Here is a 72,089-nt window from a genome sequence, read left to right on the forward strand (position 1 = left end):
ACTCATTTAAGCTACTCCTGTGACAATATATATCTATGGTGAGATTTTTTAATTAGTCATTGGTTAGATAGAAAAAGGTGTTTTAGGTAAAAAAAAATTTAAAATTACAAGGTAATGAAAGGGAGAACACTTCCTGTGACAGACTTAAAATCCTTATAGCTATTTGATTCTGTGCATGTGTAAAGATTCAAAGTTCATCTTAATGTCAACTCTGCCTATTTTTACCTGTGGGATGATAAAAAAAAACCTTATTGGATTGTAACTACATAATTAGCCATGTTTTTTTAAAAAAGAGAGTAGACCCATTCACTATTACTTAGGAATATTTCCTTTCTTTGGTCTAATTTAATCTGACATCCAGGTAAGTCAGTGTCAAACTATGAAAGTCAAGTTTAAAAGAAAAAATGTAACCTGACATGTGGACAGTAGGTTAGTTGTAGCTAAAGGGGCTTGCTTGTCCATTACCATTTTGTAGCTTGCCTTTTAAATATATAATGTTGTCTTACTAAATTTGTTTCTCATGCTTGTGTCACAGTGAATGTTTAGAGGTGATATTTTGACAGAATTCTATAATTGGAAATAACTTAATTTTTTTTTTTTAATCTTGGGCCTATAAAAATGCAGAGCCAATTAAAATTCATATATTAAGGACAGGATTTTCAAAATCTTTTAATAATAGTCTAGCAGCTTTCAGTGAAATCACTGGCAAAACTGGTGATTACTTTCAGTTGAAGATGTTATTAACACTCACAATTTTAACACAAGGTTCATGATACTGTTTTTTTTAATGTTGCAGCACTAACATTTATGACACTGACTTCTATTAAAAATAGACTGTGCCAGATTTTCTGATTATTTTTCATGTCAGCTGATTGTTTTGTCTAGAAAATCTCCCCTAACTTCATTAAAAGTGTCTGAGAAGTGTTACAAAAGAAACAAGTGGATAAACTGGAGGAAAAAAAAATATTTTAGGTAAAGGATATGCAAAAACATGACGTGCTGGAAATTTACTAGTGAAACTCTGCATGTATGGGTGCTGAGGCTATACTTAATATTTTAGGTAAGGGACTAGATAGACAACATTGATATTTTGACATTTTCAGAGAACACAGAGTTTGATATGATACTGTTTGAGATAGAAGAGGATTCTGATGTCATACAGAAAATGGTAATTACTTTAAAATTGGAGAAATTATATTCCAGGTCACAATATGGACTTCAAGATTGTGTTCTGGGGGCTTGATGAAATTCCGTTGCCCAATAAACTCTAAGAAAGACCTTGTTTCGTTGGAAATTGAACAAATGCTGGCTGTTTTAATTATCAAGAGGTGACTGTGAATAAAAAAAAACCATAAAAATGAAGAAGCCTGTAAAAAAGACATATAAAGCCAAGCAAGGCTCTGGAATAGGTTTTAAGAGAAGAAACAGAAAAAAAATTAAAACCAACCAACCAAAAAAAGATAAAGCACTCTGTAAGAAAGAGTGATTCCCAAGGCAGTGGTGGTAAGATTGCTCAGCCTTCCTCCTGGACAGCACAGTCTTACCCACGGGACAGTGAAGTAGTGTGATTTGTAAAACTGCATATATCTGCATATATCTTGTATATCTGTGATTAAAGTGTTTTGGAATGTAAGTCCATTTAGTCTCTGCACTGTCATTTTGATTTTAAACTGTGATACATGGTTTCTTACAATAAAATATACTGTCTGAATAAGTCTCTTCCAGTTCTGTTTTCCAGCACTGTTCAACTCTTTGCTTTCATTTTGCTTTTAGTCTGTGAGATTGCAGAGAGCAGCTTAAAAACCGTGGCCTTAGAATACCAAAACACAGTAAATACGCATTTTTTCTTGTTTCAACTTGTACCTTTCATTGTGTCTCATAATACTTTCTTATACTATTATACTTAATTCAATTCCTCCTAATTAATATTAGACTGTAGGAAGTTTTGGGCAAAGAACTGGTCTTTCAGTCTGTTAGATGTTCCCATTGCACTCTTTAGTATTGCAAAATATATCTGTAAGTTGCTTTTTTTTTTTTTTTAAATATGATTTTCAAAGTGCTAGAGCAAGAAAGAAGTTTTATATGTCTACAAAACAGTTCATAGTTTTGTAATGTGTTTATGTCGGTATCTTGAGTCTTGACTTGCTTACTGTTCTTGGATCCTCTCCAAATTCTCTGCATGGGTCTTTTAATTTGCATCCATCATCCACAGAGGAACAGTGACAAAACAGAGAAGACATCTGTGTTTAAGAATGCCAGTTTTCTAGACTTCTGTTTTGAGAATACTTATAACAGTGTAATTTCAAACTGTTGGTATACAAGAATATGGTAGTGAGAATTGAAATTTCCCAAATCGGTATTAACAGTTCACAGGAGACGACACAAGATGGAGTATGGAATTGAAAAATAGCAACCAAAGCAGCACAAGCATTGTTATTACCAACTCAAACAAATTACAATTATCATTTGGGAAGAGGTGAAGAACTGTTTTAATACACATATTGATAATATGATAAACTTGAACAAGTGCTATATGTACTTGAATTTTAATCAGATCAAAACATTTTTAGAAAGTTTTTTTTTTTTTTATCTTGATTCTGAACTGAGAAGGAAGAAATATCTACAAAAGTTACAAGAGCATATTTTAAAGTTTCTTGAAGGAAGATGTGGAGCATGCTGTTGATTAGCTGAATGGAAAATAGGGTCTGGTCAAAGAGAAAATCCCTCTGAGACAGAAGGTCTAAAAGGGTAGACTGATTGTTGACAACAGAAAGTGGAGAGCTTGGAAGGATGACAAATAGGTATATTTAATCTGGGAAGGTAAGAGCAGAGAAGAAGGGGAATTTCATTTTGGAGGCTTTTAAGTGCACAAAGACTGAGTGAGATACAGGACAAATGATTATTGGTTTTGGTAGCAGTAATATGAAAAATGACATGAAAAATGAAGGCTAGAGACTGAAAAAATATATATAAAATAAACACACACAGAAAAATCCCATATGAAGTACAGTAGATGAGATTTAATTTTATTGGGATCCAAGGCAAGAAGGGAGGACAGTGTTTTACACATCACTTCCCCAAGGCCTCAATCCCAGATGATGCGAAGCCTTAACATGTGTTTTGAGCATGCATTTTATGATTACAAGGTCTTCTTCTGTAAGGCAGGGATAATTGTGCTATTACTCGGTCCCTGTTTTGTTTATAGAGTTTAGGGGTTTCTTTATTATAAGTGGGATTAAAATTAACTGCATTCTATAATTTTTATTAGAAGTAGAGGTACCTTGACCAGAATATTTTAATCAGAGTTAGTAGAAATTGCATATGTATTTGGAAGAGTGAATAGTTAGTCCAAATTTTTTTTCTTGAAAAATACTTCTAAGGTTCTGGAGACTTTGTGTGTGGAGTGTGTGTCTGCCTCAGAGGAACATATATTTTCATATTCTAATAATCATTCATTTGCCCCTCATGTAGAACAGGCTGAACAGAGCAGACAATTCAGTTTAAAGTTTCAAACAGCAATGAGAAGTAACAGTCTCATTTTATTTTATATTTTGTCAAAGCTTATCAAGATAAAACATTAAAACTTTTCAAAACCAGACAAAGTTGGTTCTTTTCTGTTGAGAGAAGGTTATTGTTCAGATTGTTTTAACCCTTAGGGATTGTATAACTCCTTATAAACCTGAAAGTCTAAACTTTGGTTGGTTATTAAATTCACACTCCCTAGGTCCTTGTATAGAAAAGAGTTTGTACAGGGACTACTAACTTTAAAACTAGCGTAGACAATTGAAACGGGAAATACAGAGCAAACAGGCAAGTAAACATCGTTAATCTTTAACTAATATTTCTTGTGAGCCAAGGATTAAATTGAAATGAGACCTGTAAGAACTATTAACTCCAGAAGATGGCACTCTTATACTGTGTATTTTTGAGCATAAGTTTAGTCACTATTCATGACTGTATATGCACTTCCCAATATATCTAAACTATTTAATTATTTATCTGTACACAAAAAGTAGGGTAAAATGTAAAATATAGTCATCTTCATGCAGCCTTTACTCCAAGAAACATTATTTTGCCAGCAAGAAGCATCACTAATTGAAATGAATCATTGTCTTTAACTAAAAATTATACCTGGACCCAAATATGTTGGGTTTTTTTTTTTTTAAAAAAAGCAGCTCTTACTCCCACTCCTAAACTGATAGGTATATTATTCCTCTCTTGGAGGTGACGCATAAAAGTAGAGAAAAATATTGACTATTGGAATGATACAGCAGCAGTTGCAGTCTTTGAACAGTTAAAAATGAAGTAGCATAGAGACAAGATGGTTATAACTATGCAATAAATGACAGTCCTGGGTGTAATGAACCATGAATAAAAGTTTCATTCCTTCTTCACTAATATGAATTTGATGTCTCAGTTCAGACTTACATCCTTAAACAACTATATTTATTTTCAGTTGTGATAAATTTTCTATTGTATTTTCCAATGTGGCATGTGTTTTCAGAATTAAAAGAATTGGATAACTCTATTCTTTTATTTTTATCTGAAAGATCTACAGCCATTTTTCCAAAATCTGTGTCAGGCAAACTTCTTATGTGTTTACTCTAAAGCTGATTTTTTTTCTTTATGTGTTGGATTCTGTGATGTTATAACCAAGATGCTTAAAACAACACAAAATAAAGGTCTTAGTGCTATGCATAAGGAGTCAGACATTGAGCACAGCAATTAACAATAGAGCCAGCAAAAAGACACAGTTTTCCATCTATGTATTATTTAAGCAGAATAGGCAATAGATTTAAAGACACATATTTCTCTAGTTAAATTAGGAATATTTTTGCAAAAAAAAATTAACAAAAATCTGCAACAAAGCAGAACACAATTGGAAGCTGTCTAGCTGAATAACATCTATCCCTGCAGTACACTGTAGATGTTAGATAATTTGTGATGTAATGTTGCAAAAGAACCAACTAATGCTATGTGAATGTAGTCTATTGATATTTTCTCCATTTTTGGATATTGCAAGCTATTTAGCTGTATAAATGTTTTTTTGAAGTATTTAAATAGTAATTATTTGTGTAGAATACCTGCTGCTTTTCTTTTGTCGTTGCTGTTGAGCTCATGTTCATAGGGACACTTATCTTTGTTGAGTTAAAACTTTGTGATCTGGAAATACAGCTGTGGAATACAGATCTCATCAGTATTTGTGAGACCATGGGTTTTTTGGGTAGAATTGTAATAGATCAGGCTCCTATGGTACTACTTCATTATTTTTATTTCCAAAAGAGTCTAGGAGACCAAACCTAAAAAATTAAGCAAATATGTAAACATAAAATTCTACAGATTGTGCTATTGTTGGAAGTAATGGGGTCCAATGAAGAGTGTAGTACTTTGAGACCTGGGAAATCCTCTGAGTTTTGTTCTGTAGGACACATGAATACATCTTGCCATGTTCTGCATAACAACAAACAACGAAAGCACATTGCAGACCCCCCCGCAAGAGGTGGATGTGAGCTGATTCAGGCTTGAAAACTATGTAGCCGTGTCATTTTTGTTGTGTTAGTACAAATGTAATTATAAATGTTGTTGGAACCACATAGATAATTGCACAGGAGACTCTACTATTTTACATGACTCTGGTTTAGACAGCACTATTCTGGGATGTGTGCGTATTTCTGCTTGTTCAGTAAAAACGGTTTTATGAGGCTGCACAATTCACGTCACTCCTCTGAATCTCTTTTAAATCTCCCTATACAAAGATCATAAATGCAATAAGTTCAAGGTTAACAACATCACAGAGAATTTTAAGGCCTACAGGGAAAGGAAAAAAGGATCCAGTATATTCTGTCTGAAGTAAGAAGAGTAATCTTAACTTCTCTTTTGCTGGTTTAGATCTAATTTAAGTTTATCGATACAATTTGAATCTCATACTAAGTTTCATTCTGGTTTATGCTGATTTAAGCTTTGAAATATGACAAATATTTCCAAATTTCTCTTATAACAGCAGTAGATATTATTACTTTTTATAAAAATATTTTTTTTTCTTGACTGATGATTGTTTTTTTTACTTTGATGATTTCCATTGCCAGTGAATTTTACAATGAAATTCTGTGCTTCATTTTTCAAATTGTCATGGCTGAACTTTAGTTTACACTAATTATATCTGAAGTTTTTAATCCTGGATAACCTGTGCTATGGATTTTCACTGTACTTTCTCTGTTTCAAAAAATGAATAAAACTTTTTTATATAATTCAAAATGCAAATTTAAGACATTTTTGTATGTACAGAACCCTTAATTTTTTATATTGTTCAGATATATTACAGATACATAGCTGTATAGACACTACATATATAAACTTAAAATATCATGGATTTATAAAATTTATATAGGTTTATAATATAAACCTGCCACATATTTTTGTATAAAATGCAGAATTCTACATACTAATATAAACATTTCCATATATATCACTATAGTAAAAGTATGAATTTCTATGCATAAGTTTTAAAATATGCAAAAATTTCGTTAAAAAGAATGTAAAGATTCAGCTGAAAATATGTCAGCTAAAAATTGTAGATGAAACTAAACTAAAAATCTTGGGAATTTTCCCTAATCTTATCATTGATGACATACATGGCCATTTGGAGTAAAATGGATTTGCTTGTATCACTTTAAGTGTTTTAGAACCCAAGGACTCTCCTTTTCTGATGGACTACTGCAAGCACTGGGGTCACTCTGTTTTCTTCCCAGTGAGCTTCACCATCTTCAGTTATTCTATGCAGGTAGAGAAACTCCAGAGAAAAACAACACAAAACAAAACACAAACTCCTTTTGCTCACTTTTTCTTTTTTGTAAATACATTATAGTCAGGATCCTGACTTATTTAAGGCTTTCTTTGAGATTGTGATTGTTACAGATTGAAACTCCTTTATGTGGAATGTGGTATGGCACATCCTGTGTGAATCCCCTCTTTACTGATCCGTGTAGTCTTAGGAAGCAGAAATATACCCTAAATCAGCTTTCCTTTAAATGAAATGGGTGGTCATGCTCCTCCTTTCGTAACAGTTTATTTAGTTCCCATCTTCATGAAAGGCATCCATCTGTGAATTCTACATGGGTCACAGTTACCTAAGTAACACACGTGTTAAAGAAACAGAGGGAAACAGAATATAACACTTACTATATCTGTGTTGTTTAATGTTAACGAGCTCCCTGTTGATCATACAGGCTACTGTAGATCATAACATAATTAACTTTCTTTTTGTATTGTAAGTCAGGCCATGCAGCAGTGAGCATCCTGAAATCTAATGCTTCTGTCAGAGAATGGGAATTTCAGTGTGAAATATTAATTTCACTTTTAATTAAAAACAAAACAAAAATCAACACTTGTTCATTGTGTATAGTTAATTTCCCCCTTAAAAACTAAATGCTAGCTTTAGTTTCATGTTGTTGTTACTGCAGATCAGTTACTATATCCACATTCAAAAAAGGATTATTAATTTATTCTTTCAATGTTTCTTTTGCAAGCCAATATTGTCCGTTACATCTTGTGATTCAAATATCCTTCTGTTCTTCAATTACTTGGTGGAATGTTTGGTGCAATTCCAGAAGAATTTTGCTTGGTGTAATTCTAAATTCTTCATACTCAGAAACATCAAACCTTTAGAATACTTCCTAAAGCATTTAAATTACTTCAAAACAGAAGTTGGAATAATTTTGGAGTACCTTAAGGCTAAGAAATATATCAGTCATCTTTGAAAATTCATCTTAGGTTCCCATTGTTAATTAGAAAATCAAAAAGTGTCCAGAGTCAAAATATTAAGACTCCACACTTAATTTTTATGCATTTGGCAATGAAAGGAAGGAACCTAAATTAAATATCTGTGATCCACATATATTTCATGCAGGTGAATATCTTATATTTGGCAAGAGCCTGAACTCTGAAGAAGGACCTGCCTAGAATGTTATACTTTGAAAGACGAAGTATATAATTTCATTCAAAACTGTTATTTTGGGGTTACAGGAAGGTGCCTTTGGAAATGTTAGTTCCCAGACCTTAAATACTCTCCTAAATGCTGCTTCTGAACACCTTCTTAAAAAAAAAAAAAACCAAAAAAAAAAAACAAAAAACAACCCAGATTTTCTTCTTAAAAAAAGGGGAAAAAAGAAAAAAAGAAGATATGACAAACTACAAAATGTTAGGCAAGAGGGATAATGAAAAAGCATCTAATAAAATATTCTACTGATTATAAAACTCATCAATGAAAGGAGGAGAACCATATGTTATTTCTTCCTCTATCAGTATTCATATCTGGATTCCTCTACTGCTCCAAGGGAAACATCTTAAATACCACTGTGAAGATATTCCAGGTGAAAATATCTGACACCGTTCTTGGTGGTGTGTGACTATGCAGAAATCAATTCAGGAAACTGCGAGCTAAGATGTCTGTTCGTTATTATCTTACTCTCTTTACTCCATTTGCTGCTTCATCTCCCTGGTGCATTTTTCCTGGTATCTAGATTGGGAACTATTTAAAGCAGAAGCTTGCTTTTTGATTACTTGTCTTTACAGTGCCCAGCACAATAGCACGCTGATCTTTGATTGAGGTACACATAAAAGAAAAATCAGAAGTAGATAATGGTCCTGTAAAATAAGCCTCCTGGACTGGCATTCTCTAAAATTACCCAACTCCTCTGAAATCAGTGGGTGTAATTGTAGTTAATGTCCTAAGCATAAGTAGGGGTGCCAAGATCTTTTCTTAACTTGGGAGGAGGGGGGTAATTTTCAGGAAACTGTAATTAGTCTCAGCCCAATGACAACAGTAGTCAAGGATTTAGAACTGATTTCCCTATCAAGAACCAGAACTAGTGTCTTATAGCATTGCCTTTCACATTTTGAATGAAATAATGAATTGGACAGTATGCTTTTTGGCATATAATCTTTGTTCAGCACTCTGTCATGAGTAACTGTTTATCAGTTTATCAACTATAATTGTAATGTTTTGCAAACAACAAGAATGCTGAAAAAGAATGTGAAGAAAACAGTATCTTTTTTTAGTAGCTAGCCCTGAAATGGCTTTATGTGATTTCTTTCAATAAAACAATTTAATACTAATATTATTACTCTGATATGATGCTCTGAAAACATAATGTAAGCATTTATTCAATAATTCTCAGAACACCTCTCTGAAACACTGAAGTGTTAGGATAACTGATTTACAGATTAATACAATGAACACAAGTGAAATGACTCATCTAAATTCACATATTGAGTGGGGGGCAAAACTAAGAATAAAACAATGGATCTCTGAAAAAAGTTTGGAGTACAACCTGAGACCCATTGCCATGGGACAGTACTCATTCTATTCAAATCATGTAGGGACACTGACAGTTGAGATGCGTATTCTTTTTTTTTCTCTATATGACACTGTCATGGCAAAAAAAAAAAAGTTTTGGCTATTTTTGCTGACCCTTAAACTCACATCACATCAATTTAGTTTAGTTAGGAGAACAAACGTGGATGTATTTCAAGTATGATCAGTGTACAAGTAATGGCAGCTGAAGTAATTTCAATTATACTTGCAATTATCAAGGAACGGCAACAATATTTTTGTGCCAAAGATTCTTTGCCACTTCCTTCCTTGCTTCTTACTGCCATCACAAATTTTCCTAGATGTCAATGCAATTCAACCACAGACCACACTACAATGTCAAATCATCTGTTAATCAGATGCCAAGGGTTTGGGTATGCTATCAACATAAAATGAGATTATGTCAGTAAGACTTGACATTATCATGTGAAAACAAATGGAAATTATATATGTTACTTCTCTGCTAATTTAACATTTAAGATATTGACAGTTATGCTCTGTTTTGGTGGGGTTTTACTTCTAAAATGGGATATTAAAAGAACTGGTAAGTGAAGTACAATCATAGAATCATAAAATAGTTTGGGTTGGAAGGCACCTTTAAAGGTCATCTAGTCCATTCCCCCTACAGTGAGCAGGGACATCTTCAACTAGATCAGGTTGCTGAGAACCCCGTCCAACCTGACCTTGAATGTTTCCAGGGATGGGGCATCTACCACCTCTCTGGGCAACCTCTGCCAGTGTTTCACCACCCTCATTGTAAAAAATTTCTTCCTTACATCTAGTCTAAACCTACCCTCTTTTAGTTTAAAACCATTCCCCCTTGTCCTGTTGCAACAGGCCCTGCTAAAATGTCTGTCCCCATCTTTCTTATAAGCCCCCTTTAAGCAATAAGGACGCAATAAGATCTTCCCAAAGCCTTCTCTTCTCCAGACTGAATAACCCCAACTCTCTCAGCCTTTCTTCATCGGAGAGGTGTTCCATCCCCCTGATCATTTTTGTGGCCCTCCTCTGGACCCGCTCCAACAGGTCCATGGCTTTCTTGTGCTGAGGGCTCCAGAGCTGGATGCAGTACTCCAGGGGGGGTCTCACCAGAGCAGAAGAGAGGGGCAGAATCACCTCCCTTGACCTGCTGGCCATGCTTCTTTTGATGCAGCCCAGGCTACGGTTGGCCTTCTGGGCTGTGAGCGCACATTGTTGGCTCACGTCCAGCTTTTCATCCACCAGTACCCCCAAGTCCTTCTCAGCAGGGCTGCTCTCAATCCCTTCATCCCCCAGCCTGTATTGATAGCAGGGGTTGCCCCGACCCAGGTGCAGGACTTTGCACTTGGCCTTGTTGAACCTCAGTAGGTCGGAGACTGGTTGGAAAACCTCAAGGACATAAATGTGTTGGAAGTTTGGAATATGTTAAGTCAGAAAAAGTAAAAGACTATTTGCAACTTGCATCCCATGAAAAGGGACAAATAATCTTTTAGAAAACTGTTCTAATTACTTTAAAAAATTATCAAGAGTAAACAGTAACCCTACCAAGAATGGAAAGAGTACTGATCAGGTAAGAGAGCTGCGTCCAGTCAGGGATAAAGGAAGAATTACAAAAAGCATGATGAGTTGGACTTGACAAGGAAGTTAATAACAATAATCGGAGTTCTTCAGTCATGTAAACCCATTTAAAACAACAAAAAAAGTGAGATCGCTATGGAGGAAGTATGGTATTTAGGTTAAAGGTTATCTAGGTGCAGAGCAAAATTAAATGAATACTTATCCTCAGCTTTCAAAATGATGATGTTGCTAAGCACAGCATCAGGGAGAAGAAGAGAAAAGAAAATGTAGGCATGCAAACATGAATCACTGGAACTCCTTATCTTTTTTCCCACTCAACTAGGCAAAAAATATCTAAGCTCCTCAGCCTCGACTCATATGCCAGGGGCTATAGGCCCCAAATATTTAGTAGCCCTCCTTTGATCTTGTTGCAATTTTTCAATATCTCTGTTGTACTGAGACCCTAAACCAGTCACATTATTCTCAATGCAGTTTCACAGTTGCCTAGTAGAGAGGAATAATCACTTCTCTCGACCTCATTATGCTTTTACTAATGCACCCAATATGTAATTAGTTCTCATTGCTGCAAGGATGTTCAGTTCGTTGTCCACCAGGACCTCTATATCCCTTTTTGTAAAGTTGGTCCTTAACTAATTAGTCCCCAGCCTGTCATACTGCATGTGGGTTTTGGGGATGACATAGGGGACTTTGCATTTGTGTTTGATGAATTTTATGAGATTCCTGTCAGCCCATTCCTCTAGTATACTGAGATACCTCTAAAAGGCAGCCCTGGCCTCCAGCACATTAACTGTCCCCCACAAGTTTGAAAATCATTCATGAATTTGATGAAAGTGTATTTTATCCTGTTGCATAGATTACTGAATATATTAAACGATATAGAATCATAGAATTCATAGAATCATAGAATCATTAAGGTTGGAAAAGACCTCTAAGATCATCGAGTCCAACCGTCAACCCAACACCACCATGCCCACTACACCATGACCCTAAGGGCCTCATCTACACGTCTTTTAAATACTTCCAGGGATGGTGACTCAGCCACTTCCCTGGGCAGAAGTAATATAAGTATTAAGCCCAGAGGAATGCCCCTCATAACTAGCCACCTGCTAGACTTCAAAGTGTTGAACACTACCTTTTAAGTCTGGCAATCCAGCCAGATCTTCCCCCTGTTTGCAGTGCATCCGTTCATGCATATGTCCCCAGTTTAGCTACAAGGCTGATGTAAGAAACCAAGCCAAAAACCATCCTAAAATTTAGGTAAACAACATCCATTGTTACCCTCTTATTACAACCAGTCATTTAATCTTAAATAACAATCAGGGTAGAAAGGTACGATTTGGCTTTGGTAAATATCCATGCTGGCTGTTCCCAATCGCCTTCTTGTCCATAAAATGTGTGGAAATAATTTCCATGAGGATTTTCTTCATAATCTTCCAAAGGACTGGGGTGGGGCTGGCTGCACATTAGTTCCCTTGTAGTCCTTCTTCCCTTTTTTGAAGATCGATATAAACATCTGTCTTTCCCAGTCAATGGAACCTGAAGTCAATGAACTTCCCCCAATTTCCACAACCTTTCAAAGTTGGTAGAGAATGTTTTCATGACACGAACCAGGTTCTTCAGCACCTTTAGATACACTATGTCCAGTTTCATGGACATTTTTATTTGCAGTTCATCAGGTAGTCCATAACCCATTTCTTCTCTGCTTTTTCTCCCTAACAAGGCATAAACATGTGGGAGGTCTAGGAACAAACTTTGTCAACAAAGACTGGGGGGAAGGGTGCACTTAACACTGCAGCCTTTTCCATGTTCCTTGTCATTCGCTTACTCCCTCCATTCAGCAAAGGGCTCACATTTTCCTTGGTCTTTCTTCTGCTGCTGTGGTGTCAATAGAAGCTATTTTTGTTGTCATTCATATTCCTCACTAGTTTAAACTTCAGCCAGACACTGGACCTTCTAAGTTCATCCTTACACGTCTGGGAAACGCTTCTGTATTCCTCTCAGATGGCCTGTCCCTGCTACCACCTTCTTTACACTTATCTTTTGCCTTTGAGCTCCACCAGGTCACTCGGCCAACTCCACTGCCTGCTCCATTTCCTGAACACCAGAGTGTACCGTTCTTGTGCTTTGAGGAGCTTCAACCCATTTAAAACTCCTTTAAAATATGTAGCCAGAGCTGCTTGTGTTTATGGGATTATATGACCTAACCACACATTATGGTTAGTAATCCAGAAAGCAGGAAACTCTTTTTGCACCTTGCCACAGGAAAAAAAGTGTGTTTGCGAGAATACATTTTTAGCCTAATTCATCTGAACATCTCTTAAATGTGAGAAACAAAGTATTTCACTTATGGAGCCTAGAAGACTTCTCTCCTTCCATTTATTTCCCCACCATTTAACTCCTAAATCATAGTAATCTAATTGGTAGGTCTCATGGTCATTCACATTTTCATGCTACCCTTCTGTTTAAAAGAAATAATTTTCTGTACGTTAGCACAGATTAAGAAAATTATTGGTTTTCTGCTACTCTAAATTACCTGTAGATGAAAAATCTTTTGTGGAAAATATAAGTTTGAATCTGCTTTGGCAGAGACAAAATTTTTTTTTTCATTTGCTTGATTTTGCTTAGTGTAGGTATACTACCCATGAGATTCTATGAAATTCAAGGGAAATAAGTAGGGACCAGTTTTTATCCTTCCTGTTGGAGATAACTGAGTTATAGGATAAAGGGAAAAGCAAACAATTTTTTACAGCCTGATAGTTCAGGCACTTCTTTCAGATGTACAGCTGTGTACTTATTTTGTGGACTGAGTTGTTCCTTGTTTGTGTTGACTTTTGGAGGTGGTGTTGTTGAACTCGCATAAAGCCATTCACAGTAAGAAAACAATACATTAAAAAAAAAAAAAAAGGAAAGAAAAAAGCATAGTGATTCAATTAAACTTAGTCCATTTTAAAATAGAAAGTAAGTAAAACACAATTCTGTTACTTTGTTTCCATGTCTTTATGAATAGTTCACATCATTGTATTAGGAACTGATAGTCTCAGATATGAAAAAACTCAGTAACAAACTTTTGCTACAGCACATCAGAACAGGAGAATGGGTGATTCTTTACATAAGTAAGAAGGTTTACAGTTTTATATCACTTTTTGCTGAGTAGTCATTTTATGGTAGTGCTTATCTGTCCTAACATGTCATCTTTACTTTAACCAGTTCTCCAGGACAGACACCTAGCTTTGTATTTGTATTTGTAGCCCTCAGTGAGGTTAAGGTCTCTAGAACCTGGCAGAATACTAATGCTAGCATTGCCAGATCTCCAGATGCACTCTTACTAAAATTCTCTATGAGCGAAATTAGCAGTGCAGCAGGAGTCTGAGATAATGGCATAACTACCATTTCACAGAGTAACTCTGCACACAATGTGCTTGCTTCATGCCTTTCAAATATGTTAGTTTTTAATGTATCTAACATACCACAGCCAACATTGTATAAAAAAAGAGCAACCTTTCTTCACCAAGTAGATCAGTTGTACATTGTGTTCAGCTTTGTGATATGTCAAGTGCAGCCTCATGCCTCAATTTTAAGTTATAGCTGTTTTATAAACCCAACCTGGTTGTGAATAAGAATGTTGGAACATTTTGGTCCTCTTTTAATTATCTCCTTAATATCAGAAAAAATGAAGTGTAGTAGCACAGAGAAAACATTTCCCCAGCATGGGATGAATATGACAGCATATGCAACTATTTTACTCATTCTGCTGCATTAAAATATAATATTCTGATCACATTTCAGTTCCTGTCTGGGACCAAAATGGTTAAGACGTAAATATTTTCACAGGTTTTCTCACACACTCAGCATAGATTTGATGTATGGATGTTTGATTATCTAACTAAGCCACTAAGGATGGGAAATAGCTCTGTATCTTGAATGAATTGCCAAGTAGAGCAACTTACTAATAACAAAGATAAGATAGAAGATGTCCATTTCATATGGATTCAAGGCAGCCCAGACAAGTTCATGAAACAAAAATAAATGCAGCTACATGAACACCCAGAAACTCCCTTCTAGATGAGGAAGTCCTTGAACTCAAAATTGTTAAAGTTGTGAGTACACTTGAAAGAAGTGTTTCTATGTTTGTCCTCATCTTATACTCTTCTTCCTTGGCATCTGCTTTTGAATTCTGCTAGAGACAGGACACAGTGGGCTAGATGGACCTTTGATCCAAATTAGTAATCCTCTTATGTTATGTTCCTAGCTGCAAACAAGAAAATGCAAATGGCCTTCTAGCTTTAACTTCCATTATGGAAATAATTACATTTTTTAAAAAAAGAATCCTTGAAGAGTGGATTGAACCTCCTGAATGTTCTCTGATGTGTACTTCCTTATAATTTTCGACAGCAAATTTCTCATATGGGCAAAATAAACCGTTTCTGTGTTGTTAAGTGTAGAAGTCTAGTGTTGAGGAGTGTAGCAGTTAGCATGACTTAGACCTAGTTAGCACAGCTTTTGGCATAAGCCCGTGAACTTTACTTTTGTTGTAGTAGAAGCAGATGAAATACGATCAACCACTTGTCCCAAACGACATGACAGTTCTAGTGTGCTCAAGGAAATAGATAGCCAAGCTATGCAAACAACCTGTTGATAATCATGAAGTGCAAAAGTGTTAGAAGGGTCTGGAACAAGCAGGTTCTGAATGCCAACAACAGGGACAGCAAATCTGGAAGTGGTGACAGCATTTGAACAGGCTATCCTATAAATAAGGACACTTAAGAATACTGGGATAACTAAGAGTTTCTGTAAGAGACTCGGTGGACGGAAACTCCATAATCCTGCATCAGGATCCAGGATCATTTCTGTAACCTCCAGGGAATCTGGGGAACCGAAAAGAGCCCAGTGGACCCCATGGTCCTGCCCCATGACTGTGCACAGTATGGCTGGTACTGCTACACTGACCTGCCCAACCTCTCTCCAGGACTCTGCCATCACTCTTGCAGGACAGGAAGAACACGTAAGAAAACATTGCACTAAACCACCTTACTTCTTCCCCCCACTGCACTATCTCCCACACGTTATTTGTAAAATTGCATGTATCTGTGATTAAAGTGCTTTGGTATCCAAGTCCATTTAGCTTGCACAATGTCATTTGGTCTTAAACCATGACAAGGAGAAATAAACACAGATCCTCTATATGCAAAAAAAATATAGATCAAGGGAGCAGACTATAGACTACAGTTATCAAGTAACAATGTGGAATGGACAGGAGGAGAAATCTAACAGTACCAGCTCCAGCAGGGCTGGTTTTTTACATAATACCAGGCTAAAAACCATCCATGTGTCTTCCCTGTATGCTATTTTCATAACAGTTTTATGTGTGTCCATTGCATTACTGTTCAAAACAAAAAATTCTTTACCAGGCTACAAATGGTTGGAACAAGCTTTATGAAAATTGTCTGTCCCCAAAGTATCACCAAAGTATAACCACCTTCTAGTTCTAAAATGGATGCCGCTAGCAATTAAGAAAAATCAAGCTGCTTTTGCCTTACTACACCAAATGTTTATGTTTGGTTTTAGCTGTGCTATATGCAAACTAAACAGTAGTAGACAGTCTAATGTACCATACAGAAAATTGCAGTTGAACATGTGGGAGGGAAGTAAAACTGTGTGAAACTAAGATGCTTTCTGTGCGTGTTTCATAATATTCACCAACTCCCCAAAAACCAAACAAAACCACATGGTCTTGGCTAACATTTTGCTTCGCAAATTGCAGTTAATTCCTTTTTCTATGCAAACATGATCTAATCCCATACTTCTCATTTAGATAAAATCCTACTTAAACACTTGATCTTTCTGTGTATTGATTATTTGTAAACACTTTAACTTCTATCATAACCAAATGACATAGAAGGTAGTTTGCAAGACTGGGTATTTGCATGTTATTCAATCTTCCGGATCTACTGGTTAATGTATGGTTACTTCAAGAACTTCCTGATTATTTTACTCCTCATGGATATATTAGAAATATGAACTGTTCGTATAGCTTTTGGGGGCACTGAACTCAGTTTTCGCGCAATAAACAATGAAGAACTGTGGAAGGGGTATTCTTTGGTGTGCAAAATTACCATATTAGTTTGGTATTGAGCTACCTGTGCTTTTGCTAACTGCATGCACATTCAGTGCTTTGGTAACATAAAGGCATTTGTCAATACTTAGTTCTTGGGAGGGAAGGAATGAGGCTTAATTGGTATCTTGTGGATAGCAGCAGTTTGGGCAGGGCAGGTCTTTTTTCTGCCATCCTTAAGAGAAAAGAGAATAAAGGAATGCAGTCTGCATTCTAAAGAGAGAATAATTCACAGATTCGTATTTCTAGTTCGTCTCTGTTGTGCTTAATATTTATTTATTTTTATTACAATTTCCAGTGGTGGTTGGAAATTTACTTCATTTTGTTCATTTTGAAGATGTCTGGGTGAAAGCAGGAAGGGTAAGAAAGAGGAGTTGGAGTGTGGGATTTCTCTAGGCTGCATCCTATACACTGGTAACAGCATAATTCTGAAACAATGTAATTCCTTCAGAATGATGAGATGTTTTTTGTCATCTAGAAAGTCCACAGCAGCTACCAGACACCCACTATAGCACAACCATCTTCCATTTTTCTTATGCCAGTCAAATTCTCTGTATAAGCATGTCCTTATTTTCTAGATCATGTTTTCATTTCAGTTTTCAGTTTTTCTAGTTACTTAAAAAACATTGAAAACACGAAGACACTGCAGCTAAGACATTTCCAGAATATGAAATAACTTCAGAGAAATGTCATTGTCCCATCCACTTCAATGAACTCTGTTCTGATACCTAGTGGGAAAACCAACCAACCAAAAAACAAACAAACGATCAAACAACCTCCTCCCATACTGTAATTCACATCAAAGAATCTGAAAAAGAAGAACAAAGAGGTTATTACAAATATCTGCACTTGTGGTGAGTGTGCTAGCACACTTTAGTATTGCATTTGGAAACAGTTACATTTCCTCATTTCAGCTGAGAAGGATCCAGAGCTATGGGATCCATTAGTTTGGTCCATCCAGGGAATCCAAAATGAAGAAATCTACTTGTGGTACCAACTTCTTTAGCAAACGTGAGCCTGGTCAGCTCATAAGCCACCCAGCAAAGCCACTGAGGACAAACAAAGCTCCTACAAAATCATAATGTGATGTGTTGTACCTTAGGGGTGGAACATATTTTACAGTTGAAGATTATTGCTTTCCTGAGTCTCCTGATGCCTGAATAGCATGAATAAGTGAGATAAAAAAAAAACAGAAAAAGTTGTGTAAGTATTGAATTTCCTTTGCTATGCTTACCCTGACACTACAGTACATTTCTTTTTAAAATTTACGTTAGACTTGCTTAGTGTGAGAGATTTCAGTGCTGCTTTGTTTTCAAAAAAGTGTGGAAAGATGTGAGAGAAGGGAGTTAGGTACTGAAGATCAGTTCTGTATATACAGACAAAAATTGTGTATGTTTAACAGCCTCTTCAGCTAATGCAAAGCAACAGATCTTTAAATTTTACATAGTTCCCAGGAGAGGGACAAAGACATTCAAAGAGGAGTTAATTTAACCACCCCTTTTGTGTTTCAACCTTTCCTAGGACTGCCACTAAAACTATTTATTCAACATTCTTAATATGCAAGGAAAAAATCTCCTATAAATAAAATTGATATTTTAGTATACAACAAACTGGTAACATTTAATATGTAAACCTTTTTTTTTTTTTTAATGAGTAAAATGTAGTGTTTTCAGAATTTTTTTTTATAGGTTCTTGGCAGGAAATACAGATTCTAGCAGACAATCTATTCAATTTACTCAGTCATTTTACCCATAAGAAGATAACACTTTAAAATAACTTTACCATCTCCTTTATTAGGGTTTCAGTTTTGGTGGAGGGTTCTAAAACTTTGCAACATTTGTAACCACCCAGCTTCATAGATGTTATTTGCTGAATTCTTATATTGTGTATAACATACAGACCCTCAAAAAGATAGCAATAACGGCCTGCCTCTAAGCTGTTTATTTGAAATTATGCTGGGAAAGAAAAAAAGCTTCTTGATTTAACCTTCAAAATCCTTTTAAAGAACTATCAAAACACCAAAACTTTTTAAAAGTTTCTAATCTATTCATAAGCTCACAGAATTTCACCAAACCACACTCCTTGTGTCACCTTGTAGCCCCCTTGTTAACTTTCCCTTTTTCAGGGAAATTCTTTAACGGAATTTTTTGGGGGCCTTTTTTTAAAAAAAAACCAACTCAATAAAACCACTTCTATACACTGAATATATAATAAATATGTTTAAGTGCACCTTGAGTCAGTTTGTACATGAAATATAAATGAAATCACAGCTAACCTTTCATAATTACTTTTTCTCTAGATGGCTCAGTGTATGCAAGTATCTTGCTGGGGATGCTCTGGGGATGTAGACTGTAATATAGACAACTAAACTTTAAATCCTGATCACGTAGACTATTTTAAGGTGTTCACACCTTGCCAACACATTCATACACATTTCATTGCAGTGTTCTGCTTTTACACATACTTTAGTATCATAATATTAATCCCGTTTCGTCTGGGATATTTAATGGAATAAAAGATAAAAGAAGAAGCAAAGTATTACAGCTAGATAAAAACACTAGTGCACTTTGCAGATGGGGTTATAAAATGTTCTCAGAGGATCTTGACTCAAAGCCCCCATCTGTTTTTACTGAAGCTTAATATGAACATATTATACAGTCACTTCACAAATAAAACACAAGACATCTTGCAAGTTTTCAATGTTCAAAACAAAGTCATATAGCACAGTTCATCTGTACTTACAAAGTAAGTTCAAAGTTTCTAAACTTGCAGATCATGTAGAAGGCAACATTTTAAGGCAAATTTTTGAAATTATGTGGGAAACATAGCCAGATCACTCCAGTTATAAATGATGTGAGTTGTTATGATGGACGGTAAAGCCCAAGGTTTGACTGGGTTGGATAAAACACAGAAAGCATGAACACTGTAAGTTTTAATAATGTTGTTATTCTCTCTCTGCAATCGGCCTACCATAGCCCAGTTTAACTGCCTGCTGTATTACATCGTTCATTAGGCAACAGTTGCTAGCATTCACTGGTGTTGCCTGCAGAAAGGAAATTTTTTTCCAGAAAATCTACAACACTCTCCCTTTTCTCAGCATAACACTAGCATTGAATGATCATTCTCAGCTGTTTATTTTTCTCTTTTGGCTTATCATAGAATCATAGAATAGTTTGGGATGGAAGGCACCTTTAAAGTTCATCCAGTCCAACCCCACTGCAGTGAGCAGTGATCAGGTTGCTCAGAACCCCGCCCAACCTGACCTTGAATGTTTCCAGGGATGGGGCATCTACCACCTCTCTGGGCAACCTCTGCCAGTGTTTCACCACCCTCATTGTAAAAAATTTCTTCCTTACATCTAGTCTAAATCTACCCTCTTTTAGTTTAAAACCATTCCCCCTTGTCCTGTTGCAGCAGACCCTGCTAAAACGTCTGTCCCCATCTTTCTTATAAGCCCCCTTTAAGCAATAAGGACGCAATAAGATCTTCCCAAAGCCTTCTCTTCTCCAGACTGAATAACCCCAACTCTCTCAGCCTTTCTTCATCGGAGAGGTGTTCCATCCCCCTGATCATTTTTGTGGCCCTCCTCTGGACCCGCTCCAACAGGTCCATGGCTTTCTTGTGCTGAGGGCTCCAGAGCTGGATGCAGTACTCCAGGGGGGGTCTCACCAGAGCAGAAGAGAGGGGCAGAATCACCTCCCTTGACCTGCTGGCCATGCTTCTTTTGATGCAGCCCAGGCTACGGTTGGCCTTCTGGGCTGCGAGCACACATTGTTGGCTCACGTCCAGCTTTTCATCCACCAGTACCCCCAAGTCCTTCTCGGCAGGGCTGCTCTCAATCCCTTCATCCCCCAACCTGTATTGATAGCAGGGGTTGCCCCAACCCAGGTGCAGGACCTTGCACTTGGCCTTGTTGAACCTCATGAAGTTCACATGGGCCCACTTCTCGAGCTTGTCCAGGTTCCTCTGGATGGCATCCTGTCCTGCAGGCGTGTCAACCGCACCACTCAGCTTGGTGTCATCTGCAAGCTTGCTGAGCGTGCACTTGATCCCACTATCTATGTCATTGATGAAGATATCAAAGAGTACTTGTCCCAAGACGGACCCCTGCAGGACACCACTTGTCATCGATCTCCATCTGGACATTGAGCCGTTGACCACTACCCTCTGGATGTGACCATTCAATCAATTCCTCACCCACAGGACAGTCCACCCATCAAATCCATATCTCTCCAGTTTAGAGAGAAGGAGTTTGTCAGGGACCGTGTCAAAGGCCTTACAGAGGTCCAGATAGATTACATCTGTAGCCCTTCCCATGTCCACTGATGTAGTCTCTCCATCCTAGAAGGCCACTAGGTTGGTCAGGACGGACAGGACTTGCCCTTGGTGAAGCCATGCTGGCTGTCTCAAATCACCTCCCTGTCCTCCATGTGCCTTAGCACAGCTTCCAGGAGGATCTGTTCCATGATTTTGCCAGGCACAGAGATGAGACTGACTGGCCTGTAGTTCCCCGGGTCTTCCTTTTTTTCCCTTTTTAAAAATGGGGGTTATGTTTCCCCCTTTCCAGTCAGTGGGAACTTCACCGGAATTCCACGACTTCGAAAAATATCTATAAATTATCTACTGGGAATGCCTTGTTTCTCCTATATCTTTCCCCTTTCTGTAAAGTAACACATAGCTTACAGGTAGTCCCACTAGTTACGGTGAAACTGCAGAGAAATTTTTACTCTGTGTTAATAGAAAATGGCAGAAAATAACAAGACACTCTTCAATAATAAGGGGAAGGCATATTTAAAGCATATTAACTGTTCTTGAAAAAATGCTTTGTGAACTGACCACAGGGCACTGCAATCAAGTGAAAGTGTTAGAGCCATGTCAGGCACAGCACTGAACACCAGATTTACAAAAAAGGTGAATTAACCAGGGCATAGTCTCATACTTCTTTCAGAACTTAAGCAAAAACTTAACTGGTGTCGCACTGGTGCTGCAAATAGGAGTTGTTAATTGGTTGGAAAACAGTTACAATATGAAGTTCTTCAAGTCAGAAAAGGGGAAAAGCTAAATAAAAACCAGAAAGGGCTATGACATGCAAGCAGAAGATGTAAGAGAGTGAAACAAGAATACAGCATGTTTAATATTACCTGAGATTCTCATAACTGGAGATTACTTCTTGTTATGTGTTGGTAGAAAGGAAGAGGGAAATCTCTTAGTTATGAGATAAATGAAGGGTGCAGAACAAATGAAGCAAGGGGATTAATTATGTGACATCTACCAGGACAGTAGAAAACCACGTTAGAAGGAAAACGAGGCTGGAAGCAACCTTGAAAGGTCATGTATTCTCTCTCTTTGCCTGAAATTATATTCCTGCATCAGCTATCTATATTCCCTACAAACATTTGTAAAACTTTTTAAAAATACCTTCACTGATACAGATTTCATGATCTAGCCAGACAACCTGCTCTTTGACTTACTGCATTTAATATTGGCAAATGTGTTCATTAATGTTAATCTTGTGTACCATTTTGCTGTATTTTTAGATCACTGCTTTTTGTTCTATTAAAATATACATTAAATATGATTTATTCCCTTTCTCTCTGTAGTTCCCCTTAACTCATTAAAATATCATTGGCAAGTCATTGGCATCATCCAAATTGTTAAGGAAAATACTAAGCAATTAGCAATAGTAGGAAGATTATTCTTGATCTTAAAAACATTAAGATTTTCAAAAATCTTGAAAATGTCAAGAAGTCTGAATGAATAACCAGTGGAAAGAAAGAATTCATAAAGAAAGAAAAAGAAAGAAATTATCTGGGTCAGGTGAAACTGGCAAGATCTGTTTTATTGGTCTGAGGCAGAATTGCAGTGCTGAGGCTGACAAGAAGTTTGGAGAAAAGGAAGTGACATGGAGGAGAAGAGTTCCATAAAGAAAAGATGATTGAAACAGGAGCTGCAGGAAAGAAAGGGAACAAGAAATTAGTATTCAATCAGTTCTGAACAAGTTAAATTTAAGCTGATAGCATGAACCAAGAAGAGATGACAAAGAGAGGCTAAAAGAGAAAGAGAGGCCGAGAGCAGAAAAATCTGTAGGTAATATATTATCATAACAGCTGATAGTCAGAGACCTTTAAGAAGAATTAATCACTCTCAGAAAACATTCAAAACAAGTGAAGGTGCCTAAAAACAGAACCTTTCATGTTCTTTCATTATCTGGTTACTATTTTTGAATGTATATTTTTGCAATACAAATGGATGAGCTGAAATTTTATCTTCCCCTGTAGTGTAATTAGTTTTATAATTTAGTACCTTTCCTTCTCAGTAACTCCACCGAAACAACAGGTAGCTGTTTTATGAAAATAAGCATATGATTATTCATGTAGTACCTACAATACATAAAATTAAAAAAGTTAAGGTTGTGGACTCCCAACATTTGCACTCTTTGCTTCAGCATGATTTTCTATCTAATTACCAGAACAAATGACTGTTCACCTACACTGATCTTTAATACAGCCCACTTACCGTTTGCCCTTAGACCCAGTTGCCAGCATTAAAAAGATTATTTTAAAAAAGGATATTTAACTTTTGTTAATAAAAACATCACTCTCTTGAACAGCCTTTCAAATGGGCAATATGATGAGTCTTAATTATTTTTAAGCTCCTGCTGATTTTTTACAGAGCCTACCAATGCCTTTAAAACAAGGTAGATTTGTTCTTTACCTTATAAATGTTCAATCTATCATTTTAAAATATATCTGGTTTATTCTCATAACATTTTAGCAGCAAGGACTCTATAGGCTCTTGCTGCTTTTGATGGTAACCTGACTTTTCACTGCTACACCATGAAACACAAAATAATATTTCTGATTTACTGTTGGTGATTGCTTACTTTGTGCAGTCTGATCATGGTTGAGGGAATAGAGCCTGAGATAAGATGGCAGGACTTTTCCATTAGGAAAGAAGTGAAAATTAACTTTTAATTGCAGGAACAGGATCTCTCAGAAAAGATATTTTGCTTTCCTCATATCAGCTTACTACTGGTAATGATAAATGATACAAATGTTGAGAGGTTTTTATTTATCTCACTAAATACACCTCATCAGCTGATTTTTGGAATAGAAGCTAGTTTTGGAGCATGGTGTCAGCTCTTCCCCATGCCTACTGTGCTCCAGTTAACTGCACTGAACTCCTGCAGTTCTGCCATCATGAGAGAAAAAACAGTCCTGGAAGTTGGTTGGCCAAGAAACTATAAAACAATACCTATAACACAGTCGTGAAGTCTGTTCCTTGAAAGTATAGGAACGTACTTAATAGGTAAATATCTTATAAAACTTGTCAGTCTGTATTAGGCTCATGTTATATATATATTCTGTTTATGTTCTTATCGCAAAAGTATTGTTAAATTGTTCCATGTTCATCTTAGGAAACTGACACCCAAAAGATTGTTTCATTACCAAAATAAAGTTCCATTACAAGGGTTCAAAGGAAGAAAAAAAAATCAAAATCCTTCCCCTGAACTTAGCAAATACCTATGTATATATATATATTATAACGTCCATACCCACACATAAGTGGATATAATCCGTAAGAACAAATCAACATGAAGTAGAAGTAAAACACAGTGTGTTGAGTAAACATTGTCACTGTTTTAATAATCAACCTCAGAAATGCACTTTTTCACCTTGTTTTTCATCATCATTTGAAATAATTTTATCTATTACATCTTCTCTTCAGACTAATATTTACCTCAGCTGTACTCCAGAAGGGAATTACTTACTGTTGAAGCTAGTGAGCTAGGAGACAGCTCCCCAAGTTTATCTCATCCTTGTCCATATAGACAATAACTCCTATATTTTACGTTAGTACTGTCTTTGTACTATGTGGACATGCAACAGCCCCAGGGGGAGGGAGGGCGGGAGGCAGAGGAACAACAGGAACATTTCTTGTAATGCCAGTGTTAACCATGTTGTACCCTATTGAGATAAGAAAGATGCAGACATTACATAAAACTGTGGCTATGTATTCCTTCCAGAAGTCAGCACTTCAACTTCTTATTGCTTCTCATCTTTCAGAATTTCCTGGTAGTAAACAGGGTAAATAAGTGTGGAATAAAATCTTTCCTCAAGTAGTGAAGAAAAAAACACAGAAAAGATACTATATGCATAATTTTTACTTTTTCTTGGAATTTGAAGTCTCCAAAGAGCAACTCATATTCTAACATCATTCCTGAGATATTATATTTACTCCATTATCCTTATATTATTCACGTATTACACTGGAAAAAATTACACTCTAAAAAACCAAATAGGTAGGTATATATTTTCTTTTTTACCCCTGCTGCTTATATACATGAGAAGGATGTTGCATGTTAACCATTGTCTTTAATGACTGCAATAACTTAATAATTTTTATTGGCTTTTTCCTGAAAAGGCATATTTAGTAGAGTTTTTGACCAATTCTTTCAGAAATGTGTTAGCCTTAACTAGAAAAGGAAAAATTCCATCTTTAACTGCAGTGGTGTTTGAATGTTCTCCTAATATGGTGCATTTGCTTGATGTATGCTGAATCTACCAGAACATTTCAGTTAGGTTGTCTATCTGAGAACCACCCTGAGGAATACATAATTTGGATTTACCACATCAAAGTACAGTAATTCAGTAAAGCATAAGAACACAGATAACTAGTGTATTTACAAGAAAACCACAGGTCCTCTGGTACAAACAATTGCTTACGGACTTTGAAAGTGCATATTACTATCCAGGACAATCCACGTACAAGAGGCAGAATCCCAGCCATTTTGTTCTGTTCCACAAGCTAACAAACCCATCACTTCCATAATGTTGTATCTGTGGAGGGGAACAGAATTGGATGTTTTGAGTTTATCTTTTACCTATTTCTTTTCACAACTAAGCAAAAACATAAATACATAAATAAACAACCTTTTTTTTTCAATTATGAGAAATTTTGGTCCCGTAGATGGAAGAAGAAACCACGTTTTCATGAAATAAAGAGTGTCCTTCCTACTCAGCTTTTAATCCCACATTTCATTCCTTCATTCAGCAGGAAGGAAAAAAAACCCAACAAAACAAAACAAAACACAAAACCCCCGTGCACCCCTTAATACACAGTGATGTCTAACTTTACTTTAGAAGTTAAGTCACTGTAACTTAAGTGAATATCATTATAGACCTAGTTATTCAAGCTGAAACTCTCCTTGGCAGCGCTGTACAGGGCAATCTTTCCATAAGAATAAACAATTTTCAAACAATTTCTCCAATCTATTAGGCACAAACGTATTTTTTGTCAGCATGAGGCATGCATGTTTCTCTTCCAATTATTTTTATCCTTACACAAATGTTTATAAATGTTTATCAAGGACAAATCTGAAGAATCATTCTGTGTCTGTATGAGTGCTCTCCTCTCTCTCTTTTACACTATTTCAGCACAGTCAGTTGTTGCCAGTTCCTTTAATAACCTGAGTTCAAATCAAGTTTCTCCCCCAGCCTCTAATGCCACACAAAAACTATTAGTATTTATGGACTCTCAATACCAGCACTTTACTGCTTTCAATGCCAAAATTTCATAAGTCTCTGTCATATGCAGAATTAGAACAACTTCTTTCCGAAATGGCAAAACTGGGTAACAGCGACTCTTAGCATAATCAGTATGTTTTCCTCTGGCATAAGCATGGATGAAATGTGTTCAGCAAAATCACCCCACTGCAATGTGGTTTTCATTCCACGCACCTTGCATGAGACCTGTTGCTGCTAAATGCTGTATAGAGCATCTCTTAAGCACTCAGGCCAAACATTGAGATATACATATAAAGTTTCCACTAAGCAGACAGTGTGATTTCTTCTGATTACTTTTCACTTGATCTTTTGTTGTGTGGTGTGACTTGGTTCCTACCCCTATTGCTAGAGTGCACCTCAGCTCCTGCCTGGACTGTGAATCTGCATTTCCTGTAAATGGCAACCAGGATGTATAGGGCTGCTGTCCATCTCAGTGCTTACTCTAGAATAGGCAAGACACGGGAAATAAGTTGAACATGTAGGTAATCTAGATGTGGTTTAAATATATGTAAACAGAAAAGACAATCAACTGTTTAAACAACCCCCCAAAATAAATATTGTGGATTAATTTGAATGAACCCGACAAAGGAAATGAGACTAAATCAAAAAGCTTTCTAACAATTTGCTTTCCGTTACTATCAAATAATTTTTAAAGGCCAAATAACTGTAAGATGCTTTCAGGACATATGCATCAAACACCTTCTTGGAAAAATATGTGATGTGCCATTATTTTCTGCATATTTCTTTCTAATAGGGAACAGACAGTTGCAGTTCAAAAGTGAACTATGAGTCAAATAGTCCTAAAATCCAAATATGAAAACTTTGCTGTTCAAAAATGCATTTTTCAAGGATCTTTATACTTCTTTAAAGTGCTTGGATTTTCACACCACTAACTAACTGAACCCAAATTAAGACAGGTCACAGACCTAGTGTAATCCAAACAAAAGTAAGAAATCAAGGGAATATTGATATATCACTTTCTTACTTCATAATAAAGCAATGTTGTAAGAAGCAACTCAGATATTCCAATAGTGATAGAGATACAGAAAAAGAAAAAATAAAATGACACTTAATTGTTGCCTGAATTGATGGTGTTTCTAAGAGCATATAGACAGACATAACAATAAAGGGAGAAAAAATGAGAAACTTGCTTCTAAGTCTTTTTGTTCACCCAGAGGCAAAGGAAACTATTTTAAATAAAGTATTACTTAAACAGAATCGGGGAGAGTAAATAAAGGACATTTCAGTAAAAAATCAGCAGATTTTGAGTTCTTTCTTCAGATTTCTTTAATGAGACCCAGGTTAACTCCTTATCCAACTTAAGCTTTAATGTGATGAATCATTTTCATGTGGTTAAAGAGCCAAATCAAAATTACTGTTTGCTGTCTCTAGCCTTTGCTCCCCTCACTATGTGATCTGCAATACATTTCCACTTTGTGAACTGCTGTTTTGGAAAATAAAAATTGCTTTTTACACATGGCAAAATCTGTGACATTACACTGAGCAAAAAAAGGTTTAAGTCTTGCCCTTTCATGCATCTGTCAGAATGGCAAATTTGAAGAAGTATTATTTTTTAACATATATTTTATTTGCACATGCATACACACACCATACACACACTGCAATAAAGAAAAAAATGCTCATAGAAGAGAATATTGCAAACCTAAGCACTGATATTTATAAAATGGCATTATGGAAGTTACCTATGTAGTTTTCATTTAATCTCCTTGTGCAAACATGTTATATTTTGTCTTTATTTGTGCAATCTACATTGTTAGATTTATACATATTCAGCAGAAAGAAAATAGACAGTACTCAGTTACTGAAAAACTGCTCAGTATATTTGCTCTATTTTCTCTTTTTTTTTTCCTGTCTTATATGTAGTTCATTATTTGACTCATTAGAAACTATGAAACTAGTTCTGAATACAAAATAAAAAAGTCAGGTCAGAAAAAAGGTGTATTATAAACATAAATTCCTAATTGTAGTACTTCTGTGAAGTTCAAATTTTACAGCAAATAACTGAGATATAGAGAGATATAGAGAGATTAATATAAAACTTTTCTACTTATTTTGAGTGCGCAGTCTAAGACATCTCAAACATTATTTTTCAGAACTGTTTAGCATTTTGTATCAGTAAATAGTGCTAGAATTTAATTGATATAATTTGTAAAAGGGAATTTTCACCTGCTCAGAAAATCTGATCTTTATCTCTTGAATTTGGCACCCAGAAAATGATGAACAGACATTTAAAAACCACTTGTCATAAATAATGACAGTGATGTCTCAGCATCACATAAAAACTCTGTAGAAGATGAAAGAACAGAATTTGATTAACTAGAAAAAAAAATCAATTCCTTAATAAGTTATCTTTCTTTGTCTTTCTGTCTCCTGCCTGATTTACTGTACTTTATCTACTATATGCAAGTTCTGAAGAAACAAAATGGGTGTTATATAAACAAAATGACCTTAAACATTTAACCTTGATTCACATCAGAATGAATCCTAATCTAAGTAAGGCACAGACCCTGTAAAAATCAGACAATGGTTGTACATAAAAGCTTAGACACAATGACAATATTGCTGTGTCAGTATTTCTGTTTCTTCTTAAGTTTTTTAAATATACAAACTGAAAAAAAAAGAATCTGAATTTCATGGAGTCAGACAGAAACTCGGATTCTTTTTAAGCAAGACTTGCATTCCTCTTCCACAAATTTATCTAATTGCTTTATCGTTCATGTAAGCTGCTTTTACATGTTCCAATGGCAATGTACTCCACAGTTCTTACAATGCATGAGGAACAACCTCTCTTAGATTGTTTTGGAACAGACTATACCTTCCCCTTCCTAATTTTACTTCATGAACAATAGTTCTCATATTTTTGAGAATAAGTGACTATTTCCTAGCTCACTTTTTTGATGCTACACATATTTTTACAAAACTTTACCATTTCCATCATGTATTTTCTAGATTTATGTATCCCCATCTATCAGTTTGTCCTTATACAACACATTTTTTTTCACACTTTTGGGTATTTTTGTTACTTTTCTGAGAAGCTTATATAGTCCTGCTAAATGTTCCTTGAGATATGAGGACCAGAAATGCAAAATTATTTAATATATAGCCATAGTAGGAATTTGTAAAATGGTATAATGATATTTTCTGCAGTGTTCAATATCATAATTCAGTATTATAAGATGTTTAACTCTTCAGTCACTTTCATTTTTACTGCTTTGAATATCTTTGTGTCTTTAGAAAGTTTTTGTCTTGTCTTGAGGAGACAGCTGGGAGGAACCCATGGAACTTTAAAATATCTGTTCTTGCCAGGCTACTGCCATCTCAAAGTTAAAGTGCCCTCTATCCTCACAATGAAGTTTTTTGTTTCTCTTCATGTAATACCCAGTATTCACAGAATCATAAAAGCACAGAGTGAGCATAAATAGCATAGGGAATGGTATTAATTTCCTGAAAACATCTGTGCTTGTGCTTGTCTTTAATACCATGAGTTTTTCTACTAATTCCAATGGATATATGCAAATGCTTGTAAGGACTGGTCTTGTGGGGTCTCTGCGTATTCTGAAATAACAGCCGTAAAGTACAATGTCTAATCCCATACCTTGTTTGCTTGTTTGTTTATTTTTCTGTAAGATCTATCAAATACAATTACATGCAATTTAAGAATAACTTCAATGAGTTCTGGAGAATGGGAAGAATAAGTCAGAGGCTCCTCATAGGTTTTCTTTACTGAAAGGCTTTGTTCCCTTCTGTGTCCTACAGCCAAGGGCCTAAGTTTTTCAAGTATGATTGTACTGAAGTTGTCTGAAGTATACTTACTTATGTTACACATAAACTGCAATTTAAACCAAAATGTAAGCAACCTGTTATCTGGTTAAAAAATTTTTAAGCTAAAACACCATAAGACTACTAAATCTTATATGTAAAGCAGAATTTCCCCTACTTGCTAGTAAAAATGCTAGACCACTATATGATTTGATGAGAGAAGACAGAGAGATAGATATTTATATAGTATGGAAGAATAAAACCATTCAGGGGAGCAATATTGAAAAGAAAACATTTCTAGAGCAGACAGCCTCTACAGTTAAAGCAGTTAAATCTAATGGAAGCACAGAAACATTTAACAGTATGTTAGGGGGATACGATCTGTTTCTAGTGTAGTTTAATTTGAATCTGTAATAATTACACAACTGGTGTTTAACATATAGAACTCCAGCAGAACAGAAATGATGAAATTAAAACCTGTGACGAACACTGTAAAAAAACAGACTCGAAAAAAAAATACCCCCCCCAAATAGTGGACGACTTTTCAGCAGAGGATAACTCTGATTTCAGTTTTGCTCTTAATTTTGAAGTTTTATTCCTTGTATTTTCCAAAGTTCATAATTTTCTTGTTGAACTGAAGATTATTTTTTCTTTTCTTTCTTTTTTTTTAATGGAGAAATATGGTTAAAGATTTTCATGTACTCTGAAATGCACAAACTAAAAATTCTCTTTAAATCTCAAGAACAGATTGAAGAGCCTGTAGAATTTTTAGCACAATTCCCAATGTTGCACTGTTGAAAGTTACAGATTTCTAAGGAGTAATAAATCAACTTAAAGAAAAATTCCAAGTAATTTTAGTTACCAGGGCCCTGGTCCTTCTTGTAAGGTCAATGGGGAATTAATATAGACACTTTCACTGTATTCAAATCTGGAAGTTCTAAAGCAAAATCCTTCAACATTTTTTAATTTCTTGGGGGTTGGAAGATGAGTAAAATTAGCCATATGTGGACTACCCTGACCAGATCAGGGAAAGGATTTCCATGAAAGCCTCAACCAGGCAAGGAGAAATGATGTTTCCAGTGTTTCTGCTGGACAAGGACAGAAGTCTCTGGCTCCCCTGCTTGCACGTGATTCAGCGTGAGCTACACTCTATATTTCTGTTCTGAACTGCTCCTACTGGTTACAAAGGCAGTCTGCTAGGTCCCATTCTTCTTTGCAGGGAGAAAGTAGAGAGTGACAATGGTGACAAAGTACTGTGAATGGCATGCAGTGGGAAAAGTAGTTTATTTTAAACTTGCAAAAGACAAAAGGATAACTGAAAGAACTGTGGAAAGATGACCACTACTCAGAGACTAAATAAAGCTTATATGACCATCATTATGACAGCTGAGTCTCTGGACTGGATTTCCCCAAGGACTACCAATAGATATGTATGAGCTCTATTCAAGCTTTGAAAGTTATACTACTTGACATCAACCTGCAAGAATGGTTTAGTATCTCAGAGAGGTGTAAGTCATGAGATATAAATGGATTTTCCTTTTAGAAATGGAGATAAAGGTACATCAGCGATGAAGATAAAGGTCTACTGCCAAAATATTGTAGAAATTACTTTTTTTTATACCTATATACAAAGATTTTTTGTGTGTTTATTTCCCAAGCTGATGCTTCTATATCTACTTTAAAACACCTTCTATACCCTCTTTTATTAATAGTCTTTATTACTTCATACACTTAATTAGATAACATTAGATAACACTTGATTGGATAACATATTTTTACGAATCCAAGAAAAATATTTATAGCTAAATTTATAGACCTACTATATAAGTATCTATGTAACAGCTAAGTGCCTAAACTCACCCTAGTCAAAAAAGTTCCATTCAGTACAGTTAATGAATTCTAAACATATTAACCATATCCTAAAGCAGATGTCTACATTTGGTGAGCTGAATTGCTCTGCAGAGTGAGTGTATTGAATAGGAGGGAGCTTCAGTTGCCTAAACATTAGACATTTACTGTCTTTTTAAGTGTCCTGGAATATCTTGCCTGGCTAAAAGGTGATGATGCATGTAATGATCCAAATTGTGTTCTGTAGTGTTGTGTCAAACCTTGCCAGTGATCTGCAATGTTTCAGGTGTCAAGAAGAGTCTAAAATGACAATACATGTTTATAATGAGGATATAGATGTTTGAATCCCAGGCTGAATCCTATTTCTAGGTCTTAATTCAGCTGTACATGCATAGGGTCTAATGTCCTTTGAGTTGTCCTGTGGTGTCCTGTTACAGAAAGGTGTTGTTACAGAAAGGCCTGAGTCTCTTGTAGGTCCAGTGTAGTGGAGTAAAGCCTACCCAAAAGCACAGAGAAATGAGTCCTTGCCTACTTCTATAACTAGCTAGATTTATGCAGCAGAAGCTCAAAACCCAAAAAAACAATAAACTGATTTTGTTTTGTTTTGTTTTGTTTTTATCTAGCTGTTGCTAACATTAAACTTCTGTAAGACATTTGAATCAATTGCCCTTGGAGACTGGGGAGGGACACGCGTACAGGGATGTGTAGAAGGCTGATCTCTAGGTAGAAACGTTACATACCCAAGCAAGGCTGACAGCCATGACCAAGATATAACTTAAAGTAAGATGTAAGTCAAAGAGTGAACAAATCTGTGTAATTCCTCTGCCTATGTGAGCCAGCCAGGTTAGGGCTTTCGGAGGTGAAAGGATGGATTTCTGTCACCAGGGAAGGTCAGTAAAAGTCATTATTTTGTTTTGATCTTTTAATTTTCTACAGCCAGCTTTAGCAAATACGGAACTTAAACCCTTTGTTTCCTGTCTCATTATGAATGTGGCTGTTTGTTGTGACAAGCTAAAGAAAAACAACTTGAAGTACAGACTAAGATACTTTAAAAGTTTCAAACATAATCAGAAGTTGATGTAACTCTTTGAAGCACCAGGTTTGTCAATTATTTGTGATACTATTAAGCCTTTCGCAATGTATCTTAAGTTAAGGTAGTTTTCTTAAATCATCTCTCTTGCTTCTTCCTAGCCAAGGAAGCAATCCAAACACTTGCCTACAAATCTAAAGCAAATATTAGCCTGTGAATTTTTTTTTTTATGCCTCTCTTCAGCTAGAAGTTTAAGCTTTCCTTTTCTCACCTTTCCATCATGTTGCAAATTTGAGGTATTTGCTTGTGGAAGTCAATGAGTACATACTGAATTCAAACCCTGGAGATATGTACCTTTCATTTTAATAAAATAATTTTTCTTCAGTGTTTCTAGGATCTGTAAATTAATTCAGAGAAACTGAAGGGAAATTCTTTTTACTGTTCTACATTTCTGTCCAAGGCAAGGCCTTACTCTAAAGTAATTTTAACATTTGTGAACACTGCAATAAAAGCTATCTTGAATATACAATTTTATTATGGATAAAATATTTCTTGGTTGACAGAGTGTTATCCAGTAGAGACATGGCATTTTGCATAAAGCTGAAGTGAAGAAACACTTATGTCTCACAGAAACTGCGATGCCGATCAAAAGAAGAGTGTTTCAGGAAATGGTAATGAAAATAAATTAAAGTTATAGAAAAAAATATGAGAAAATTGATTGCTTACCTCACAGAGAGATGAATAAGGGCAGATGTCAGCAAAAATATACACAATGGAGATAATATAAAGAAAGTATCATGGATCAAGAGCTTCTGTTCTTTTTTTGTTCTTTTTTGTTTTTTTTTTTTAAGAGAAGACCAATGGGACCATTAGTGAAATGAAAATCAACAAATTAAATACAGATTAAAGGTCTCTTTTTTTTTTTTCCTTTTTCTTCACGTTACATGTCATGGAATTTCCACTGAATGACCTTGAAGTAAAAATATTGTTTAGGCTAAGAGAGGACTTAAACATGTAGAGGCATGACAATAATATCCTAAGCACTTCTAGTTAATGCAGACTTTGATGTTTAGACAGGATATAAAATCTCATGTGTTCTAGTGAAAAACAATTTCTAGCGGGTAGAGAGTTCAAATATGAATGCTGGGAAAAAGAGAGAGTGACAAGAAAGTAGATTATTCCACATCCATTGAATGTAGAATTCCATGTATCTTCATTGGAGAATTTAATTCAGGTTACTTCACTAGATGATATCATGTGTTAGACCTGTGTTTTATTATCATTATTATTCATATGAGAAAATAGGAGATGAGGCTGGACATATAATTTTTTAGTATTAGCTAGGCTGCTATCAGACATTCACTTGTTTAGTGCACAGCTATATTTTTATAAAGCATGTTCGTACTTTCATATCAATTTTAAGAGAACATATTCAATAGATCAGTTTGTGGAGCTTCTGTGGATAGAAACCACAGCTCTATGAGTAACTTCAGAAAATTTAAAATTACCTGTAATTAATTCTTCAAAAGTATAGTCTTTTTTTGTTTACAATTTTTTTTTTCTTTTCTGTTTTTTAAACAGAATTGGTAAATATTAACAATGTCAACAGGCAGTGTAAAAGGTCAAACATATAGTTAATGTTTATCTTCTCATACTATTATGTAACGAAAATACATAAGAAACTGAAGAGCTGAAGTTTGAAACAATTTCTGAAACTTTGTTAATATAAAAATAGATCAATTAACAGCGGAAGCAATTGAAGGGTACAAATATGTTATTCAGATTGAGAATCGTCAGGTAATACTAAGGCAAATATACACAGAGTAAAAGACTATTCATTTTTAGAATCATAGAATATGGGAATAGGAATCATAGAATATCCTGAGTTGGAAGGGATCCAGGAGGATCATTGAGTCCAACTCCTGACTCCACACAGGACAGCTTAAAAATTAAACTATACATTTAAGAGCATTGTCCAAATGCTTCTTGAACATTGACAGGGTTGGAGCCATGACCACTTCCCTGGGGAGCTTGTTCCAGTGCTTGACCACACGCTCAGTGAAGAACTTTTTCCTAATATCCAATCTGAACTTCCCCTGACACAGCTTTAAGTCATTCCCTTGCATCCTATCACTGGACATCAGAGAGAAGAGATCAGCACCTCCCTCTCTGCTTCCCCCCATGAGGAAGCTGTAGACAGCAATGAGATCACTCCCCAGCCTTCTCTTCTCTAAGCTCAACAAACCTCATATCCTTAGCCACTCCTCATAGGTCATGCCCTCTAGTCCTTTCAATATCTTTGTTGCCCTCCTTTGGACATATTCTAATATTTTTATATCCTTCCCATATTGTGGAGCCCAAAACTGCACACAGTCTTCCAGGTAAGGCTGCACCAATGCTATGCATAAACGGGCAATCGCTTCTTTCAACCACTTGCCTATACTGTGTGCTTAATGCATCCCAAGAAATGGTTGGCCCTTTTGACCACCAGGGCACATTGTTGGCTCATATTGAGTTTACCATGAACCAAAACCCTCAGATCTCTTTCTGAAGGGTTATACTCATGTCTGTACATACATCCAGGATTACACCATCCCAGGTGCAGAATCCAGCACCTGTTAAATTTTATAGGGTTGGTAATTGACCAGCTCTCTGATCTATCAAGATCTCTCTGCAAGGCCTCTCTACCCTCAGGGGCATTAACGGCTCCTCCTAATTTAGTATCATTGGCAAACTTACTTAGTGTGCACTCAACTCCTGTGCCCAGGTCATTGATAAAAACGTTAAAGAAAAGTGGCCCTGAAATTGAGCCCTAGGGAACACCGCTGGTCACTGGCCACCAGCCAGAGGTTACCTCATTTACTATAACTCTTTGAGCCCAACTGTTCAGCCAATTGTTCAAGTTATTTTAGAAAAAAACAAATGTCTCCAAAAGTTAATTGTATCTTCTGAACATCACTGATAAACTGACTTGTACTGATTCTCAGAAACTTCTGAAAATCAAAGGAGCTTCCCAAAATGTTTAATTTTTTGTCTGCTTGCAAATGCTTTTCCAGTAATACAGCTCCTCAGATATAATTTTCAGTACAGAGAAAAAAAGAGATTTCTAATACCTTATTCACTATTCCTTTTCACTGAGAAGGAAAATGGGAAAGAGTATCAGTAAGAAACTTAAAATTTGTTTTTTCTTATCCTCTTTCCTTTCTGGTAAATTGTCTGACTACTAATGATCTACTAATAAAGTCCATTTGGGTTTTCTGGACTCTGTCCTTATCATTTAAGGAATAAATTGGGAAGAAGGAGTGAATGGAGAAGAGAGTCAATTGACTAGCTAAGGATTAGTTGAAATATTTTGAATAACATTAAAATTTGATATAAATAATTTGAAAAATTAATAAATGTCATGCTTTTGTGAAGAATATCCAGGCTTTTCTGGAACAGCTATGTGCCTGCACTTCAAAAATTATAATTTTCAGTGTTAAACACATGTATTGTAGAAACTGACCATCATTTTCTCAAAGGGGAATTTAAAAATTCATTTTGTCCTCCAGTCAGCCCGAAAGTCTTAGAATGGGAAGTGTTTCTTTTCTTGTTTCTGACAATGGCATGAAGTATGTGACATGGGATTGAAGACAGAACATGACTCCAGGCTATTAGTTAACATGTCAGGTATAAACATTGCTCCTGCAATGTTTTAGTTATGTAAGTACTACTTTCCCCTTCCTGAGCAAGACAGTGAAAAATGGTATGCTTGAAGGCTACTATACTTTATATATATATATATATATATATATATATTGCATGCATCTGTCTTAAAGAATAAAAGGAATAAATTATAAGGCTCAGTTCATTTTGATCATTCTTCTGTTAACCTCCTTTTGTCTCTACTTTGCGTCTTGAGTATGTCCAAAAATTTAATTTGAAGTTTCATAAACAGCTTGGGCACTGCCAGTGCTGCCTGCAAACTGAAAGAAATGTATTACATAGCATAATTGACTTAAAATAAATGAAACACAATTGGATTTGCCTTATTGAGTTTACATAAAGTAGTTAAATTTACCTAAATCTTTGTAATTACAATATGGCATATTTTGAAGTACAGAAATTAAATCTGCTTCACAGATGTAATTTATTTTAGATTTTGCAGATTTCTTTATCTTTTAATCTCTTTTTTTGACTACTGGGGTTTTTTTTACAAAGTTGATTACATGCAGTTGAAGGCAATTCATGAAAAATAACCCCCCAAACAAATGCAAACACAGAAATCCTTCTATAAATTGGCCATTTGATACTGAAATTAAATAAAGCAAATAGCCTGAATCAGTCAGGTAATAGGATGATTGTATTTCAAAGAGGAAGCAGATGCACATAAACACTAACACTGATTATCAACTTGCTAATTAAAATGTATTTGCTCATAGAGTACACTGCATTGATGGATACATCTCAGACAGAATCATCTTGGTCCAATAATTAGAATTTGATGTTTCTATTCCTTAGTTGTTGACTATAACCTTGTAATTGTACAAAGGGAATTCTCATTAAATGTTGAACATGCAAAAGATGTAAGATTCTTTATTACTTTATAGATTGTATATTCTGATTTTTAAAGAACACTATGTATCCCTCAGTAGCTATGCTAAACTGAACTCATGTAAAATTTAACCATTATCAATCCCCCATGTTAAGCTTAATATCTCAAAATTTATTCACACAATCTGATGTTTTATGTTCTGCTCTATGTTCTGCTTCTTTCTTTCATTTTTTTTCCTTCTTTTTATGTATCTTTGTTTTTGTGACTTTTTCTTAAATTAAAAGTCCTATTTGTGTTGTCTTCTGAAAGCAGGCAAAATCTAGATCCTTCTGATCCTCTTATTCTTCTAGATTCCAATTCCATAACTGAGCTTTACTTGTCATTGCAAAAACTAAAATAAAATTCATTATTTTTAATTTAAGAGCTTAAGAGCATGGGTTTTTTGGGAGGCTATGGTTGGAAACTATAGCATTTTGGAGAACCAAAATAGTTCCTGAACTTGCAACATCACCTGGAAACAAACAGGAAGTAAATTAAGTGCACTGAACTTTACAACAACATGCAGTTTGCACAGCCTTTCTAGGTGAAAAGGTTCACTTAGTGAATCATGTAATGATTCACTTGAGGTTTTGGTTATTACTTATGCTTGGATTACATTCTCCTGATTACCTACATTTGAGATCTAACCTTTACTATATTGCTTTTAAGCATTTAGTATTTATTCACCTGGAAATATTGAGAAAATTTATTTATTATAAATGAACACCTGTTCTTCTGTTACAATTAAAATATATTTGAATTAGCACTGGATCAGCCACTATTTTGCCAGCAGCTGGTTAATTATCTCACTCAAAGCCCATCTACTTGTCCTGGTTTTGGCTGGGATAGGATTAAATTTCTTTCTAGTGCTGTGTTTTGGATTTAGTACGAGGAGAATGTTGATAACACACTGATGTTTTCAGTTGTTGCTAAGTACCCTCCTAGTCCAAGGACAGCTCCCGTGCCTACTGACTGAGCTAGGTACACAAGATGGGAGGGAACATAATCAGGACAGCCAGCCCAGCTGGCCAATGGGGTATTCCATACCATGTGACGTCATGCTCAGTATATGAACGGTAGGCGTGTTCCAGGAAGTACCGATCGCTACTTGGTTATTGGTCAGCGCGGGTGGTGAGCAATTGCATTGTGCATCACTCATTTTGTATATTCTATCATTATTATTATTATTCTCCCTTTTCTGTTCTATTAAACTGTCTTCATCTCAACCCACAAGTTTTTCTCACTCTTACCCTTCTGATTCTCTCCCCATCCCACTGGAGGGGCGGGGGGAGTGAGCGAGAGGCTGCTTGATATTTGGCTGCCTGCCAGATTAAACCATGACACTACTGTATCTCAAAACTATTATTACTAATTAACAGCTTTACCCAAAAGTTAGTAGGAGATTTTCCATTGGCTTGAACAATTTGAATTGGATAACTTCTATGAAATATATTTATTGTTGGCTGTTGGTATCCAAACAAAGCTTTTTGGGAACTGAAAATAAGAGTAGTAGAGAAAGCTAGCTGCAAGAAAACATTCTGGTTTACTGCAATACCTAACATGAAGGCAAAAATATAGCTGATGTGGAATGATTGAAAGATGAGATTTAAGACGAGTTGTTAAGTGTTGGACCTGTGTTCCACACAGTGAGAACCTGGCTCACATTGTACTCAAAATCTAAAATTTTACCTTCTTGAGCCAAAATATTATATAAAATTAATTTGATTTGGAATTTTATTTTGCTTAGAAATGCGCAACTATTATATTTTTATTGTTGTTGCCAACAGCACCAAGACTTAAAAAAACAATTTTCAATAAACCTGTCTTGTGGAAAGAGAACTACTGTGCAGTTGAAAGAAAGAAAAACAACTTTAGATCTTGTAAGCAAACAGAAATTGGCACAGTTCATCTAAAGCTGTATAAAAGATGAATTTGAAAATAGAATACAGAGCATACTGTGGTGCTCCAGAGGCATTCTTGAATCATGTTCAAGGAGACTTGTACATCAGCAGGAATTCTGATGGCCTTACCCCAGCCTTATTCTCCCCTTCTTTCTCATTTAAAGAAAGACCCCAGTGTAAAGTGTCCCGGTAAGTTAGAATCATATTAGTCATTGCCAGGCACGAAGAATAGACAGAGGAAGACAGGATCCTCTCTGTGCAGCAAAAAATGGACACTGCAAGATCTTTGTTGCCAAACAGTATCAGTAATATTATTGTAATGCAGTTGTCACAGAACTTGGTGCAGGGTCATGGAGACCCCATCACAGACAGGAGCAAGAAGGAAATTGGAGACTGAAAATCTGTTTTCACCTCTGTTCCATTGGCAGACAAGCTCGCTTGTCTTCCATAGGCAGGATAAAAGGTGTTTGTGGATCTTGCTGAAGGCCACTCCAAAAACATAACATAACAGTCCCTCTCTTCAGATGGAAGTTGTTTGATTATAAAGAAACAAGGGTAGTTACGTGTACTAAAATCACTCTAAAATTAGTTATTAAACTTGTCTGGCATAGTGTGTATATTTAGTCATGTTACACAGTACTTCATCTTTATTTAAAAAACAACTGTTTAATGTTTTGAAGTAGTTATATGTTAAACTAAATATTTTAGCATTCATCAGAACAAAGACATTTGCCTGTCCATTTCCCCAAAGAGGAATTTGCTCTTAGTTAATTTATATATTTATTTTCCTGTAATTAGAGTCACATATTATGAAAAGTAGTTTCTCTGTTATTTAAAAAAAGCAACCACCACAGGGCCATATATGAACAGCTGTGAATTAACCAGAAAGCTAAAACCCTTTTTCATTGTTCTGATTACCACCATCCCACTTGATGCATACCCCTGCATCATGCCGTAAGCAAATAGCTTGCATACCCCTGCATCATGCCATAAGCAAATGGCTTTGTTTCATCCTCTCCCTCCACAAACTTAAATATCCAGATTGTCTGTAATATTGAAGTGTCTTGTAAATAATCATTGTAAATTATTTATATTTATATATCTTTAAGAATCTAACCTTAATAGCTATCCAAGAGAATAAATACAGAGGTCAGGGACAGAATCTAGAAATTTTAAATGTATCCAACAAAAAGTACCAGAAGATTAACTGTACTTTTAAGTCCTAACCCTTGCTATGGCCCTTGTGTTAAGGGCTAGAGGCCCATAATTGTTATCGCTCCATTTGTGTTATGAATTCACAAAGGTTACAAATTGACTAGCATGTCATAGTTCTGCTGCTGTAGGAATTATTCTCAAATTCTTTTTTTTTTTAAAGAATTTTACTATTAAAGATGTATAATGACCTATTATGACAGTGAATAAAAACTGAAAGGGAAGTTTGTGGGACTGGGGACATTCATTATAAGCAATTATTAAAATTATATCTGGAATTATTTTCACAGAAGAATCTTCACTATAACTTTAAGTGTTCAGTACTGATAATACAGGCAGACTTAATGATTTTTATCGCTTTAGGTTTACAGTGATAGAATACATGAATTTCAAATAATCTTTGACAAAGAAATATGCTGTTAAATGATCTAGCTGCCATCAAAATGAGAAAAGAAGTAAACATGGACATGCTGATAGTGATTTCCCACAGCCTGATCCTTTATGGATGAACTAGTTCTATTCCAGACTGATTACTCTGTCATTCACTAGAGCCTATCTTGCCTGCTGCTGTCACGTTTGATCTTTGACATTAACAATAAGATTAGCACCAGCTCTGACTGTCACAACACCAGCCACAGCCTAGAAAGATACCGGAGAGCTTGCTTTGGTACAATTAAATTTAAAGACAGCCCTTTAAATCTGTGCCTCTAAGCAATGATTCTCAACCTAGGCCTAGGGCAGAATATCTAATTCCATTTGGAAAGGGGAACATCAGCGTTGTTGTAGTAGCTCCCAGCTTAAATGCTTGAGATATATATATATATATAAATTGCATGATTGATCTTATTATGTGGTTATCTACTATGATTAACATGTATAAAACGCATATTTGCTTTTAACATAGTTGTTGTCCTTCAATTTATCAGTGTGTAGTTCTCCCTTCTTATGATTCATATAAATAAAAATTACGCAGAATACTTTTACAATTGCAAATTTTCATTTACTGTGATAAGACTGTCAATAGATGTCCAGTTTCTTCCAACACTTACACAGATATCTCCTTTGGGAAGGCAAAGCAAAGAATATACACACAGAGTAAAATTACAGGGCAGAATTGGATGCTTCCTTAGATGTCTTGAGAAAGTGATGTGGTGTTGAAAAATAAATAGCTATGACAATTAGGTCTCAAGAAAAGAGTACAAATGAAAAAAAAAACTGTTAAAATAATCTGTGCTGAATGTCAGTCTGACAATTTGTTTAATCATAGCTCCTATTTCAGATATTGCAAAATCTGATTTTCAAAATATTATGCATTGACATTTGGCATAGGGAGGATTTAATCTTTATCCAATGAGAAAGAAAGGTTAGAATTATTCTAACCTTTGTCTTTATTACTTAGATTAGAAACAACTATATGAATGACTTGTGTTTCAGGGTTCAGCTTAATGTATTTGCAATGCCAGACCTTTTATGACAAAGTTCTTCTTTTGTCTTGTCATAGACTTCCCAGTTCTACTCTACTATGAAAACAAACACTATAATAAAGATGTTTAATACTAATAAACTGATAATCATAGAAAGACAAAAAATCATTAAATTAAATCAGATTATAGACACATAAGTAGCCCATGGTTTCCTTCTTTCTCAAAGTAAAGTTTCTAATGATCTCTGTGTGCCTTCTTTCAAGTCCCTATGGCTAGTAAGAAATTATTTTTCAAGCAGCACTTACAAGCTTAATATTATCTGATCCCTCAGTTTCTAAAGAGATGTACCTGACTGAGCGAAGTGGCCTCTCATCGCACAGAAAACTGATTTTTTTAAGTACTTCACTTTGCCAACTTTCGTTTTATTTTGGTTTACAAATGTCCAAAACCTACACAATTCTACCCCTTATCTCTGTATCTTCACATGACAATTTTCAAAGCTGAAAACTTACAATTTTTATAACCTATACATTAAAGAAAACTCTTTGACTCCTCAGAAAAAGATATCTTGTACAGGAGGTTAGAAATACAGCATCAATCTTCTAATTTTAAATATTGAGGGACTGAGGTTAGCTTGAATAAAGAAGATAAAATTTTAATTCCATCTTTGAAAACATTAAAAAGTTCAGAAAAATTCAGGAAGCATCTTTAATCTTCAAATAAATTGCTACCAGTGCCATTTCTGAATACAAATCTAATTTTTTTTTCCTATGTAGCTTCACTGGCAGCTTTTTCCCCCCTCAGCCTAAAGGGTTGTTATTCATTCAGAGGTTCTACCTGTTAATCAGCTGACCTTATATCTTGCTGCTATATCTGCGTCTACTTTTGCTCTTTCTAGAATAAAAACATACAGAGCTAATCAGATTTATTTTTAAAATAAGATAAAATAAAAAAAATAAAACAAAAGAAGACAGTAACATAGGAGAAGCTACACAAAGTGAGGTCTCTTCCTAGCTCTTTCAAGTAAAAGTTTAGAGATTTCCAGAAATATTTCTTTTTAACAGGTTAAAATGCTTTTCTCATTAATAAGAAAAATGTTATGATTTGGCTACAAAATGAACCCTTGAACTTGACTCAGTGTGATGTGATAAGAAATTGGAATAATTATATTTTACTGAGAGTTGTTCTAAAAGCTACAATGCTTTCAAATCCCACAAGTGGTACCTCATTTACAATCTGATATCCTCTAATTATAGTATATCTTGTCTTAAGAAATTTAACCTTCCTGAAGCAAAGAAACTAGGTTTCAAAGGAAAGAAGAAATCTAGTCTCTAAACATGAAAAAAATCAATACTGCAGGTTTTTCAAAACAAACAAAAAAGTGAAACTATAGCGCTTTACAAGAAACAAGACGGAAGGAGGGCTTTTAAGTGAAAACATTCAGCTCCATTTAGCTTGTTTCCTGGTTACTGATACCTAACAAGTTCTCATCTTATCAGCTATGGTAAACAGACATGTCACCTGCATCATGTTATCATGATGATTCATTGTAAGTAATTAGCTACCGTAACTCAGATGGCTGAATTACTGAATTACTGAAAAGGGGGAAACATAACCCCCATTTTTAAAAAGGGAAAAAAGGAAGACCTGGGAAACTACAGGCCAGTCAGTCTCAGCTCTATGCCTGGCAAAATCATGGAACAGATCCTCCTGGAAGCTGTGCTAAGGCACATGGAGGACAGGGAGGTGATTTGAGACAGTCAGCATGGCTTCACCAAGGGCAAGTCCTGTCCTGCCTGACCAACCTAGTGGCCTTCTAGGATGGAGAGACTACATCAGTGGACATGGGAAGGGCTATGGATGTGGTCTATCCGGACTTCCCTTAGGCCTTTGACACAGTCCCCTACAACATTCTTTTCTCTAAACTGGAGAGGTATGGATTTGATGGGTGGACTGTTAGGTGGAGGAGGAATTGGTTGGATGGTTGCATCCAGAGCATAATGGTCAATGGCTGAATGTCCAGATGGAGATCGATGACAAGTGGTGTCCCACAGGGGTCCGTATTGGGACAAGTACTGTTTAATATCTTCATCAATGATATAGATAGTGGGATCGAGTGCACGCTCAGCAAGTTTGCAGATGACACCAAGAAGCTGAGTGGTGCAGCTGACACGCCTGCAGGACAGGATGCCATCCAGAGGAACCTGGACAAGCTCGAGAAGTGGGCCCATGTGAACTTCATGAGGTTCAACAAGGCCAAGTGCAAGGTCCTGCACCTGGGTTGGGGCAAACCCTGCTATCAATACAGGTTGGGGGATGAAGGAATTGAAAGCAGCCCTGCCGAGAAGGACTTGGGGGTACTGGTGGATGAAAAGCTGGACGTGAGCCAACAATGTGCGCTCGCAGCCCAGAAGGCCAACCATATCCTGGGCTGCATCAAAAGAAGCATGACCAGCAGGTCAAGGGAGGTGATTCTGCCCCTCTCCTCTGCTCTGGTGAGACCCCCCCGGAGTACTGCATCCAGCTCTGGAGCCCTCAGCACAAGAAAGCCATGGACCTGTTGGAGCGGGTCCAGAGGAGGGCCATGAAAATGATCAGGGGGATGGAACGCCCCTCCGATGAAGAAAGGCTGGGAGAGTGGGGGTTGTTCAGCCTGGAGAAGAGAAGGCTTTGGGAAGACTTTATTGCGTCCTTTCAGTACTTGAAGGGGGCTTATAAGAAAGATGGAAACAAACATTTTAGCAGGGCCTGTTGTGACAGGACAAGGGGGAATGATTTTAAACTAAAAGAGGGTAGATTTAGACTAGATGCAAGGAAGAAATTTTTTACAATGAGGGTGGTGAAACACTGGCAGAGGTTGCCCAGAGAGGTGGTAGATGCCCCATCCCTGGAAACATTCAAGGTCAGGTTGGACGGGGTTCTGAGCAACCTGATCTAGTTGAAGATGTTCCTGCCCATGGCAGGTGGGTTGGACTAGATGACCTTTAAAGGTCCCTTCTAACCCAAACAATTCTATGATTCTATGAGTTCTAATGCATCACTCTATTGTGACAGAGCATATTATATGCAATATGTAAATTTATATGCAATATGTAAAATCATATGCAATCTGTAAATTCATAGAGGAGACCAGGATTCAGACCCCGTATCTCTGGCTTTAAGTGTCTAAAAAATCCCTTTAGCTTTGCCCTAAAGGTAGATCATTTGTACTATGTCTGAAAAGTTAGGCACGTTTCCCAGACAGCTTTGGGAAAGCTAGTTCTTCACCATTCATTAGTAGATGTTCTCATCACAAAAATATGATTATGAACCTTTTATCTCTTTCTCTTCATTCTTGAGAATTTGCTTTTCCTGGCTGAACAGTGAAACAACTAGAACAGCCAGCCTCCTAATTCCATACCCATTTCTGTTTGGTAGTGAAAGTTGTTATGTATGTTAACTTGTATGTTGAGCTCAATATTACTACTGTGTTTTCGAGATAGCCTGGTAATGAAGCAATTCTGTTGGGGAAATTTAGAACTATAATACTTAGCTTTTTCACTATGTATACTGATTCTGGCTGGGATAGAGTTAAATTTCTTCATGGTAGCTCCTACGGTGCTATGTCTTAGATTTGTGATGAAAACAGTGTTGATAACACAGGGATGTTTTAGTTACTGCTGAGCAGTGCTTACACAGCATCAAAGTATCTTCTGTTTCTCACACCACCCCACCAGTGAGTAGGCTGGGAGTGCACAAGAAGTTGGGAGGGGGACAGGTGTTACAGCTGACCCCAACTGAACAAAGGTATATCTCATACTATATCTCATACCCATGCTCAGCAATAAAAGCTCAGGGAAAGAAGGAGGAAAGGGGGGACGTTTTTGGAGTTTGTCTTCCCAAATAACCGTTACACGTGATGGAGCCATGCTTGCCTGGAAGTGGCTGAACACCTGGTTACCGATGGGAAGTAGTGATGGAATTTCTGATGTTGTTTGCTTGCACGTGTAGCTTTTGCTTTACCTGTTAAACTGTCTTTATCTCAGCCTATGAGTTTTCTCACTTTTACCCTCCCAATTCTCTTCCCCATTCCACTGTGGAGGATTGAGTGAGCATTTGTGTGGGGCTGAGCTGCATCCTGGGGTTAAAACACAACACTATGTTTATGTGTAGGGATAAGATGAATGTTTAGACACTGAGCTCAGCCATCTTGGAAGCAGTTCCATGCCTAAAGAATGATAGATTCTTAGAGGAATCAATAATATAAGAAAGCAGGAGAAGGATTTATAGGTTATACTTTTGGGTGGAGGTACTTAAGTTTTCTCTATCTTAGGCATCCAAATTCTTCTTGTGAGATATAGGATCATGAAGGAAACGCCAAAGATCTTGGAATAGTTTGTACAGAGGTACATGCTCCCAATACCTGCCAGAAGGCCTAGAGCAACTTGCTCTAACTGTGAAGCTAGCAACACTTGGAGCAGGAGGTTGCATAAGATAACCTCCAGAGGTCCCTTCCAGCCTAAATTCTTTGGTTATTTTGAGATCCAGTGAGTATTACAGCAATTCTTCCCTACATGTGTTGTGATTAATAGAATTTGTCTGAAGTGGAGTGGTAAATATGGGTAACAGCAGAAAGAAACTCTCTTTCTCTACTTCACATATCCAAGGAGTGTCAGCTAAGACACCATGGTCATCCTTGGCTCCCTCTATAGTTGGTAAAGAGTGACAGGAAGTTACAAAGGATCTATCTACCAAATAAAGAGGCCACATATGATGATGAGGCTCCTATCTCAAAAGTTCAGTTTGGTCGTGAAATTTAAGTGAACTGAAGATTACAATGGACGGCTGCGTCACCTGTCTTCAAAATGGGAGTGTTGCAGGGAAGAATAGATTTAGACAAAATAGTTTCCGTTGAGATCTCTTTCCATCTCTATTATAACTGCACTGGTGGCGGAAAAATTAGTAAGGCCTTGAAGCTGTGAAGACCCCACCTGCAGTGGAACATCATAGAGGCACACCGAATGGTTTTACGTGAAGGAAATTTGGTCTTTGTGTACACTAAGGTCCTAAATATACAGTCTATACTCATTGGATTTAGTGATGAAAATTGACTTTTCCTCCTTACCTTCTTAACCCCTGTTGTACCCGTTTCCTGTTTCTCTGAGTCCTTTCTGTAGAGCATATTTACTGTTTAGTTCAAAGCAGCTCATGGATACTAGAGCTATAAGAATACTCAGCAGGAATTCATAAAGGATATTTGCCAAAAAGCTCCAGTTTCTTTTCTTACAGAAATATATATTTAGCAGATGGAAGAAATCCAGCAGATGTTTGCATATATATCTGTATGAAGATTTTTGAAGGATATAGCCATTTTTAAGTTGCTTTGTGCAGTATGCTTTGAAAGTCAGCAGTTCTAGAGGACTTTGAATTAAGGAAGGAAGCTTTTTCTATGGCTAGTACTGCCAACCAGAGAATGTCTTCAAAACCCAGGTCCTATTTTGTTCTCAAGACTTACTTCCGTGTTAATGTGAATCATAATGTACCTAGATGCTCTGTGAAGAAGGAATAGCAAATTTTGAAGCATAGACCGAGCAAATCATTATTGAATAAATGCATTTGATTAATTTTACAGAATGCCACCAAGCTTTTGTCAGAGTAGCTTTCTAGTAGTAGAAATCAGTTATATTCAACAGTTGCCTAAACTGAGCACAGTCTTAGATCTAACATAGCCTATGTAGTAATGGATGGGGCAGTGTAAAAGAAAAGCCTCAGCAAATGAACAGATATGTGCATTATTTTACTTAGCTTAAAGGGGGGGGGGGGGGGGGGAAGAAGGCTAAAGGGGCAAGGAAAAAAGTTAAAATATAAATTATCACAGATTTAGAAGAAACAGCTTCTCTCTAGTTTAGCATTCCAAACATTTTACAGTACTAGCAAATTTTGTGCATCAGTAGAATTATTAAATATATCTACAATACATGAATGTATATAAATCAGAAATTATTCACTGGAATCTATATACTGTGAGTATTGCTGTAATTATTTTAGACATTGACCATTTGTAATTTATATTTTTTATTCTTAAATATGTAATATATATGGTAATCTACGCTTCTAATGTATCATAAATAATATCATACTTTAGTTAACAAAGTACCAGAGTAATGCAGTGTTAAATATCAAATCAAAATGTTATCATTTATTTTAATTGCAGTGTATAAGTATTTTGAAAAATCAAATCTTCTATGTAGGATTGTATTTACTGGGTACTTAAATAAGCAAGATTTAATGTGATGAACAGTTGGACAAGAAATCAAGGACAGAAAAAAGATTTTATGTAAAATATTTAGGTATTTTTCTAAATTCATAACGAATAGTGCTACCTCGGGAAAAAAAAATCCAGTGGCAGAATTTGATCCTAAGAGTAAAGTTTTCAAAAATAGCTTGTAGAATGTGGCTGTATGAAATTGTAAATGCATCTGTAGAATTAATCAAGTCTAAATTTGAACAGGAAAGATTGGTATTATGTTCATGGATATAAAAGGTTGAATGACACTTCCATACTTTAATGAATTTGCAAAATATTTTAAAAAACTAATAAAAGATTGGGCAAGTCCACGATCTCAACTTTTCCCACATTTAAGCTGATCTCCCACAGAAACTGAAATATATTCACAAAAAGCTTCTGTGGAAAAAGAAGGAAAGATTCTCAGGGACAAATGGAGAAGATTTTAACTAGATGAGTATATAATCTTATTTTTGAATTAATGCTGGTAAAAATTATGAAAACAGAAAACTAATGAAAACCCAGTCTTACATTAAGAGTTATAATAGAATTAGTGTTTGCATTGTGGTGCCACTACCTAAAAGGCCAGTCTGGAATTCATGGGTTTTAAAAACAGGGAATAAGAAACAAGTCTTTGTCTCAAAGACCATGCTATCTAAGTCAAGAAGCACCTAAGCTTGTAGACAGATGGCACGATACCCATAAAATGCTATCAGTTGGAATGACAATCTCCTAACACTACCATTTTGACTGGCTCTCAACATCCATAGCAACAACATCAGAGAGTTTGAAGGACAGCTGGAAAGAACCTTGTCCATGTTTACATCTCATTAGTTTTGAGCATGACGGGCACATGATTTGTCTTATTTGAGAGAACAAACACATTGCTTGCATATTGAATACTAAGATACATCTTTACTACACTTTATGAGCCAGATAGTTGTAATGATATTCACTGATAGATATCTGGCAAATTTACAGACTTTCAAAACTTTTGTAGGCACCTATCTTTACTTGGAATCTAAATACACTTAACTTTTCATCAAAATAATTCTCCGAAGCAACATAGCTATCCTTTAGCAATGTTCTATTCTTGCCTTAACTATCTGTTCAAAAAGTAATAAAAAAGATATGCAGAGGTTTGGCATAGTGATTTTTCTAAATGCATAGGAAAGTGCCTGTTATTAAATCTTAGAACAATTAAATTGCTTATGCACATTGGCCTGTGCTTTCATCCTTTCAAATCCTGATGTTTAGCAATGCCAGAGTAGGACTTGACATAATAGTAGTCATGAAGACTTTATGTAATCTGTTTATATAGAAAGATTCTCTAATCCTGGCTATTATTTATTTTACCTGATACTATTTACGTGTACAAGGCCTTTCCAATAGACTAGAATTATGGTAGTATAATTACACTTTACAGAGGATCAAGGTCTGTTATGTGGAACTGCATCAAACTACGTACATATGTTTCCATCCTCTATTTTGCAAGAGTCCTTAAAGAATTCTAGTAGGCATAATTCACCTTTCAAAACTCATTACTAGTTTCTCCCTAATGTATTAGGTTAGTCTAGGTGGTTTATGACTCCTCCATTAATGGATTTTTTTGTTTTGTTTTTTTTTTTTTTAGAACATTTTCTCCTAACACCAGGATAAAGCGTATCAGGCAATAATTTCTCGGATCATCTTTAGCACCTCTTTAAAAAGAAGTACAATGTTGTCAGCTCTCTTGCTCTCTGGTTTAATAGCTATTTAATGATGAAAGGTCTAATCCTGATTCCTTTGTCAGTAGTTGAAAACTCATTAAATTTAGTGGGAGCAGAATACAATTTTAATTGCATAGTTTTCCTATTAGCACTATTCATTTGTTCTTTGATTTCATTGGGATTCTTGGACAAATGCCATAGGTAATTGGTGACTTATTTTAACTTCATTGCTCACATTGCAACATCTCCTTCGATCACCTATTTGCACTTAGTTCCAGATAAAGTCTTATGTTTTCAACAGTGCATGAATTATTTTGTGTGGGGTCACCTCTACAAGCTTTAGTTACAGAATGGATGATACTTCTTGCCTGAGAGGGACCCCTGTTAAAAAAAAAAAAGCAAAATTTGTCCCAAATCATGATTTAGATGAACTCCCAGAGTAGACCAAATTCAGTTCTTAAGGAGTATTACTAGATTTCAAAACTTGGGAATTTCTCCTCATGTGTTGAAGTATATTTTAAGAGCTGAAATTAATCTTCTTATCACAAGATATATCTCACTGAGTCAAATATGAGTGACTAGGTACTGGTTACACTGATATTGCTAAATACATGAACTCCAGACAACAACCTGTGCTTCCAAAGTCAAGCAAAAAAGACTATTCTGTGTTCATATTGCACAGTACTTGATCTAAATTTCCTTTGGGCTTTATGCAATGCCTTTTCTATTGTTAAGTTGTAATTGCCATTCTGTCCTTATATGGGTGATTTTTTCATTTTATGTTTTACTTTTCAGTTTCGTAAATAATATGAAGGGTGTGCTGCAGCCCACAGTATTACCACATCATTGCAACATGAAACTGAGGATATATGTTACTTTTGTGGGATAGGAAAACATAAGGAACTTAAGGCAGTTGCCTGTTAGAAGTGAACTGTCACCTGAATAGAAGCCAAGCTTTGTTTTGAAGTCAATGAGATAGTGCATTTCAATGAGATGATCCCAAAAGAAAACTTCATATTGAACCAGAATTTATGCAATGTGGTCAACCAAAAAATGTACCTGGTAGTGACATGGAAATATGCTACTTGGCAGTGTAGACATAGCCATTGTCTAGGGGTTGGATAACTCTTATGTCAGCAGATTTTAGTTTGGTTTAATTAGAAGTGTGCTAGATACAGACCTATGAAAGTAAAAAAAGAACAGACATTTGATTTTGAAGGGAACCTGTCAAGTAATACATTTGAGAGGATCAGTTGCTGAAAGCAAAGCTGCATAGTGACAGCCAGTGTTATGTCAGTGGCAGGGAACAAAGATGACATTATGCTTGGCATTGGATCATGAGGTCATGCTGGATGCCCTGTAAACAGAGCCACCCTAGAGCCTTCCAGAACTTGTTCAGCTGCACCCACAAGGAATTCTCTATTTAAATAAAGTTTCACATTCATCTACTCACAAATTATTGAGGTAATCACATAAACATAAACAACAAAATAATAATAATAATAGTCACCAAGCAGAATCATTTGCATCTGACCAAACCCAGTATCAATATTTTACAAGACTCAATGAAAATTTTTAGGCACTAAAGAAGCAATCTCCTGTAATAATAACAGAGAAGTAAACCAAAACAAAATGAAGAGTTACTGAGACGAGAATCTTTCAAGATTACTATTTATTTTTATATATTTTATGCATACTTAAGATTAATGTGAGCATTTAATCTTACTGATATGATGTAGATAGACAGATATTTTAGTTAATTCTGTGTGCTGTTTTTGCATTAAACCTGTGGAAACTGTGATGACTTTAATGAAAATAAAGAGCTACTTTAGAATTAAACAACCTGAATAGGAACTTCAGAGATGTAGGTACTTTCCCAAGTCTGTCACAGATTTCCTTTACAACTCTGAGCTGTACACAGAGGTTAATACTATGTAGTCCTCACTGATGAACGTACAAAAAAGCTTCTCAGAGGGCTTTAATAACACTTCCCAGGCAAGTAGTTACTCGTGGTATATTCCTTAATCTCTCTTACTCTCATCTTTCCTTGGAAAAATGGAAGCAGTAATACTGTTGTGAAAGATAAAATCTTCAAACAAACATTTGGGAATTTTCAGACACTATTTTAGAAGCCTGTATTTGCATGAAAGACGGAAGCTTATTTTGTTAGGTGTTGTGCATATTTTAACAAAAATATTGGCCTTATTCCCAAAGATGTTACATTTTATAAAGGCTACAAGTGGATACAACCGACACATACATCTTACTGAAAAAGTAACAAATAGTCTAATAAGCAGAGGGCATTGTACTGTCACTGCATAGCCATTCATCTGGGCACCTGTGAATATATGTGCAAGTTTTTTAAACAACCTTGCACTTAGTATTAAGGAAAAATATTAAGGAAGTTAAGGAAAAAAAATATATAATAGGCTTGTACATTTTTAAAGGGAGATGAGGGAGTGATATAGAAAGTTATGAAGGTATGAAATAAAAAGTAAAAGCTGTGTTATTGCTGCAACGTCAGCAACTGTCAATAGCTGAATACTGTATATAAGTTAAACAGTAGAAAATGTGAGCAGCACAACGGGCAATAATCTTGTAAATAATAGAATAAATGTCATATTTGATGCGTTCTTGTGACAAGTCTGTCTCACCTCTATTCATTAAGTAAATATAAATTTTAAATAAATCAGTGTTAATTCATTGAAAAAAAAAAATTCTTTGTCTCCTATACACATTTTTTTTTCCCTGCCAGATTGTTTTCTGGGGCTCTAGCTCAAAACAAAATTGGAAACAAAATAACTATATTTCTGACAAATTTCTGTTAAAATAAATATCTCTACACATAAACTGTATGTTTTGTGTCATTTTGCATTAATCTGATCCAAGTAAACATAAAAAATTTACCTTGAACTGGCAGTAGCCTGATATATTTTTGTGATTTAGCAAATATTTCCCCAGTAGTTTCTGAGTAAAGATGAGAAGTGAATGAAAAGCTCAAATGAACTTAGCAACATATTTCTGCTGTTTTCATGCCTACTGGAGAATTATTTATCCACTTACAAACAATAAAATAAAATTGGCTTCTTTAGCCATTCTCTGCTAGACATCTTTAATTTCAACTTCATCTAATTTGCATATATTATTTTTATCTTTTATACACAGCAGCTAAGCAACAGCATTGTGCAAGTCAATCTAAAAGCCTTTTATTGCATTACAGTTTAATTTCTTATTTACTAGCTTGCTAAATTATATTTTTGAACAAAACTGGCAGCTACTCTCTCAATTGACTAGAATGTTGTATTTTTAATGATTGGAGCTGGAAACAGCTAGAAGCTATTGTTTAAAACATAACCTTAACTTTGTTTGCATGATAAGTAAATGGCTATGCTGACTGGTAACTGAACAAGATTGAAGATGGTAGGTAATAACAAGATACTGATATGAACACCCTGAAGACATACAGTCAAGGAAGCCAAGTTAGAGTCCTTTTACCTGAAGAATTTGCTTCAGGAAAAAGTAGATCCAGAATATTTGTTTAGTGAAGTGCTCTGTACTGACAGCTGAGATGATATGGAATAGTCAAACTGATTCCAGTTTGCGGGAGCTAGAAATTAAAAATAATCACTGCAGGGGAAGATGGTAACAGAGTACCTCAAAATGTTCATCATGTAGGCGCATTGCACAAAGGTATATTCTTTCCTTGTAATCTGTTATTATTATTGTATAATTTGATTATGACATTCTGGACTACTCAAGAAACAGAGTTTGATGAAGATCTCAGCATTGCTTATGAAGTGTGAAGTTAAGAATGCTGGAGGGTTTTTCACTTCAGTCTGCCTCTGTTAATTTCTCTGAGTGACCGGCAAATGGTAGATAGGTTCAAGGATGCATCTTGATTCTCTGCAACTATTACATCCCACAATCAAGAAAAAAAATCTGTCTTTCTACCACTATGTTTAACTGTAAATAAAACAAAAAAATTAATTTGGTGATTTAATCCTCTGAGAGTTCGTTTGTCTTTAATCTATTGGGTCTTGGATCTTGCTGATGATTTATGTACTGACATAATTGTTAAAGCTGCAGTAGGTTCTGGAATTATTGGACCCCCTCCACTAGACACGGATATATAAGGTTGAGTTTCCTGCTGAAAACTACTGTAGATGAAATAATTCTAAGTATTCTTTTAAACATAATTTTTGATGTTTTAAAGAGTAATTATTTTGTAAGGTATTTTTATATGTGTATATATATTTTTATGTGTGTAATCAAAATACACATATATTGATTCTAATATTTCTAATATCCTCCTCACCTTCTTAGGGAGTACCGAGCTGATGTAAATAGATTCATTTTAAAAGCTTTCTCAAAAGCACATTCCTGTATTTCTACAAGTCATGATTACAGTTTTATATTTCACAGTCAGTGTTCCAACACAGAACTATGGTTCAGGGCTGGGCTGCTGCTGAAATAACTTTCTATAGTTTTTATTATTTTGTATTTCATAAACTTTATTAATTCCTCGTTTCTGGTGATGGTAGAAACTCTTAAGCATTTAACTTACTAAATGGATAAAAATAGAATCCAAAGTAAGCAATCTGGTGACTAATCTCACCTAGATGTAGACGTCAATACTGTAATTATGTACATCTGAGCTGGCCATCCTAGATTCATATGATAGTTAATGTGGAGAAATAAGCACTTTTTGGGTGTGATTCATCTGACCCATTTTATGTCTACTTTAGAATAAGATAAATTACTCTCTAGAAAGTGCCTAGTCCTTTCCATTTTCTCTAAAGGGAATTTAGGATGACTAGCTTAGGAGTCAGTATCTATTTTTGGTGGATGAATACCATCATCGGTGTTTGTCACTAAGAAAAGAAGATGCATATTGTGAGAACAAAGATAAGACTCTTCTCCATTTATACACAACATTTACAGAAACAAATACAGTGCAAATTTATATTTCCTTCTTAATGATTTCCTTTGCAAATCCGTAAATTTGCATTCTTTATGGATTGGTTTTAGAAGAACTTGTAAGAATATTAGAAATTACAGAAATGAAAGACAGGAATATAAGATAAGGACAAACGTTCTGAATTACTGAATTCTTTCATGATCATTTCATCTTGAAATTCTTGTTTATTTAGTCCATGACTGCAGCTGTAATGCTTTCCTAGAACCAGACTCTGGTAGTTAGAAACCTTCTTCTAATTTCCAGTGTTTTAATTTATCCCTAATTTTTTTGTTATCTTTATATATTGCATGATATCAAAGAAGACTTACATATCTGAGATTTCTTTACAGAAAAAATAATTTATAGATGACAAATATGATCTTGTTGCAATTTCCTTCTCTAAACAAACAATTAAAATTATCTAGGAAATATATCTGATTAGTGTAGAATATTCTAACTGTAAGGAAACAACCATACATTTAATCTCCCTTTTCCTTTCTTCTCATATTTCTATTCCTTCTTTCAATATCTGTTTGAAAGCTTTCTTATTTCCATTGGCCTATATTTATTATGGTATTTCCTCCTTCTCCTTTTCCTGAGAAGATATATTTACATAGAAGTATTCTGATTATTGATCAGTTATTTTGAAGTAACATCTCAAATTTGATAATAATCTTGGCAAAACCCTGAGCCGACATTTGTGATTTCAATTGTATCTGAAGTCTGGAATGGAGATTGTTAGTTGTACTGAATTTAGTCTGTCAAAATCTCTGGTTTTTGCCACTATGTAAAATGCACATTCCTTTTACAACATTAATTCTTATTATGAACATTGGCTTTAACAGGTACTTCTCCATTACCATTGATTTTTTCCTCTCTTTGGGACATTTGTAGCACTGAGTCTGTAGTACCACATCATCCATTCAGTTTTTTAATATTAAAAAAAAAAGTCACATAAACTTTTAGATTTACTTGCCTGGCACAAGAAAAAAAATTCAGAAGTCATGCAGCAGAAGTCTATTTTGGATGCAGTATGGAATACTCAGAATTTCTGAAAAGGACAGAAAAAATATTGCGTATGAATATACTGGCTGTATATGAAAATCTGATCCACACGCAGATGTAGGATCACAGGAGGTAGCTATAAAATTATCTTTGGTGTTTGAAGATGTAAAAACTCTTGGATTTGTTCAAAGACTAAATTTCCTGTGACAACTCTGACATTTTCCTATGCATCACAACATGTGAGAGATACAAATTAAGGCAGGTGTTAACATCCCAAGTGGTTTTGTGGTTAATTTCTTAAATTTTAAATATAGATGATCTTTGTTCCAGGCTAGAGATAATTGATTTGATGGTTGAGTGACAGTACTACTAAGATCATGCAGGTATAAAGGCCATCAGGCTGTAATTCTCAGAGACTGAAGTGGCACAAATAAGATTTATGTTCATGTAACTCAGATTGACCACAATAATTCAGAAGTGATCCCTGTATTTTGTCCAAAAAAGGGAATTAAAGGAAACAACGTTCTTGTCTGGTTTCTGTGAAAATATATGTCTAACAAGAACTTTAACAAATCTGATTTAGTCACGGTTTGACTAGCTCATTATATTTGCTTCACTACCGACTTTTGATTTACATAAATGTTCACTACAGTTTTAATTGCATTTTCCTTCATGTTACATTTTACTGCTACAATCTATGGCTGTAATTGAAAAGGACTTAATTTTTAATCAGGAAAGTTTTATGTAGAAAAATATGTATCATTTTAATGTGACAAAAAATTACTGTGTTGGATAGAACTTCTGAAATGTAAATGCAGAGACTGCATGTATAAAGTATTTGCCTGGCAACCAGTATGGCTGTAGGCAAGTGGACAGACAGACAGATAGACAATCCTCTTAGATTGATGAAGAAATGTTTGCTGAAAAGATTTTATGCCCATATTTTAAACAGAAACTTAGGCAAGCAACTGTAGACATATTTAAACAATTTTGTATAACTCAACATATAGTTTATCTAAACGGTGCCCTAAAGGGAAATCCGTGAACTCACGTAGGACAATGGAATTACAGTGATGTTCTTCATCACAAATAACTGCACTGGAGTAACCTAAAACCAGAACTGTTAATAGGTTGACACTGGATATTTTTTTTTTCAGTAGTGACTCCCAAGGATTCATCTATCACTGCCTTCCTCCTCCATTCTGGACAGTCGCAGTTGCACTACGTGAAAACATACTTGAATTTCTGACAATGCTCTGAATTACCTATCTCTGTATAGTGTCCTATATTCAGTATTTTGTATATACTGTCTAGAATACATTTTCACAGATAAATATTTGGGGTTTTATTGATGATCTTAACATTTTAACCGTACATCTACATTCAAGATAATGATATTATTAATATTTTTAAATACTCGTTGAGTTTTTTAATGTTCGGTATTAGTCAAGATTGGGCCAACTGAGCTTCCTTTTACGCACTGTCTGTTTGTGTAATATAAACATTTATTTTATAGCTTTGTAGTAGTTCAATCTTTGGATCAAACTAAGCCATTTTAATCTAAAACACCTTCAGAGTACTTTTAAAGAAACAGCAATAAGCTGAAGCAGAACTACACAATACAGAATTTAGCTTTGTTACTGGTTAAAATTATTCTAATGTACCACATATGATCATTAAAATAGGGGGAAAATAATTTACAGTTCTCTGAAATCACTTCTCAAGAGATTATAGAGCAACTGCAGTGAAATAAAACTGCACAGAATACAGTTTCAGTACTGTGCACCATTTGGACTACTTTTTGGTTTCATAAAGTTATGTTTAATTTATAGTGTTTGGAGAGGGTTTCTTCCCACTTATGAAATGTATTCTGTACTCTTGGGGCCTTGTGAAGGGAATTCCACTTACTAGCCTGATATGTGAAACATGCCAAGACGAATAGCAACTAAATACATTCTTAAACAGATCCAATAGCTCAGACACAATAGACCTTCCAATATTTCAAGTTTTAGGTGAAAAGACAAGACTCAGGAGAATCTACTAGCATGCAAGTGCATCACTGTAGTCCCTCCACTACTCAGAGTTCCCTGAACAAAACCCAACTATTCATGTTTTATATCCAAGAAGAGGAATTTCATTATAAAGACTGTAAGGCAGACAGATGTGTTATATTCACCATTTAGAATGAGAAAATGAGAGGCAGAAAGATTGAGTAGTGACTTCCCTCAGCAAACCGAAGAAATTGATTGCATGTCGTGACCTCCCTCTACTTAAGCTGAAGAGAAGAATGAGAAATCACCCTTATGTATAGATCTATTTCATGTAAACAACCTGAGAGTCCTTCCCTTTCAGATAGAAGTAGCCAACTTTAGTCTTGGATACTAAACAGCTATCTTTCAGGTATTCAGATTTCAGATGACTACATAACTCATGTAAGTAACAGGTATATTGACTGCTCCGACACCTTTGAGCAGCCAGGGGAGCTGAAGATTTTACTGAACAGACCTGAGAACAGAATATTGCAAAGGGTAATTTGGGGATGGTTCCTGATCTGCAGTACTGTGGGAATTAATTTTCAAGTTGTCTACAAAACATTCATCTTTATCACTCTACCAGGCTGCGGAGTGCATAACGTCCGCACTGCACTGATCTCCCTGAAAATTTGTATGTTGATAGATATCCATAGGCTAACAAATTTGGGAAAGAGAATATAGCAGTAGAGCCTAAGGAACACAAGGAAACAAATATGGGGGAAAAAAACCCCAAACCAACAAAAACCCAAAACACCAAAAAATAAAAAAATTCAACAACCTTTCTTCCTACACTGGAGCCTTTAAAACCTGAAGTTGATGTACATTATTTCAGAAAGATAGTTTAGGGAAACTTCTCTAGCCTGCTTTCCTGAGATCCATAGTTTAGTGAGGTCATGGATTACAAGTCATTCATGAGTAGGCCAACACCTAGATGGTGTGTGTTTCTCTTCTGTACGTTCATGAGTACTTTGATACCATTGGGTCTACAAGGCAACAGTCTAATGAGGTGAGAAAAAAACTAGTATCTGCTATACACTTATACTGAGTTTAACTCGTACTGTAGTGGGTTTGGGTTGCTGGAGGCTCCAGAGTTCCCTGTGTGGAGGAGACCCTAAGCTGCCTTGAGCTGGTCACAGCCAAGGTGACTCCAACACCACTGTGAATGCCCCATTGCTCCCCAATACTGCAACTAGACAGGGAAGCCCTTGAGATCCCAGTTCACATGTATTTGGGAAAAAGAGGCAGCCATGGGGGAGGAGAAAGATGGGTAAATTGGGACAAACTAAGTGTAACCTGCAGTAAAAACAGGGAAGGTGAAACTATGAAAGGAGGAGGAGAGGTGTGTGGCTTGTGTCAAGCCTGGAGAAGAAAATATATTTACTTAAGTGGGTTTTTTTGTTTGTTTGTTTGTTTTTTTTTTAATTATGGTCTTTTTTTCATAATATCTGAATCAGTCATCAGAATTTGGTGGTACCTGGAAGTAAATTCAATTAAGTAAAGTCTCCTGAGTTGAGACTCCTTTGCCCACAATGCTAACAAAAAAAAATGAAGAATTATCCTGCAACTAAAGAAATCTGGTTTAAAATCCATCACAGTCATTTAAATATTTTCAATTCATTAATTAAATATGTATAAAAAGGAAATAAAACTTCTTTTTTTTCCAACCTCAGAAGATCTTTAAACAGTTTATTTAGTTTTTCTAGGTAGATTTTTATTGATGAGAATAAAGTAGCCTTTACCCTTTGAAGTTCTATTCTGCCAACAAAATGCTAGTTTAGAAGGTTTTGTTACCTATAGCTCTGTCTACCAGTAATGAAATGGAGACATTCAGCTTACAGTAAGTAAGGCTTCTACAGGTACGATGGCCAGAAAAGGCAGATTAATGAAAATGTTCCCCTCCTGATAAATAAGACAGAAGTAGTGACAACCAACATGGAGAAGGCTGGGGTACTCAACAATTTTTTTGCCTCAGTTTTCAATGATAATCTCTCTTCCCACATCTCTAAAGCCCCTGAACCTCAAGTCAGGGACTTGGGGAATGAAACACTCTCATAGTAAGTGAAGATCAGCTTTGAGATCACATGAGGAACCTGAACATACATAAGTCCTTGAGACCCAACGAGATGCATCCCAGGGTCCTGAGGGAATTGGCTGATACCATTGCCAAGACACTCTCCATCGTATTTGAAAAGTCATGGCAGTCAGGTGAAGTCAGGGGGATGGAAAAAGGGAAACATCATGCCCATTTTTAAAAAGGGTAAATAGGAGGACCCTGGGAACTACCAACCAGTCAGTCTCAACTCCTCAACTTCTTCATAAGAACATGGAACAGATCCTTCTGGAAGGATCCTTCTGCAGTGACGGTATCAGTGGACAACATTCTTCCCTCTACATTGGAGAGATATGGGTTTGATGGATGGCCTGTTAGATGGATGAGGAATTGGCTGGATCACAGTGTCCAAAGAGTTACAGTCAATTGCTCAATGTCCAAGAGGAAACCAGTAACGTGTGGTGTCCCTCAAAAGTCCATGCTGGGACAAATACTATTTAATATCAATGACATAGACAGTGGGATTGAGTGCACCCCCAGCAAGCTTGCAGACAACACCAACCTGAGTGGTGCAGTTGATTCGCTAGAAGGAAGGGATGCCATCCAGAGGGATCTTGACAGGCTTGAGGAGTGGGACCGTGCAAACCTCATGAAGTTCATCAAGGCCAAGTGTAAGGTCCTGCACCTGGGTCAGGGCAAGCCCCAATATCAGTACAGACTGGGATGAATGGATTGAGAGCAGCCCTGTGGAGAAGGACTTGGGGATACTGGTGGATGAAAAATTGCACATGAGCTGGCAACATGTGCTTGCAGCCCAGAAAGCTAGTCGTATCCTGGTCTGCATCAAAAGAAGCAGGTTGAGGGAGGTGATTCTCCCCCTCTAGTCTGCTCTCGTGAGATCCCACCTGGAGTACTGCATCCTGCTCTGCGTGAGTTTAAGTCATAGATGTTTATTTACCCCGATTGATTTTTTTTTTTTTTTGTAACATGTGGCATGAATGAAAAAGTTATTCTGTGTGAAGTTAGCATTGTATTTACTTGGACATATATACCAAGTATATATTTGTTCATGTACACTTCAGCTGCAGAAAGGGTGATGAGTTTGTGCATTACTACAAAACCACACAAGTCATAGAATATCTTTATGTTTTAATCATAAAACTTGGTTAGTAAGATGTGCAAGTTTTGAAGCATAGGAATCTTCATTTCACAGGAACTTTTCTAATGTAAAAATAATTTTCCTTTATCCCATTTAAAAAAACAACCAACCAACCAAAAAAAAAAAAAAACCAAGAAACAAAGACAAACTTATGTCTCCAGGTCAAATGCAAAAAAATCTGATTTTTATTTCAATATGCAATCACTACCTCCCATCTTCTTATATACACTTACATGTCTTTGGTATAATTATGTAAGAGCTTATATATGATTAAATTAATGTTTTGCTTTGCATCACTTCTTTACATTCCTGAAGGTTAGAATTCCTAAGCTAACCATAAGAAACCTAAATACCTTCAAAACAGAGTTATCAGAGGGATCCAAAAATGAAATAGTACATTTCAGCAGATCATCATTACACTAGCGAGAAAGAAAAATTAAGTAACAGAATGATAAAGCAAAGTTTTATGTTCAATTCGCTAAAAGTATTGCTAAACTATTACTATTTGGGGGAAAAAAAAAAAAAAAAGGAGCTAGATATAGGCATCAAAACATCAGTTTCCATGAGCTGAACCCTGTATGCTTTCTGTGCACACAGGCAGGAGTAACATCCCCCACCTTGTGCCTGAAGAGGTTCTTTCCAAGCCTTATGCAAATCCCCTGACCCTCCAGCCACTACACATTCTTCAAATGGACACCTACCTTCAAAAGTGACAGCAAGCAATAATGTGACAAACGAGCCTGCAGTCTGCACATGTGCAACATACTTTACCTAGAATATTTGGATGTGATAGAATTAAACCGACCTCTGTGACAAGGACACCTTAATCAAAAGAGCCAGAATCAAAGGGTAGATGAGGGGAGGGAAGCAATCCTGCTGGGTCCTGTGTTGTACCTTTGCTGCCTGTGGGGTTAGGACATTTCTTAATCATTCTGTCAATGTTTGCTGTGTATGTCTTTACTCTGATATTTCAATTTTCTTCATTGAAAGAATGCTAAAATGTTTTCTATGATGCTTATATAAGGACAGGAAAAAAGAAGTTGAAGAACAATCTTATAGTCTACCATGATTAGCCTTTAAGTAGACCGCACAAAACTTTAATGAATATTGATATTGGAATTAAAAATGCTTTGCTTAGTCTTCGCTTTTGCATACCATAGCCTAGCTTAGGTTTTTTTTTTCTCTTCTTTTTAAAATTAGAAGATAAATTGTGCACTTCTTACACGTTTTTGTTAATGAGAGAGTTATTGAGGAAAAGAATAATCAAATCTTTCCAACTGTCTGGCCATTACAGGTAACGTAGAAATGAATAGTTTCCTGTTCACTTTTACATGAACACAGTCAACACCCTGTGAAAGCTTTATGGTTTCTTAATTACAGCAATAAAATTTTAAAAAGCACTACACAGTACTCTTTAAATTTGTCTTGACAGACTTTTGGCAACATATCTTTAAATTAAAAGGGAAAAAAAAAAAGAAAACACAGTCATCTCACAAGGAGATAAAATCACCAATTGACAGAAATAGCAACTTCTTGCAAACATACATTTAAGAGTTGGCCTTGGTGACTGAGGAGCTGTTGAAGAGCTTGATTTTGCATTTTCAATATTTTTCTGATTTGATAGAGTAATTCAGTTAGCACATCTTTGACAATTTATTTGTGATGAAAGTGTTTGTCCTGGTTTCAGCCAGGATAGAGTTAATTTTCCTCCTAGTAACTAGTATAGTGCTGTGTTTTGGATTTAGCATGAGAATAATGTGATAACACGCTGATAATTTAGTTGTTGTTAAGTAGCGCTTTGATAGTCAAGGACTTTTCAGCTTCCCATGCTCTGCCAGGTGCACAAGAAGCTGGGAGGGAGCATAGTCAGGACAGCTGACCCAAACTGGCCAAAGGGATATTCCATACCATATGACATCATGCTCAGAATATAAACTGGTGGGAGTTGGCCAGGAGGCAGCCATCACTGCTCCGGAACTGGCTGGGCATTGGTCGGCGGGTGGTGAGAGCTTGTATCACTTGTTTTTCCTGGGTTTTGTCTCTCTCTCTCTCTTTTGTTGTTTTCCTTTTCATTACAACATTATTATTATTATTATTATTATTGTTGTTGTTGTTGTTGTTGTTGTTGTTATCATTATTATTATTATTATTATTATTATTGTTATTATTATTATTATATTTTATTTCAATCATTAAACTTATGTTCTTATCTCAACCCATGAGTTTTCTTACTTTTGCCCTTCCTATTCTCCCCTCCATGCCACCAGGCAGGGGGATGGTGAGAGAGCAGCTGTGTGGTGCTTGGTTGCCAACTGGGGTTAAATCATGACAGTGTTCAAGATGATAGATAAACTTTTACAATGAACATGATATGTAAGGTAAAATGTATAGACAGTTAATATGCAGTTCAACTACTTTTGAGATTATGGTTCAGAGACAGAAAGGGAAGTCAGGATATCAGAATTGTGCTCCAGTTCTGACTGCTATGTTGCTCTGAGACTTTTTGAAGTCCCTATGGGGGACGTCAAAGCCATATTGACAAGGCACACAGGAGCCTTAGAAAATTGCATATCTATCTATCTCCTTCATTTAAAAAAAAAACTTCGGTTCTGTGTCTATATAAAGCATTATTCTGGCAGATATGAACCATAGAGATTTAGCACTGCTTACTTAGAAAACAGTAGTTTGTGTGATATGTGTATATGCTGTATATACCATATAAGTTTGTGGGTTTTTTTTTCCTATTAGATATATTACACTTGATGAAAATTAAAGTGTTAACATCAGTGGAATGAGTTTCATCATCTATGAAAAGAAATATTGGCTGTACTTCATGCTTCTCCCATGAATATTGAAAATCATACAGTGAAACCAGGGAAGATATGCGCACTTTAATGATGGTACTAGGAATAGTTAACTAGTTGATGAATAGTTGCTGTGGTTAGCTAGTTAAAAAACTGGAGTAAATGTAACATTGATAAGTAGTATGGTACTTCAGCTTCCTATCACATAAACAGTGTGCAGCTGAAAATTGTTACTTTAAATTATTAGAAACCGTTCCAAGACATTATTAGAAATTAACTACCTCTTTTATTGAATCCCTCCTAATTCTTTCATATCTCATATCATCTTAAAAACTGAAATAAACTGCATCTTTCCTCTTAATCTTGTTCACCCATTAAATGGGTGAACCACCATTAGTGAAGGGATCTACATGCCCACAAAAATGTCTGTTGTAGTACATATTCCTCCTTGCAGCCAGATATTTAATAGTCAATTCCAAGCATTCAAAAGCAACATATTGCCCCTCAAAATCAAAATACTTTCTTAAAATAATTTTTCTCTTTGATTTTTAGGTTCTGAGTTACCACTACTTAAGTAGGTCCTGATATATTGCTGGTTTTTGCAATAGAAATAACTTTTTATTAAATGACGAATTTGTCACATTTTCTGTTGAGCGCTGATGTAGAGATTCAGATAAAAAAACAACGAACTTTCAGACTTACAATAGTGCTATGAGAATTCTTAAGAGATGATAAAAAGCTACTCATGATACAGAGATGTTATAAACACCAAGTGTTGTAAATAGCAAATGTGAGAAAACAGGTCTGCATCTGACTAACTTGTTGAATAAACAGATTTGTTTTATTCTTCTGCTTGTAGAAAGGACATAAATATGCCTAACAGTTCAAATATAAATTTAGGAATTAATTTAGGTTTTCTAGAGTGAATTATTATGATGCAATATAGTGCATTTGTTTTGAAATATGACTAGCTCAATTATGAAAACTGATCCTAAAGAAGAATAACAATATGGGTAATAACAATGCAGAAAAAAAAAACCAAACAAACATATTGGGAGACTCTGCTAATAGGTAAGATTGTGCCCACTGTCACAGGCACAACAGAATGAATACTAGCTACCTTGGAATTTTTTCCTTTGAAAGATTCTTCTGGGGAAGGAAAAGTAAAAATAACAGCAGAAGCATTAGGGAAAGCAATTTCATTTGGGGAGGGTTTCTAAAACTCTTGTTTAGATTCAGTTCAATTTAGTGTTTCACATTAGCAGCTGCTAAATGCCCACCATGTGTCAAAGTATTTGGATTTAATTTAATTTGAATGTCTATCTCCCTGCAATAATTAAATGAATAGCAAGTCAACTTAAAGGAACATCATGCAGTAGACAAAAATCACAAAAGAAGTTTAATTGCATTAAATAAATTATAATATCGATCAACATAAACCAGTATTGAATTTAGTATTGCACTCCATGACTCATTGGTTTAGCTTTCTTTATTAAGCCTGTAATAGATTGCGAAGGATTAGAGGAGTTAAAATTCCATTGAAGAATATAGCATTTTAGTTTCAGAAACTTGCTTCTTGTTTATTTTTGTACTGTAAGCTTTACTCCAGCATTATGCCATCAACTTCTGAAATTATCTTCCTTTGGAAAGTGTGTACTAGTATTCTAGTGTGTACCTAGAAATATGTCTGAACAGAAGTGATGAGTCACTTCTAGAAGTGGAATAGAAGTCCATGACTCAAGTGGACTTGACAAGTTTACTCTTTTTGTTGTTATATGGACTGGTGTCATCTTATAGGACTGTGGTGGTGTCATGAACATTTGAAAGAGGATTCTTTAGTACAGAAGTATTATTTTATTGTATCTCTAAGGTCTCTTACTGATGACATTTTCAGATTCTTCTAATATCATCATAGAGAAAATACTGCAACTTGCTTACTGAAAATTAGGTATTGCTCTAATGTACCTGTGGTATCATTCTTCTTACTGATACGGGACTGATTTTGTATATTGAACACTGTCCATTCTCTCAATTTTATCATGAGTCTTAAATATCTATTGTTTTCCTAAAATTTCAACCTCTGGAATAATTTGATCAATTAACAGCACCACCTTTATCTAAACTAAAAAAAAAAAACCAAAACCTAAAAAAAACCCAACAAACAAACAAATAAACAAAATCCCTGAAATAACCTTAAGTTTCTAAAATTCTAAGGAGAAATTGTATAATTGAGCACAGATGTATATGTATGTGTATGTGTATGTGTATATGTATATGTATATGTGTGAGTGTGTATGCCTGTGTGAGAAAACAGAGGAATGTCATTTATAAATTGGTGCTAGAATACTATGTTCATTTCTGGCATATGGAACAACTGAAAAAAATTTCAAAAAGAATAACAGCAATGATCATAAACATCTAACAAGCATGTCTGACTTAAACACAGCAGTGTTGAAGAGGCATTGGGACAATGCCCTTAATAACATTCTTTACCTTTTGGTCAGTGCTGAAGTGGTCAGGCAGTTGAACTAGATGATCGTTGTAGGTCCCTTCCAACTGAACTATTCTATTCTCTTCTGTTCTATTATTCTGAAGAAAACCCAAGGCTGCTTGATAGATATGGGAAGGCTAATGATAAGAAAAAAATACCTTCAAACAAACAATCAAAAAAAGACAAGGTAAAGTGAAAAGGAAAAAGGTATCTTTTTTGTCTTCTGTGAATAGACTGAGAAGTTACAGGGTTAAAATGCACTGAAAGAGACTTATGAAAAAGATATTTTAATGATAAAGGCATTTAAGAACTTACAATTTCAGGAATGTTGTGAGATCTGCATTGATTACACTTTTTAACAGTAACTTAGAAAAATATCTTTCAGAAATTGTTAGATATAGCTGATCTTATCTTTGACTAGGGAGTAGATTAGATCGCTGCCCTGAACTCCTTCCCAACCCCACTTTACACGGATCTATAAATCAATAAATAAAAAGACCCTGAATAAGCCAGAGTTTTGGGTGGATCTGACTAGCTCTTTTACAGTGTGTTTCTCAAAAAAGACCAAAAGGCATTTAAACTAAAACTAAAAAAAAAAAACAAAACACTAAAAAAAAGGAAAGCCCATTTTATGAGCATACATACTAAAAAAATCCAAGACATTTTTAAACAAAGCAAGCTTGAGGAGACTAGATCCGAAAAAAAATGTAACTGGATAGAATCATAGAATCATAAAATCATAGAATCATTAATGTTGGAAAAGACCTCTAAGATCATCGAGTCCAACCATCAACCCAACACCACCATGCCCACTAAACCATGTCCCTAAGCGCCTCATCTACACATCTTTTAAATACTTCCAGGGATGGTGACTCAACCACTTCCCTGGGCAGCCTGTTCCAAGGTGTGACCACTCTTTCAGTAAAGAAATTTTTCCTAATATCCAATCTAAATCTCCCTTGGCGCAACTTGACACCATTTCTTCTCATCCTGTTGCTCGTTATTTGGGAGAAGAGACCAACACCCACCTCGCTACAACATCCTTTCAGGTAGTTGTAGAGCGCGATAAGGTCTCCCCTGAGATTCCTCTTCTCCAGACTAAACAACCCCAGTTCCCTCAGCCACTCCTCATAAGACTTGTGTTCCAGGCCCTTCACCACCTTCGTTGCCCTTCTCTGGACACGCTCCACCACCTCAATGTCCTTCTTGTAGTGAGGGGCCCAAAACTGAACACAGTATTTGAGGTGCGGCCTCACCAGTGCCGAGTACAGGGGCACGATCACTTCCCTACTCCTGCTGGCCTCAATATTTCTGATACAGGCTAAGATGATAATTTATAATTAGGATGATAATATATAACATCGTTTTCTCTGCCTATTGTGTCCTTGCAAGGTGGATCATACTTTCAGGCTTCAGTATACTCTATTGTTTCTAGCTTGTGGAAAACTCTGCCAAGAGAAAACTCTGGTCTTTCATTACCTTCCCTTTCCTCCCCGTGATAGTTGGACTGTGTCTTTTTCCTGTTACTCTCTTTCAGCCTCTGTGCTCTGCTGCTACTCCAGACTCCCTGGTGTTACTGAGCCCTTTTCACACTTTCTAATAATTGTATTTTGCATAGTTGCCACCCTCCAGGCTCTGGAACATCTCTCCTGGGGTATGCCTACTTGTTCACCAAAGAAGCAGCAATTTCTCTAGATGTTTTCTCTTGTCCCAGCCTCTCTGTTTTTCAAGGAAAATAATACACAAACCAAGAACAATAGTAAAAGAATCATTATTCATTTAAAAAAACCCAGACAACTTTTAATTTCCGTATTTTAAAATTCTTTGGGTGGGGACTGTTAACAGCTTCTATGTAACACTGCTTTCAAAGCTTCTCTTTTCTCCATCAAGTTTTAAAAGAAAACACTGCATGCAGTGAGTACATGTCTGTATTAGCCAACTAAATATGCCAAAGTCTGTTCTCTGTGTGGAGGCCAGCTGGCATGGAACAGACTACTTTCATACTGTTAAAATCTTTTACCTCCAAAGGCTGCACAACCCAGTAAATTACCTATTGGGAAAAGAAAATGGAGACGGCCAGTTTCCAAACCAAGCCCAGACATCGATAGCTGGCATGAGCCAAGGCTATGCCAGGGACCATTCCAATAATTTCTTAGTAAACACAGATGAGTTCCTGTGACTGAAAATATTCTCTGGCACTGGTAATTTAACAGCAGTAATCAGTCTGTCGACATTCTGCATAAGTTGGGACTTAGGCACTCAAAATTCACAAAGCTTATCAAAGAATTTCTTAACACTTACATTCCAGGGGCCTAAATACATTTCCCCTCACTCCTTTGTTTAGGCTTAGCTTCAGATTTCCCTGAGTATTTACTTTCAGGTACCTAGGAGTGTTGAGAAGAGCCTGTTCTAAGAAGAAGAATGGTGTTCTCTCTTATTACTCTTTTGTGAACATGGTTAAGGGAACAGACCTGAATCCCAGCAAACTCTATACGTATGCGATCAAAAATGCAAAAACTGTTGAGAGCAGTGCTGATGATGCACATTTTTTGTTCAATAGTCCAGCTGTTAGAGCAGTTGCCCAGAAAATGGATAATTCTGGTTTCTAGGTCCCACTAAGTGTGAGAGGACACCCCCAAAAATTATCTTGAATGAATCAAAAGTTATTATACAAATCTGGGAGCAAAGATTAATAAATCTGGAACTTGAGCTGTGTTTAAACTACCCAGTTGAGGGTTATTCTCAGAGAAGAACATATGCACAAGTCATACAATATTAGCCTAGCTGGCTAATATTGAGAGCTTTTCCTCCTTCAGCCTGAAACACTTTGGCTTTCTTATAACATGAGCAAGAATAGATCCCATGTCAGAAACGTGGAATCTTTAAAAAAGAAATTAGAAGATTAACAAAAACCCTCAGATGAGCATAAACTAGAACAAACTCTGAAGTCACCCGAACCTATGGAGAACAGGAGTATTCATAGTAAGTTGTTTAAAAGAGAGAAAACAGGGTAACAGGCAGATTTCCCAAATATCTTGGATGTCTGTGTATTTTTCCAGGAAATATACTGAATGAACAGGAAGAGCTGAGGGTGATATTAGTTGATTATGACTGAAATGAAATAACAGATTTGGTGGTACACTCACATGATTGGAATAGTAGGCTTGTTTGGGTTTTTTTCCATTGCTCAGGATGGTGCAACAATGGAAAAAGGAGGAATTATTGTATATGGTTGGAAATAATTGCTCTGTGGGCTGGAAAGTAAATACATCTAAATCTGCTGAAAGGTTGTAAGTATATAAGGGGAAAATATCAAGGCTTCTAATGCAATGGAAATCTACTAAAAATTACCAATGAGGTCCAGATGAATGAGATGACTAATGAGAGACATCAGAGCATAAGTTTAGGTCAAAAACTATATTTTAACTATTTAAAATGGATAATTGGAAAACACATCTAGTAGAATACACACTGTTCAGCCATTTCTTAGAATACATTAAGAAGCATTTTTTTCAATACAGAAAATGAAAAAGAAAAAAAAGAAAACACAAAAAGAAAAGGTAAGAAAATTTTTCTAAACTGAATTGTAACTCATGGGAGGGAACTTGTAAGAATAAGAAGGTAGAGAAATCTAGGTGAGAATATTCATGATATGTTCATTGTAATCCTGATTTCCTGGATAAATTTGCCCTGTTGTGCTATGGGTCTACACTCTACCCACCATTACACTTTGTTTGGTGTTTATCCTACTGAAAGATAGGGAGGCAGGCATAATCATGAGTGGCTGGATCAATCCTTTGAAAGCATCTAAATGCTTTTTAGAATCAATAAAAAGAAGAAGGTACTAATTTAGATGCAGTAGTTCTCATTCTGTAGGTTTTCAAAAATGGTTACCTGCATTTAAAAAACAAAAAACAAAAAACAAAAAACAAAAAGAATACCAAAAACCAGGATGGTTTTAGGCAGACTAAGTTTCTCCTTCTGACTAATCCAAAGCTAAACATCTGAAATCTTTGTAGTGTTCTAAATAAGGTGGGCTTTGTTCTGTTCTTCTGTTGCATTTTTGGGCAGAGGTAATAAACACTGTTTTCAGCTGGGATTTGTAAGTGGGAGGTCAAGGTACGCAATCATGGTAAAATAATAACAGAGAACATGATGCCACAACAGTTAAAAAAGGTCCATTTGTGTTCATTCTGAGAGACCTTGAGAGGTTTTCACTTCACAACTCATCTTTATATCTGCCTCGTCAAAGGATCTGCATCAAATTGAAGTGTTAGTGGAAAAGTTATAGAACAAATACACAAAGTGGACAGTAAGAAGCTGCCAATTAATTTGGAAACAAATTTGCAAAATAACTATAAAGTAGGTGTTTAAAATTCTTTCTAGTTTACATGTGAATGTTAAAATAAAAAAAAAATCTTCTAGCAGCTTAAGTCTAGGATTAAAATTGAATGATTATTAAAAATATGCTAGAAATTATATGTGTGATTATTTTATAATCTTCTTGGAAATTACTTAGTCACTGTCTACTATTTTTGACTAGTTTAGTTAATCTAAATAAAAGTTATGAATTATCCCCAAATACAGTTTCTTTCATAGTAGCAGTAATATGGACAGGGTAGATGGGAACTGTTTTTGAAACTGTTCAATATTACTAGTAATGGCAGCAATGAGAGGAAAATAAAAAAGCCTTTGATCATTAATAGAAAAAAGAGAAGAAAGTCTTTAGGTTTTAGCCCCAATTTGACCCTCGTTCTGGAGAAATTATGTCTGCTAATTAAAAAGAAGTAAAAAAAAAAAAAAAAAATCCTTCATCTAGAATTGCAGTTACATTAAACCACTTTTTAGTTTACTATTTCAAAGAAATATTTCAATAAACCAGTATCCTCTTATTAAAACACTACAGATCTTCTGTCCAAATGACTTGTATGCAACAAGCTACTGAAAATATTAGAAGAAGCAGTATCACCAAAAATATAGTATGTATAAAAAAAACATTTGTACTGTTTTTTTATTTGTTTTTTTAATGAAGCCAAATTAAAAGGATAGAATTTGAGCTATTGTTTTTATTTTCATGAATTTAAATGAAAATTAAAAATTCACTGTAGTGAAGTGCTAGGATAATAGGTTATTTTTGACACTGAAAGAAAACTGAATGTCATCCAACTTCTCTATAACTCAAGTCTTTAATGTAAACATTAAATTACTAGTTAAACTGGGACAAATGCACAGATGTATTCTTT

Source organism: Calonectris borealis, chromosome 1 (genome assembly GCF_964195595.1).
Source record: "Calonectris borealis chromosome 1, bCalBor7.hap1.2, whole genome shotgun sequence".
NCBI classification, from domain to species: domain Eukaryota; kingdom Metazoa; phylum Chordata; class Aves; order Procellariiformes; family Procellariidae; genus Calonectris; species Calonectris borealis.